A 71244-nucleotide genomic window follows, 5' to 3' on the forward strand; every position below is an offset into this window, starting at 1 on the left:
CTAATTCAGAGTCCGGATGAAGAAGTTATGCCCTCGGAAAGATGCCTCGGTGTCGGGAGTTCCGACCCAAGTCGGGACTTCCGAATGTCGGGACTTCCGGAAAGCCTAAAGAAATCTGGTCGGGTGTCTGGGGTTATCCCTACGTTGGGAGTTCTAACAAAAGTCAGAAGTTCTGACTGTCGGGAGTTCCGACCCAAGTCGGGACTTCCGACTAGACTTCCGACATACCTGACAGAAAATCCTGTTTGGATCTAGCCTTTTGGATTCCGATCCGAACTGTTCCAAACTCGTGGGAAACTTGGAAAATAAGGCTTGGAGAGGTTTCCTACTGGGATAAGACCACCCCCCTCTATATATATGAGAGGATCATGGCCGATTGAGTTACCATCTATCCAATCGTCAAACAAATCAATATACTACTTCTACTCCAACCCTTTTACCCTCTTCTCCAACCCCCATGCTGTTCATCCCTTGATCCAACGACCAAGGATGGTGCCCTAGGCTTGCCGGCCGATCTAGGGCAACCCGATGACATCCTTGCCCTGACGGGGTCCCCTCGGGCGAGAGCCTCGATGGTTTCTTTGCTAGTTTGCCTAAAAACTAGCTGGTACTTCGTCACGTAAGCACGTTGGTTATCCTTTGGTGGTTTGCTTGTAACCTCTGTGGGGGTATTAACCCCTATACCCTTATGGCTAGGTTTGGGCCAGCCCAGGACTAGGGGGTTTGACCCACTAGAAGATGACGCGTGGCCCAACCGATCTGCTCGGAGTCCCGCATAAGGAATCAAGGCAGACTTGGAGATCAAGCAAGATCCTGGTCGGTTAGAATAGAAATCCTTATCCGGCCACCTATGGCAATTGTAACTAGTTGGGATTAGTTTCTAGATCTGTAACCCTGCCCCCAGACTATATAAGGCGGGCAGGGGACCCCTCTCAAAAATCATCTCATTTACACACAGTAATACAATCAGATGCAGGATATAGGTATTATGCCTTCACGGCGGCCGAACCTGGATAAAAACCTCGTGTCTGTCTTGCGTCACCATCTCATTCGTAGCTTGCGCACCTATCTGCCGATAAATCTACTACCTTGAGCATACCCCTAGTAGACTTACCGACCATATTTCATCGACAGTGGCATGCCAGGTAGGGGGTGTGCATACTGCTCCCCAGATGAACAAGATGGTAATCATCCCCGGTTCCATGGCTACGCTGAACGGCCTCACGTTCACCATCGGCCAGATCACTTAGACCACTAGCTCTGACAACTTCATTACCATGACCATGGAGGAGGCGTAGATCCAATCCGCATCGACCACTGCTTCACCAGCATCAGCTATGGCTCCGACCATGTTGGATCTGGCTCTGGCCACACCAGCATCATCTTCAAACCACGCCGACAACCCATCGTTCGCTTTCCTCGCTACAAAGGGAGGCAGATCGACAACACCGACCTGCTCGACTCCATCGATCAGGTCGGCACCAAGCTTGCTGAACCCTAGCTCTGGTAGATTCAATTCAAATTAACCTACCAAGCAGGTGACCACTACCCATAATAGATCTACCTAACCAGCTCGGGCCAGTCGTCTTGCCGACTCGGTACGGATCTCGTGGTCACGTCTACTCCTGAACGGCGCTCCGTTTTGTCGCCGACTAGCCCCGTAATGGGTCTCCAGCTCTCTCCGAGTGTGAAGCCTTGATGGAGAATTACCAGGCTCAGCCCTATGGCTATGAAACACTACTTCCAACTATGCGTACAATATACAACGCTGCTCAAATCTGTGTGTTTATACATTGACCTCGGCCAAAGCCACGCAACTTCATCACAGGTTTGGATTGAGGAGTATCAAGAAGGATCGTCCATACAGTTTAAGAGGACGGTTCAAGCTCCCTGTCCAGCATCGCATCTATTGGCTCCGTCCACACTGAGCTTCAGCATCATGACAATGAAGAAGTTGAATACGATCTGGATATCCCAGACCACTCCCCAGGGGTTCCCACGATTCCCATCCTTCCCACCAAGGCGAGGAGACTTGATCAATGTGTTAGTAATGACAAACCACCGGCAGATGGTGAAATAGAAACAAGGAAAGGCTAGCACACAAAGCACACAATATTGACTGGTTTAATCACAGACAATGCTGAAGCCGAGGTAGAAGAGGAGGCACGACGCATAAGGTTCTAGCCACATGATCTCAACAATGCCTTGATAGGGTAGGGGAAAAGCAGGTCTCAGGACTCCAAGCACCAACGTAGCTATTGCTATGGTGACAATGCAACGACTACCCAATACCCAGGAAATCTAGGCAATTCGTGATGATGTACAAGCCTACCTGACGGCTGCTATAGCCAGACCGTAGAGATTGCAATCAAGCCCGAGCTCTGTCCGTCTCAGTCGAATCAAGCCACAGTCGCCAGTACTCAAGTCACCCACAGCCACCCAACCAACATGGCTCGTGCAACAACGACCCACTAGACAACCTTCAAGGCGGAAACGGTGGTCATGATGGTGGTCGGGACGACAACCGCGGCGACTACCGGGACAAACAACCACCGCAACAACTGGGACGATAATCGACAAGACACACCGCGACAATCGCTGTGATAACCATGGTCGCGGGGTCAACTAGGGTGGCAATCGGGATCGCCGTGATGGCAATAACGATCTCCACCATTCCCTCGGAGAACACGATCTGCGCGATCGCATTAACCAAAGAGCCAATGATCGTGCATCCCACGAAAGCTATCGCCGTATGGAATATGATACTACCCACGGCCCTTTGGGTTTGAAGCAGTTTACTCCTCACCTTCACCAAGTCATGTGGTCAAAAAACTTCAAGCCTGAAAAACTCTAGAAGTACGATGGCAAGGAGAACCCCAAGTTATGGGTCACGCTCTACGAAACCGCATGCAGATTAGCCATGGCTGACGAGCACGTCATGTCTAATTACTTCCCAGTCGCCGTTGGCCATGTAGGCCACTAATGGCTAGTCAGCTTGCTAGCAAACTACTTTGATTCTTGGCAAGAGGTCAAGCAAGCATTCATCGACAACTTCATTGCTACTTGCGAACAACCCAGCAACAAATATGATCTGCAGCGGATTCGAGATCGCAAAGATGAGCCACTGCACGAGTACGTCCGACGCTTCTCGGAGATGCGCATCAAGGTCCCATCAATCTCCGACTACGAGGCAATCGAAGCTTTCATCACTGGTCTCCACTTCCACGATGCCCTAAGGGACAAGCTCCTCCACAAAAGACCTGAATTGGTCACAGCACTCCTAGCTACTGCTAAAAAATATGCGGACGCCAATGATGCTAAAAAGATAATCATTGAAGAAGCAGCAAGGGTTGACCACCCCCCACACCACGACGACTACCGCGGCAACCGTGGTCGGAACAACAATTTTGATCACCGCAACCAGCGCAACGATTTTTCGCGACCACCACGACCAGCGTAATCAGTGGCGTAATCGCCGTGACGATTACATGGGCAAGCGTGCTCAGGAAGATGACGGCGAAGTCAACATCGTTAAAAAAGGTGGTGGACGTTGCAACTACGAAGAAGACTACACCAAAGCATTGAAAGGACCCTGCCAGCTCCATCCCAAGTCAAACCATACCATGGAGAATTGCCGTATTCTCAAATCCATCTACACGCGTCAACAGGCTCCGGATAAATCCGACAAGCCTAACGACACAGGGGAGCAGCGTAATGAGGACAACGATGATGAAGACGTAGATCTCTGTCACAAGTATGTCAAGCCAACCGACTACATCCACACCATCATTGGGGGCAGAGTGTCCATTGAGACCAAACGAGAGCGCAAGCTGCTCGCCCGCGCTTGCTTGAACGTGGCCAATGCCGACAACCTCATCGCCGATCCGTGGCTCCCTCCTTGGTCTCACCGCGAGATCTCCTTCAACGGAAAGGACCAATGGGCTGCAATACCTGAGCCCGGGCGTTTTCCTCTGGTTCTCGATCCTTGTATCAACAAGGTTTAGTTCAATAGAGTGCTGATTGATAGCGGCAGTTCCATCGATATACTGTTCAAGAATAGTTTGCCAGCCCTGAAGATAACCCTGGCTGATCTCAACCCATACAAGGCATAGTTCTAGGGTGTTCTCCCCGAACAGATCTCCACACCTCTCGGGTAGATCACGCTACCTGTGCAATTTGGTACCCCAGACCACTTCCGCACCGACTACATCAACTTCGTGGTCGCCGACTTCGAAGGCACCTACCATGCTATCCTTGGCCGACCAGCGCTCACCAAGTTCATGGCCATACCTCACTATAGGTATTTGGTGCTCAAGATGCCTACTGAGAAGGGGGTTCTAACTCTCAGGGGCAACATATACGCAGCTTACACCTATGAGGATGATAGCTTCAAAATAGCAGAGGCTCATGACCTCTCTATTCGCATGGCCAAGACCACGCTCAACGCCAAGCAGACCCCAGCCGACCACCTGGAGATCCCAGAGCTCGAGGCCCCATGCAAGAACATCAAGTCCAAAGAGCACAAAGACATCCAGCTGGTCGACGGTGATCCTAGCAAAACGGCCCTTATTGGGGCCAACCTGGATCCTAAATAGGAAGACGCGCTCGTTAGGTTCTTGAGGAGCAACGTGAGTGTGTTTGCATGGAAACCCGCTGACATGCCCGGTGTACCTCGGAACTTGATCGAGCACTCCTTAAATGTCGACGGCAAGGCCAAACCCATCAAGCAGAAGCTACGACGGTTCGCTCGCGACAAAAAGGAGGCTATTAGGGCAGAAGTTACACGGCTTTTAGCAGCCAGATTTATCAAAGAAGTGTATCATCCAGAGTGGTTAGCCAACCCAGTTCTTGTACGTAAAAAGAATAAGGAATGGAGAATGTGCGTTGATTACACTGATCTCAACAAACACGGCCCTAAAGACCCCTTCGGCTTACCTCACATAGACGAGGTCATAGTTCAACTGCCGATTGCGAGCTGCTTTCCTTTCTCGATTGCTAATCTAGTTATCACCAGATCGCTCTCAAAAAGGACGACCAGATCAAGACATCCTTCATCATGCCCTTTGGCGCCTACTGCTACACGACCATGTCGTTCGGGCTCAAGAACGCTGGGGCTACCTACCAATGCGCCATATAGGCCTGCCTCAAAGAAGAGATAAAAGGCGACCTCATCGAGACTTATGTTGATGATGTAGTTGTTAAAACCAAGGAAGCATACACCCTTGTCGACAACCTAGAATGTACCTTTGCAGCCCTTAACACATTCCAATGGAAATTAAACCCAAAGAAGTGCATCTTTGGTGTTCCATCTGGTATACTGCTCGGCAACGTCGTCAGTCATGACGGCATACGCCCTAACCCAGAGAAAGTAAAAGCTGTCTTGGACATGAAGCCGCCCAAAAAGGTGAAGGATGTTTAGAAGCTTACCGGATGCATGGTTGCCCTCAGTCGTTTCATATCTAGATTAGGCAAAAAAAGGACAACCGTTTTTCTAGCTACTCAAAGCATCCAAGAAGTTTGAGTGGTCGGAGGAAGCAGACGCTGCCTTTACACAGCTGAAACAATTCCTTACATCACCTCCAGTCCTCACTACTCCCAGAGAAGACAAAACCCTCCTGCTTTACATTGTGGCAACTAATTGAGTGGTCTCCACTGCCGTGGTGGTCGAGCACGACGAGCCCGACCACGTCTATAAGGTACAGTGACCAATTTATTTCATCAGTGAGGTGCTTAGTGAATCCAAGACCAGGTACCCATAGATTCAGAAACTGATCTACGCCATACTAATTACATCCTGAAAGTTGAAACACTACTTCGATGGATATCGTGTGGTGGTCATGACCGAGTACCCTCTGGGAGACATCATTCGCAACAAGGATGCAAATGGGCGCATCATCAAATGGGCAATGGAGCTATGCCCTTTCTCCTTAGAATTTGCAAGCCGTACTACAATCAAGTCTCAGGCACTTGTCGATTTCATCGTCGAGTGGACAGACTTAAGCACACCTGCCTCTTAGGGGCCCGCCGAGTATTGGAAGATGTACTTCGATGGCTCTCTCAACATCGACAGCGCAGGAGCAGGAGTCCTTTTCATATCACCATCCAAGGAGCAGCTCCGATATGTCCTCAGGATTTATTTCCCGGTGTCTAATAACGCCGCCGAGTACGAAGCAAGCCTACACGGTCTACGCATTACGGTCGAGCTCGGTGTCAAGCGTCTCTATGTTTATGGAGACTCGGCTCTGGTCATCAACCAACTCAACAAGGACTAAGATACGACCAGCGAAAAGATGGACACATACTACAAAGTGATCAGAAAGCTGGAAGGCAAGTTCTATGGCATCGAGTACACACATGTGGTCCGGGACAAAAATCTAGCAGCAGATGTGCTGTCAAAGTTAGGATCATCCCGAGCCAAAGTCCCACATGGCGTATTTGTTCAAGACCTGCTCATGCCCTCCATCAAAGAAGAAGATCCCGCGGTCGACAAGCCTCCAGACCAGCCATTGGTGGCTACGGTTCCGGCGTCAAACACCACCAAACCACCTCCAACCACTAAGAAGCCCGATTGGAGAGTACCTTTCATCAAGTACCTGACAGATGGTAGCGGTTACACTGATCCGGCAGAAAACGAATGCCTGATGCATCGCAGTAAGCAGTATCTGCTCGTCGATAGCAAATTGTGGCACAAGAACGTGAAGGAGGAAATCTTGATGAAGTGTATAACCCTGAAGGATGGTGAACATCTCCTAGACAAAATCCACTCTAGCTCCTGCGGCAACCACGCGGCCTTGAGAACGCTGGTTGGTAAGGCTTTCCGAGCAGGGTTCTATTGGCCATCAGCCATAGCCGATGCAGAGAAGCTAGTCTGCCATTGTGAAGGTTGTCAGTTTTTCGCCAAGAGAATCCACGTACCAGCACACGAGATTCAGACTATACCAGCCTCTTGGCCCTTCGCATGCTGCGGACTGGATATGATCGGGCCTTTCAAACTGGCCCCTAGAAAATTTACATGCGTCTTTGTGCTGATCGACAAATTCTCCAAGCGGATAGAGTACATGCCCCTGGTCAAGGCATCTTCAGAAAAGGCTGTCGCGTTCCTCGACTAGGTCATCCACCGCTTCGGCATACCCAATAGCATTATCACTGATCTAGGTACTCAGTTCACCGGGAACGCTTTTTGGGACTTCTGCGATGAAAGGAGCATAGTAGTAAAATACGTCTAGGTGGCACACCCTAGAGCTAATGGATAGGTCGAGCGGGCAAATGGTATGATCCTAGACGCACTTAAGAAGAGAATGTATAGAGAGAATGACACAGCTCCTGGAAGATGGCTCAAAGAGTTACCAGCCGTGGTTTGGGGTCTCAGAACCCAGCCCAGTCGCAATACCAGCGTATCACCATACTTTATGGTTTATGGCGCTGAGGTAGTGCTCCCAGCAGATATAGCCTTCAGATCAGCATGGGTAGAGAACTTCGATGAAGACAAGGCCAATAAAGTGCGGGAGCTAGAAGTGAATAGTGCAGAAGAGAAGCGGCTCGGTTCTTGCGTACGTACAGCCAAATACCTTGCTGTTTTGCGCAGGTACTACAACAAGAACGTCAAGGAGCGGTTCTTCGTGGTCGGGGACCTTGTCCTGAAGTGGAAGACGAATCAGGCTGGTGTCCACAAACTCGCAACCCCATGGGAAGGACCCTTCATGATCAAGGAGGTTACACGCCCTACATCTTACAGGTTAGCTCGCCTAGACGGCACAGACGTACCCAATTCCTGGCACATCGACAAGCTTAGGCGTTTCTATGCTTAGCTACTAAGATATGTACCCCTCTTGTACTTTTGATTTATTTCAATAAGGCTATTATGATTTCTTCGACCACTCTAATGTGTCACTTCGAAGTCTATTGCTATTCTAACTCTACCAGTTAAAACCAACCACCATTCCTTCTCGGGTTCTTGGAGCAGGCCCTGTCTCCGGTTCCTCCCAACACGTGCATAGGATCCGCTCTCTATGCTATGGGTGATCGGCAGGTGCTCTCTGGTTTGACTTGTGTGTTTCTACATGTGCACAAGCTATGCACCTCACACTCCGACCACAAGACAAACTAGGGCCATACAAACCTTTCAGGATGACATGTCAACTAAGCTGGTACAACTAAACAGAACGCCAACACGTTCTAACTTAATTACATCAACATGATATCCGAGCTTAAACACGTTTTCTACAAAACAAACAAGCTTATGTTGATATACAAGTACGTTATTACAAGCTTGTCTGAAAAGGTCCAAGTTTACAATAACCCAACTACATCTTCTTCTACAGCTATAGCCTACACTATTGGCTGGTCGAGGCACGCGGCGCCTGCTGCTCGCTGGGCCTGACATCGTGCTCGGGTCTCGAGGACTCTGGCATTGATCGAGCTGAAGAAGATGGCCCCGCCGATGCCTGGCTGGTCGAGACCGCAGGCTTCGCCGATTGGCTCGGGGACTATCGCGACTATCCTTGTGCTTGGGGACTATCCCGACCACCATCGTGCTCGGGGACTGTTCCGACCACTCTCATGCTCAGGACTGTCTCAACCGCCCTCGTGCTCGGGGACTGTCCCGATTACCTTTGTGCTCGGGGACTGTCCCAACTACGGTTATTCTCGGGGATTCATCGTTTTCCCCATGCTGTGCTCGGGGACTGCCCCGACCACTCTCCGACCATTGCTCGGGGACCGCTCTCCTCGGCTACATGTGATTTGTACTCACATATAGTTGAGAGGCATTTATTTTTTCTCACTTAGACCTTGCTACAAGGCTGATACCTCGCCTTCCAGCAAGCTCGGGGACTACATCAGTACGATGCACCTACCGGTGCAGCTCGTATCGCTTGTACGACGATTGGATTCTCAACTTAACTGGGAATTCTTTTTAGACCCTAGCACCACGTGTCTACGTCACCCACTACCAGGCTCGAAGACTAAGTGGGCACACTTCACCTTACGGTGAATGTGCTTATTTTATCAACCCCTATGCTCTGACCGTTGGCCATAACTACTACTGTACAAGGGTCACATACATTTCTTTTTAGAAATACAAGTGGGCACACTTGATCAGGAAAGAAATCTTTTTCTTTTTTCTTTAGAGCACCATGCATTCTTTGGACAACCGGAATCTTTGGCTATAATGATGGTCTACTGCTCTCTGTGCTGACCAGAATACTGTCACATTTGCTTGGTCAATGTTTCAACCAGTTGGAGATGACATGAAGACAGACCGCATTAGCCGAAGAAGATCAAACGGCGTGTCGTAACATAATACATGGTGCTCGGGGACTAGCTATGGGGGTATTAACCCCTATACCCTTACGGCTAGGTTTGGGCTGGCCCAGACTAGGGGGTTCGGCCCACTAGAAGATGACGCGTGGCCCAGCCAATCTGCTCAGAGTCCCGCACAAGGAATCAAGGCAGACTTGGAGATCAAGCAAGATCCTGGTCGGTTAGAATAGGAATCCTTATCCGGCCACCTATGGCAATTGTAACTGGCTGGGATTAGTTTCCAGATCTGTAACCCTGCCCCCTAGACTATATAAGGCGGGCAGAGAACCCCTCTCAAAAATCATCTCATTTACACACAGTAATACAATCAGACGCAGGATGTAGGTATTACGCCTTCACGGCGGCCTAACCTGGATAAAACCACGTATCTGTCTTGCGTCACCATCTCGTTTGTAGCTTGTGCACCTGTCTGCCGATAATCTACTACCTTGAGCATACCCCTAGGTAGACTGCCGACCATATTTCATCAACAACCTCTCCATTCTTCACCACGAAAGAGTGACATCCTCGCTGTGTTCTTCGGTTCGTAGTGGCCCAGGCGTCCAAGGCCCTATTGGTGTTTGATTCAGATCACTTCTGACGTCAACACACTTTTTTGGCGACTCTACTGGGGACGATTGGTTTGGCTATCTCTTATAGCCGATCTCTCTAACCTAGCCATACTCCTTGTTAATATATCTTCTTGAGCTCGCCATTACCGTTGCATCTGGCTCAAAAGGCCGATCGCATCTGGTTTTGACCTCTTATGATCTTGTTTGCGATTTTGCAACAAGTTGCGCTGCTTATCGGAAAATTCAGCAAGGCGGTCAAGTTATAAATCATGAAATACCAAGGTGTTGTATCACAATATTACTACAATCACCCTGAGGTACAACTTGCAAATGCATCTTATGATCCTATTAGTTATTTTGCAAGTTCTATGCGCTCTCATGTTGGTGTTGCTAGCTGTTATGATACTAGATATGTTACATCGGCTAATACTTTTGTTAATGCTCCTCATCATACACATCATAATTATGAATATTATGGTCAAGAGCCGATGCATGTTGTAAATTCTTCGAGTTTTGATGCTACTAGCAACATACAACACGTAAATTGTTATTCATCGGCTATAAGTTCACAATATGTGGTTCCACTACAAGACATGCCGATGAATGAGAGAATTGGCTATAATAATGCTAATTATTTAGTCAATTGCTCTAAAAATTCAGCACCATATGCCAGTGCTCCTATTCATAATTCGGCTCCATATGTTACTCCCAACTCAAGCCAAATTAATGAAAATTCAGCAAGGTGTTTAAGTGCTAATACTTATGATTCGGCTTCACGTGTTACTAATAACCATAGCCGAATCAACGAAAATTCAGCACCTTATGCAAAGATCAATGCCCATAATTCGGCTTTGTATTTCGCTCGTGACCATAGCCGAATTAGTGAAATTTCAGCAAGGCAGTCGAGTGCTAAAACTCGTGATTCAGCTCCACATATTGCTAATAATTGTAGCCGAATCAATAAAAATTCAGCAATGTGTGCACTTACAAGCAATCATGATTCGGCTTCATTTGTTGCTCTCAAATCAAGCCGAATCGATGAAGATTTAGCCCATGCTAGGAATCCATATGGTTCCTCTAAATGGAAGGTGCCCACTTATCATAGACCGTACTCATTATGCTATGATTACTTGAAAACTCCTAATAGTCGGTGGGTACCTGATTTTTATGAATTTAGTGGTGAAGATGATAAAACCACTATGGAACATATTAGTATATATCTCTCACAGCTGGGTTTTGCCGGTAAAGAAGACTATATGAGAGTGCGAAATTTTCCTTTATCTCTCACCGGTATTGCCTTCGCATGGTTTACATCTTTGCCACATTGTACTATTGGTTCATGGTCTCAATTACAGGAGCAATTCTATGAATATTTTGGAAAGACTAAAGAGAAAAGGTCGATCACAGTTGAGTCATCGGCTAAAACAGGATTGCTAATGGGCATGAAAGAAATAATTGATTCGGATGTAAGCAAAGGTTCGGCTACAAAAGTCGAACAATACAATATCCTTTCTGAATCAATCACATCTCAAAAAATAAGTCTTGCTATAGAAAAGCATGGAAAACGCTAGAAACCAGCTAGACTTGATTTTTCAGGAGCTAAAGGGGTTGTACACTTATCTAGTAATTACCGTATCATTGATGGGGATCAAGCCCCTACAAGCAACAAAGGAGGACTGCCTGCCTACTCAGAATCGGCTAAGCCGACTTCAAAGTCAGTTGAGCCGATTGTCTCCTGCCCTAAGTCAGCTAGGCCGACTACCTCTATCGCCTTCCCTAAGTCGGCTAGGCCGACTTCCCAGTCGATCAAGCCGGCCTAGCCGGCTTTCCAATCGGCTAAGCCGACTTTCTCGGTCTCGACAGCTGTCGATGCATCTTCGGATGATTCGGCACCTATTGTTGATCATTCTCTGGATATGAAGAGCAACATCATGCAAATCAAGGACGTGCACTTTTCCAACATGATCAACAAGGTAGAAAACACAAATATTTTGCTCAAATTCCAATCTGGTCATACTATTTCAATTTCTGCATCTATTAGAGATATCCTTGCTAATTATTGTAATAGACCGATTAAGAATAGCAATGTATTTATTGATAATAAAATAAATTCAGATTCTATCGGCCAAGACATTGTTCCATATGGCAAGGCCGATAGTGGTAATTCGTCAAAGTTAAAGCTTCCTGTAAGCAATTGCAAAGGTGTGGCCAAATGGATTGATAATAAATCCGATCCATTCGTTTGCCTAGCTTTAAAGCCAACTCCACAAAAGAATTGGCTCAAGAAATCAAAGTACACCTTTGACTTTACTTTTTGTGATCATATCTTTGATGTCCTACTTAAAAATAATTTTATTAGAATCATTGATCATAATGCTTTGCCATCTATACAAAACTTAGAAGAGCTTACATATTGCAAATGGCATAATTCATATGATCATAATACTTCTGATTGCAATGTGTTTCGTCGAGTCATCCAATCGGCCATTCATAAAGGACGATTGAGATTTTCTAAAGCTCAACACATAGACCAATTGGATTCAATTGGTCTTGATGGCAAACATGTTTTGAATCGGCTTGCATTAGCCGATTCACTCAAAGCTTAAAGCTTGAACGCCCAAGAGAGAGATGTGGAGCCCTCAAGTGAAGGCAAGGTTATTGTTGATGAATTGCAAATAGAAGATATTCTAGAGAACAGCAAAGTTATCACAGTTCCAGAAGACACTGGGGGGCAGTTGAAATCTCTCCAACCAAAGCAAAAGCCAATTAATCTCATTGAGCAAGGGGAATCGGCTAAGGATCCTCCTTTGGAGCATGTCTGTCAAGATGGGGAGAAGGAGGATGCTCGTAAAGCTAATGGAGGTAAAGACCGTGACAAACAAAGAAGTAGAAGGCCGAAGCTTAGCTTCAAGGAACTTCTAGCTAAATATGAGAAGATAGCAAAACCAAATGTCATCAATCGGCCAAAGAAAATCCAATTATCAAAATTGCCTCCAAAGCAGAAGTCTCAAGAGTGGAATTGGCAAGGAGATAGATCTCACGCAGCAACAATATATTCTCCTTTTGAGCAGCCAATTACCATGTCATATGGACCACAGCTCGTATATTTTCATCCTTATTCATCTTGGGGCTGGTTTGATCAAGAGGCACATGTTTCACCATATTTTAGGCCACAATATATAGAGTATGTAGCTCCTAGACATTTAGAGAGATCATCATCTTGTAAAGACCATTTTGATCAAAACCGGTTTGGAGCTCAACCAAAGAAGAAAGTGGTAAAGCAAATTTATCGCGTGAAGTATGATGGTCGAAAGAAGAAAAGTTCAGATCTGAATTTAACAATCGAAAAGCCGATTACATTGCTAAAAAATCCGGCTATTGATGGCAAAGAAGTGAGAAAATCATCTGTTAATATTCTAGGTGCCAAATCTAAACAAGAGAAGATGAGAGTGCCCAAAATCAAGAAAGATTTGTTGTTGTCCAAAACAGAAATAAAACCGATATGCTCAATCGGTTTACCAAAGTGGCAAGAAAATAAGTTACAAAAGTTTAGTGCAGAGAAGCTAAAAGGAAAAGGCTTGGCATGGGTTCCTAAAGGAAGTATTCAAGCCCAGAAGGATGATGTTCAAGCAAGTGGTGCAACAAAAACAAAGGAGAGGAGATTCAAGAAACAATTGCCAAGTTGGAGGTTTGCACCAAATCATCAAAATTATTGGTCATGGCATCATCCATATTCTTTGCCTATGCCTATGTGGAATTCATTCCCCGGTATGCATGGTTATCCCTTAGCTTCTTATTTTTGATCCTTGGTGTGGATCTTTATGTTATGGAGGGTTGCCAAATTATTTTACTTATCAATGATCAGGAGCCGAAATATTTATTTCGGTTATGCATGCTCTTGTGGATGAATTCATATGGCCGATATTTTGATATCGCCCTTAGTGTAAAAATATAGCCGATGAATGCTTGCGACCATCGTGCTATTAGAAAGCCCCCATGGATTTTACTTGATGGCCTTAAGGCCCGAGGGGCATGATATATGTATTTTGATTTACTTCATGGATGTGACAATATGATTAGTTGGCTTGCAAATAAGGCCAAGGTGTTGACATAATCATTATTTCTCACAATGGTGCTATTGGAGACATCAAGCCGATTAAAATTATATCTGCACCAACATTTGAGCCGAATGTGAAGTTTTCTTATTCAGCTTGGCTATATTGCAATCCATGGGGTATAACATGTTGAAGCCTATGGTGATTCCTTGCTGGTGGTACAACAAGTTGCTAGTGAATTTCAATGTTTAGAAGGATCACTAAGAGCTTGTCTTGATGCTTGCCTTGATGTTATTGATTATTTTACCGAATTTCAAATTTGGCATATTTCGAGGCATGAAAATCAAAAGGCCAACATGTTAGCTCAGCAAGCATCTGGCTATGATGTCAGCGGATATAATTTCCATATTCAAGAACAGCCGATGCATGAAGATTTCAATTTTTTCTGTGTAGGTACAGACCAGTCGACTAAGCTGACTAACCAAGTTGGCTCAACCGACTACTCTCCTGCTGTGGCCAAGTCGGCTAAGCCGACTGCCCTAGTTGGCCAAGCCGACACCTCTAAATCGGCTAAGCCTACCAGCCCAATTGGTTCAGTCGACTCTCCTGTGACCAGCCTGGTGAATTCGCCTGAGAAGCTATCAAATCGGCCTGATATAACTTCCAGTGATGTTGGGGCCGATTTAGAAGATTGGAGGACTCCCTTGTTGAGATATCTACGTGATCCAAGTGCTAAAATTGATAAAAGTGTTCGGCGGAGTGCTTTCAAATATGTATTGCATAATGATGAGCTCTATCGAAGAACCACCGAAGATTTACTGCTTAAGTGCTTGGGATCAGATCAGGCAAGAGTGGCTATGGGAGAAGTCCATGAAGGCATCTGTGGTACGCATCAATCGGCCCCGAAGATAAAGTGGTTATTGCATAGAGCCAGTTTCTATTGGCCTACTATGATGGCTGATTGTTTTCGCTACTATAAAGGTTGCGAAGAGTGCCAGAAGTTTAGAAATATTCAGCTTGTGCCTGCTGCTGTGCTTCATCCTATCATCAAACCATGGCCTTTTCATGGTTGGGGGTTAGACTTCATTGGTCAAATATATCCCTCATCTTCGAAGGGACATCGATTTGTATTAGTTGCTACAGATTACTTTACTAAGTGGACCGAGGGAGTTCCTTTGAAGAATATGACACACAAGGAAGTAATTAAGTTCATTACTGAGCATATTATTCATAGATTCGGCATCCCTCAAACATTAACTACAGATCAAGGGACATCGTTTGTGTCTAAAGAGGTGAGGGAATTTGTCGAATTATATAAGATCAAGTTGCTCAATTCATCTCCATACTATGCTCAAGCCAATGGCCAAGCTGAGTCTAGTAATAAGACTTTGATCAAGCTCATCAAAAAGAAAATTGAGGAGAATCCAAGGAGATGGCATGAAGTTTTGTCTGAGGCTCTATGGGCACATCGCATTTTAAGGCATGGTGCTACAAAGGTTACTCCTTTTGAGTTAGTATATGGCCAAGAGGCTGTGTTGCCCGTCGAAGTGAATTTGGATGCATACATGCTTGCTAAACAAAATGATTTATCAGCTGTTGTGTATCATGATTTGATGATGGATAATATTGATGAGGTGACTGATGTGAGATTAAAAGATCTCAAGGAAATAGAGAAAGATAAAGCTCGAGTTGTCAAAGCATACAACAAGAAAGTTAGGAGCAAATCCTTCCAAGTGGGAGAATTGGTGTGGAAAACCATACTACCAATTGGATCAAAGAGCAATCAGTTTGTCAAGTGGTCACCGAATTGGGAAGGTCCTTACAAAGTGGTCAAAGTTATATTCGGAAATTCATATGTGCTAGAGACATTGCAAGGTGAACGTCCCACAAGAGCAATCAACGGGAGGTACTTGAAAAGGTACTTTCCAAGTGTTTGGCAAGAAGCTTAAGTGCTCACCAAACAATGGCCGATACGTGTATCGCCCTTAGAAAAAATGGCTGATGTATACATCGCCCTTAGCCGCTGAGCAGCCGATGAGATGGGAATCGTTGCTGTTTGGTTTTAATTTATTTGATTAAGTGTTTTCAGGTTTATGCATCATTCACCTGAAAACAGGGGGGCATATATTGACAACCAAAAATGTTCATTTTGTGAAGTTGTCAAAATGTGAAACGGACTTCACCATTGCGTTTCTCTCGTTGAGACGGTCAAGAAACATATATAGAATGTCTAATTCGGAGTCCGGATGAAGAAGATATGCCCTCGGAAAGATGCCTCGGTGTCGGGAGTTCCGACCCAAGTCGGAACTTCCGACTGTCGGAAGTTCCGACGTGTGTCGGGACTTCCGGAAAGCCTGAACAAATCTGCTCGGGTGTCTGGGGTTATCCCTACGTCGGGAGTTCCGATAAAAGTCAGAAGTTCTGACTGTCGGGAGTTCCGACCCAAGTCGGGACTTCCGACTGGACTTCCGACATACCTGACAGAAAATCATGTTCGGATCTGGCCTTTTGGATTCCGATCCGAACTGTTCCAAACTCGTGGGAAACTTGAAAAATAAGGCTTGGAGAGGTTTCCTACTGGGATAAGACCACCCCCCTCTATATATATGAGAGGATCATGGCCGATTGAGTTACCATCTATCTAATCGTCAAACAAATCAATATACTACTTCTACTCCAACCCTTTTACCCTCTTCTCCAACCCCCATGCTGTTCATCCCTTGATCCAACGACCAAGGATGGCGCCCTAGGCTTGCCGGCCGACCTAGGGCAACCCGACGACGTCCTTGCCCTAACAGGGTCCCTCCCGGGCGAGAGCCTCGACGGTTTCTTTGCTAGTTTGCCTGAAAACTAGCCGGTTCTTCATCACGTAAGCACGTTGGTTATCCTTTGGTGGTTTGCTTGTAAACCTATCCGTTCTTCACCACGAAAGAGTGACATCCTCGCTGCGTTCTTCGGTCCGTAGCGGCCCGGGCGTCCAAGGCCCTATTGGTGTTTGATTCGGATCACTTCCGACGTCAACAGTTGGTTAAGGACTTTTTCCCTGTTCGTGTTCCTTTGCCTGATGAATAGGCATGGCTCCTGTAGTGCAGTCAATTCTATACTAACTTTAATTTTTCCTGGAAGAACATAATTCGGGGCCATATATTTGTTTTAATCTTATTATTCATCTGACTTCACAATTGAGTGTTACTATCTACCAAACGTCCAATATTGTAATCTGGCATGTATATTTAATGACTTATGTATATTTAATGAATGCAGATTTCCTTAAATTACTCGTATTGCATTGTTGCATTTTTTTGACTTGTGTATATTTAATGAATGCAGATTTCTGTAGTCCAATATTGTTGCATCGTTGCATTGGTCTATATTTTCTTTTATATCTGATAGTAGGTAGAGGAACTCCTACGACGGAAGCTTGCTAAAGAGGAAGGAACTTGAAGAATTTGTTCACTTACTCAGTCTGCCAAAGCATTGCCTATGGAGTCCAAGCCTCCTAAAACTTCATGGTTGGTTCAAGAAAAAGTCAGGGAAAAAATTGAGGCTCTTCAAGCATATGCAGTTGATGCATGTGCCGACGAACAAAGAAAAATTAGCAGGAAATGTAGTATATCAGAAACTTCATGGTTGGTCCACTATCTTTTTTTTACCATACACAATATCGTAGTTAAATCTTCAATTTGCTTACAATCCCATAGTCTGTTGAATGTCCAGAAACGAGAAACCTAATTTATAGTAATTAGCTTAATGAGTATTAATTTGCTCATAAAAGTCTGTAGTCCAAATAATTTTTAATTTATTACAATTCTGTATTGAATGAGGTTGTTAAGTTTTCCATTTTTTGATGTTTGTGAAGTTGGTTTTTAATGTAATCACAGATTCTCAAAGCTATGGGATTCACGAGGGCATCATCAGCTGCTCTAATGTTGGATAGTTCCCTGTGCATGTCAATCTCGACCTTTTCAGGTATAATATCTGACTTCTACCACGTGACTTGATGGTGGCGCCGAGAGGAGAGGGGACGGAGGTCAGAGCTGGAGAGGCCAGCCAAAACAACTTTACAAATTACAATCGATGAAATGTATTTTACCCTATAATCGGCCTGTTCGCTGGTTGGTTTCTGAGCTGGTTTGGGCTGGTTGTTGCTGGTTTGTTGTGAGAGGAAAATACTATTGGTTGGCTGGTTTGAGCTGGCTGAAACCAACAAGCGAACAGGCTGAATATTTCTTTTCATGTAGCACGAAGGATTATAATAAAAAAATTCAAATAATTTTGAGAAGCTTCTATAAATATATATGCGGCTATTTTCTCATTGCAGTTTCTGAAGAATGAGCCTTTATTGGCACTTAGCAAGGCTAATATGCAGCTTACTACTAGAAAACAATTGTTGGTAGTAGTGTTATTAAGTCGTTCAATTAATCGTGATTAGTCATGATTAGTCAGCCTTGTACATGTGTCACTTTCATTGAGGAGTGTGACTCGGTAGTTTGGAATCATGAATCCAAAGGCAAGTACTTGGTTCAGTCTCGGTATGTGGTGGTGAGTTTGAGAGGTTTTACCCCAGTGTATACTCCAGCGACTTGGGACATTAAGATCCCCCATAGGCTTTGTTTGGCTGTACACAAATCGACCCCAATCCAATTCCACCTCAATCCCTCCCAAACCACGTGGATTGGGATGGATTTGTGTGCAGCCAAACAAGCCCATAGAGTTCAAATTACCCCGGTGTATAACAACTTTCTGACAAGGGATAATTTGAGTACAGGGAGACGTGCGGAAGATAGTACTTGTTTGTTTTGTTGTGAACATAAGATTGTGCATCATTTATTCTTCTCATGTTGTCTGGCTAAGAATGTGTGGAATCATTCCGGAGTTCCTAGGGCACAAAATTGGAACTGATTTATGCGAACCTCTACCTGCTAAGAAAAAAAAGCTCTTAACAACAAATATTCTATACATATTCTTTGGAGTTTATGGAAGATGCGTAGTGCTTTATGTTTCCAGGGATCAAGCTTGATCGACGTGAAGGTGGTGATAAGAGGAGCTAAGGAGACTGTTGCTAAAAGCTCCTGACTCGGACTAGCTGGAGGACCTTGAGCATAGACTCCACAAGAAGCCAGGATTTGTTGGACACAAGCCAACCTGGGAATCCACAGCTTAAGAAAAATGCGAAGATTCTGATATCAGTGCTAGAGAGGGTCCAATGCATGGGGATAGACACATGCATGCCGCACGTGCATATTCACTAGTCATACAAATGGCATTGATCTCTCCAAATTGCACCTATTTTGTCCATCTTAGCTTGTTTGTAAAAGAATGCAACAATCTGTTTTCATTTTTACTGTACCCAAATTTGGAAGGGAGAGGCCCATTTTGTGCCATTCAACTACCGTCTGAGTTTGGTTTTACCCAGAAATTTTGAAAACCGTGAATCTTTGTCCATCCAACACTATTGAAACCATTCACATTTAGGTATCTAGCTATTTTAATGCGTGGTTTTGCTAACGTTGACAACAAGTCACAGTGGGGCCCATATGATCATTCAGCTTGTTTGGCTCAAGGATTGCAGCTCCAGCAGCAACTATAATTTCTCTCTGCTATCACTGTAGCAGCGGTTGTTTTTGGCTGTAATTTATCTTCATCCCTGTCTATCCTTTACTTGCAAGCCCCCCCCCCCCCCCCCCCCCCCGCAAAGCCATAGTCCACTTTGGCAGGCACCCGTCCTCTACCTGCTAGTGAATGGCGAGCGCGTGGACATTGTGAGGGATATGCATGTGGACCCCGAGAAACCACAAGTCCTCTCACGTTCCTCCGCACCCACTTCGCCGGCCAAGAGCTCTAGCTATAGCAAAGGCCCACCACCTCCCCTCCCCTCCCCCCTTGTTTTTAGGTAGTTTTTCTTTTGGGCTGTTTTGAACCCTTGGATCTCACCAATATATACAACCTTATATCAATCGATGTGAAAGGTTTCAACTCATTTTTTGTTAATTTTATCCATGCCATAATAGCCATCCTGCACTATCAACTTTGATTCTCATAGCTCGGGCCCATTTACTGCAGGCAGATGTAGAGCTTTTGTGGTGTTGCTCTCCACCCATGACGCGGCGTCAAGTGCAGTGTCATATTTCTTGGACAATATTGTAAAATTGAATCACATGTAACAAAAAAAACCTACATGACGAGGTGGCGGAAGGTGGTCTTGGCGAGCGGGGTCATAGATGACGTTGGTGACAACGCCCTTGAGTTACCAGTTGCATCACCAAAGTAGAGGGAGTTGAGCCAGGCGAGGCCCTTGCCGTGGTAGGCGTGTAGGACTTAAACATGGACCACACGCCCTAACATACGTTGCACGCGGATCACGCGACCCATCTTCTTTGGCCACGGCGGCGTAGCAGGAGAAGGGTGTAGATATGAGTACTGTCTGTTAAGATAGGACACATTTGTGTATGGCCAGAGGTAGATGCAGAGGTCGAGTGAGATGCAATGGTGACAATGGCCATGGACCGTCTCGCGCAATATGGATCTAAGGCAGGAAGCGAAGGAGGAGGAGGGGTGGTGTGTGCGAGGCGGAAGTAGATGGGAAGGGAGGAGGGTAGATGTAAGAGAGTAAATGTTGTGTCAAAGTTAGTAACTTTTTCATATATGTTCGTGCCATTCACGACATGTATCTGATTGTCTCGTACGTGAAAAATCATCTACATCACAAATGTGTTCCAACTACCCTGTTACATACATGTTTTGTTGATCCGCGTCTATAACATGTGTCATTAGAAGACCTTTTTTTACAACTAGTATGTCAGAGACACGTTTGGACTAGACGCGTCTGTGAATCACATAGAGACATGTTTTATTTGCACGTCACTGATTAGGTTTCTTCTTTGTAGTTGTGGTACGGTCTACAGTGTCAACTGCCGAGCCCTCCCGGCTGCCACCGTGGACAGCGCGGTGGCCATTCATTTGTCTTGCGTACTTTTCCCATGTCGGAATGCACATCCTCAAGCATCCATAATACCAATAATATATTATTCTATATGATGGACACGCGTGACGAGCGAGTCCAACATCTTTGACCTTTTCATGGGTTGTTAGCTAGCTAGCTGTGTTTGAAGGCGAGCGAGTCCAACACTTGACCAAGCACCATCAGCATGCATGTATCTATATATATTATATATATACGTGCCTGCAAGAGGATCTTTGCATCATAGCCAAACACCATCCAAACCCAAGTTTCTCCATCGACTGACCAGCCACTTCTCCAATCGATCACTCGGCAGCCACCCAGTCCGATCCACGGCACGGGCACGCGATCGTCGTCACCACCATGGCACGCACTAGAGCTCTCCTCGTTGTTGCGGCGGCCCTAGCAGCGGCAGCGGCGGCGATTGGGACGGCGCACGGCGCCAGCTACACAGTCGGCGCGCCGGCCGGGTCGTGGGACCTCCGGACCAACTACACCCTCTGGGCGTCCGGCGTCACCTTCCGCGTCGGCGACCAGCTGGTGTTCAAGTACCCGCGCGCGGCGCACAACGTGCTGGAGGTGAGCAGGGCGGACCACGACGCCTGCTCCAGCGCCAGCCCCCTCAACGCCTTCAGCACGGGCGACGACGTCGTCCCGCTCCCCGCCGGCGGCGTCACGCGATACTTCATCTGCGGCGTGCCCGGACACTGCGACAATGGCATGAAGCTCGCCGTCAGAGTCCAGGCAGGCGCCCCCGGCGCTGCTGCAGCTCCATCGCCGCCAGTGGCAACGGGCGCCGCCCCTCGTGCTGCGCTGCCGCCCATGAGCGCTGCCAGGGCACCCACGGCGGCGATGCCTCCGGTGAGCTCCCCGGCGTCGGCTGGTGTTGATGGGTCTCTCGTGGGGCTCGTCTTGTCCGCTGTCGTGGCTAGTCTCATGGCATTCTGCTGAAAGTAGTCAAGGCTCCAGCTTCAATTATCTTTTTTTTTGTATGTGACACGTGATTCTACGTTTTGTTTATGTTGTGGTCGTATGATATGTACTTATTTAGGCTCGGTTGGATTAAAGGATTTTCAAAGGAAATATAGAGGAATTTATTCCTATGAAAAGGCTTTACAGTTTGCCGTTTGGAACAAAGGAATTGCAACTTCCATTCCTAAGGAACTCACTCTCCGTCGTTAATTTTGTGCTAACGAAGAGAAAAGAGTGGAGCTTATCCGTGCTATAGCAACAGGAAGAGGAAAAGAGACCTGTGAGTGGACTACAACTGTATTGAACAATGAACCATCATGGTTTGAGTCCATGGGCACCAATGGCCCCACATGCAGGAGAAATATAGACAAACTATGCAATTAACATATTATCGTTAGACGCTAATAATGATCTTCATATATTTTGCGATTCCCTGGTTACGAATTCCTGTATTCCAAACACCTCTTCCTTCTATTTCCTGCGTTTTTCCTTTCCTCTGTTTTGCCACTACACACCAATCATATTCCTGTGATTTTTTTCATTCCTCTATTTTCAGTTCCTTTGTTCCAAACAGGCCCTTAGAGATCATGATCTCATATATATACATTGGATTTATTCAAAAACACCTCCCTTTGTTTACCTAGCGTGCATATAACATTTTAATTTTGGCTATACAAAATGTTTCGCTGAAATGAGGAGTTTCTTCCAAAAAAAACATTTCCTCCGTTCTAAATTATAGGTCATTTTGGTTTTATAGATATATAGACTTTCCTATATATCTAAATATAGTATATATATCCATGTGCATAACAAAAGCTATGTACTTAAAAAAATTCAAAAACAGCTTGTAATATGGGACGAGAGAGTACTAGCTTAGCATACAATTTTTTATCTACCACTACTAGGTTTTAATGACAATATCCAATGATAATACTTCTATCTGCTAAGAATACATTTAATTAGAATGATCCTTAGTAAAAATTTATAAGTTTGACAATTTTTATCTCAAATAGCCCTATATGGCGGTCACACACAGAGAACTTCGCATGGCTCCATGTTAGGTCCCATTTGGTGGAGCTCTAGACGGATCTAGCTCCAGCTCTTCCATGCACTTTAGTTTAGCAAGGAGCTATTTTTATCTCTTCTCCCAAAATGAACTAGGAATCGGTGAAGTCATGCGCTCCAGCTTCTCTCTGTAGCAAGGAGCTGGAGCTGTTTTAAGCTGTGCCAAATAAAGCCTCAATAAATATACTACTATACCCATATCAAAATAAATAGAAAGAATAACAACGTCTATGACACCAAATAAGCACATTATAAAGATATATTTTATAATGTACTTATTGATACTAATTTGGTGTAAAAATATTAGTGTTTTGTCTAGAAATTTCATAAATCTTGAAATAGTTTGACTTAAGACAATTGTACAAGCTAGTTTAATTTGAGACAGAGCGACTAGTAGTTAACCTCCCGACTTCTTTTTAGAAGGAAAAAAACATCCCTATAGTGCGCAACGGGGATGAGGATTTTAATTTTTGATGGACGCCGAATTTGACTTGTGTGTTTGTGATGACCCGAGAAAATGGTTTGACAACCCATCATTTATATTGGCTACGACTTTTGCACATCGGTAATGCTGCTTATAGGTCGTCCATTTGTCTTGATGGGCCCCATATAAGTCGTCCGCTTGCTTTGCGCCTCGCACGTGTCGCCCCCGCCCGTGTCGTCTGCTTGCTCAGCGCGCTACGCGCCTCTGCTTCGGGATGGACCCCACCCTCGGCCTCACCGCTCCTGCTCGCGCCTCGCGGCCCTACCCGCGTCCCCGCCGCCCGCCCGCGCCGCTTGCCCCCACTCGGACTCACACCTCCTGTCGCGGTCGCACTCCATCCGCCTGCCCCTGCCGAGGTCTGTGTCGTTGACGAGCTCCACAATGGCGACCTCCATGCCACTCTGTGGCATCGAGCTCTGCATCGACGAGCCTCCATTCGTCCAAGCAGCAAGAAGATGCTACACTGAAGGCGCATGTTGCAATAGTATGTTTTAAGTGTTTCACATGTTTCAGAGTATGTTGCAGGTGTTGTATATCGATGTTGCAAAAATAGATCGGGATGTTGCACATGTTGTAATGGCTATACACGTATGTTTCATCTGTTCCAGATGAATATTGCAAGTGTTTTATCTAGATGTTGCAAAAATAGATATGAATATTGCATATACATGCATGTTGCAAGTATATGTTTTAAGTGTTTTCAGGTGTTTCATACGTATGTTTGCGAGTGTTTCATCTGGATGTTGCATATGTTTACGAGTGTTTAATCTGGATGTTGCATATGTTTGCAATGGTTTTCAAATGTTTTTTTAGATGTTTTCGCAAGTGTTTCAGACGCTTGTTTTAAGTGTCTCATTTGTCTTCTTTTGTATGTTGCAATTATTACATCTGAATGTTTTAAAAGTAGATTAGGTGTTGCACATGAGATGTGCGTGGGAAGCGGCTGGCGGCGCGGACGACATTCGGGGCGGCATGGGTGACGTCCAGGGCGGCACAGGTCCACTGCTGGTGCGCTTCCCTCGCGAGCCCGACACATTATCCCTCCGTGCGGCAGCTTCGGTACGCTAACGCCCGTTTGCTCATCAACCGCAGCTGCTGAATACGGATAGATCATTGTAGGTATAATATACGGTGGGGCTAATTTTTGCACCCAAGTACCCTACGCTACTGCAAAGAAGACTCGTCTTCGCACCTCTCACACACCCACCACACAACACGAGGCACACGAGAGCGCGCACCCAAAAAAAGAGAAAAGACATTGACTCAAGTCAACGAAAAGAACAGTGAGAGCAAGTGAACATAGCTGAGTCAAAGGGATCAGAATGTGAACACCGCCGACGTCAACGTGGTAGCTGAAAGACAAGTTCCACAAATGGTAAATCAAATCTTCATCACATGAGACTAAGTCTTGTCTTTAATTAATCTATATATCCAGTGCACCATAGATGCCATCTGCTGTAATTTAATTATATGCCTACTTGACCAAGTTAATAATCGAAATCGTCCACACGTTTCATTATACAAACGCGGATGATTAAGCTAAGCTAAGCTAAGCTAATTAATAGACCATGTCATACGTTCACACGCTACACTCTCTCTCCACCAGCTCCTCCATCACAGATCACCCTCACCTTTATATATATATTCACCGTCAAATCCTTAATCCATCGCCTCTCAAGTCTCAACTCTCAGCTAGCTAATCACCTTCATTCAACTTCAACATCAGCTATCACCTCCTAGCTTGTCGAAGATGATGGAAAATGTTAGGGTACAGGCATCTCTGCTCGCAATCACAATCATCATGACAGCGGCAACAGCAGCGTTCGGAACGGCGTCCGGCGCCAGCTACACCGTCGGCGAGCCGGGGGGTTCATGGGACCTACGGACCAACCTGACCGCCTGGGCGTCCACCATCACCTTCCACCCGGCCGAACAGCTGGTGTTCAAGTACGACGCGTCGGCGCACGACGTCGTGGAGGTGACGCAGGCCGGGTACCGCTCCTGCTCGGCAGCGAGCCCCGTCTCCGCCGCGCTCCGGACCGGCAGCGACGCCGTCCGGCTCGACGGCGGCGCCAGCAGGAGGAGGCGATACTTCATCTGCAGCACGCCGGGGCACTGCGCCGCCGGGATGAAGCTGGAGGTCAGGGTCACGGATGACGACGCCGAGTGCACCAACAGGTTGCCGCCGCCGGGGCCAGCGCCGCCAGGTGCGCCGTCAGGCATCACCATCTGCTCGGGCGGACCGCCGGTGGTTATCATGACGCCTGGCGTTGTCTCCTACGGCGCAGCGCCGAGGTCGTCCTCGGCCGGTCTCGGCAGTGTACTTGCCACCGTGGTCATGATGGTGTCGCTGCTGCTTGGCCTCACAATTGTCTAGCTCGTCCATGCTGCAACAGAGCTTTTGCAATTCTCACAGCAACGTTGAACATAATGTGTCTGTTCCAAATGTTAGTGCCAGATGATTATCTCGTGTCAGAAAATTATTATTAGGACTTATAAATATGTATATGACACGTAAATAATTTGATATTGCTGCTAGCTAGGAGAACTAGATCGCTCATTCTTCTTTTCTCCACAACAAATTTTCGTTGGTCTTATGTATAATGTTTTACTACCAACACTACGGGATACTGATTAATTACCGAGTGTGATAAACACTCGGCAAATATGGATAAACACTCGGTAAATTGTTTACCGAGTGCCACACTCGGTAAACATGACTCGGTAAACAACGACTCGGTAAAGTTAGTTTACCGAGTGTCAACTAACGGGGCACTCGGAGAATAAATCTTACCGAGTGCTACGCCGGCACTCGGTAAACAACTACGACGTGACGGTCGTCAGTCCCCAAGCTCGCCGTTAACGGCGTCGTTTACCGAGTGTTAGACATAGCACTCGGTAAAAAGATAACCATTTTCATGATTAAAACAATTCCGCAAATATTTTTCCCTGATATAGTTTACCGAGTGTACCAGTAACACTCGGTAAACATGTAACTCGTTAACCGAGTGTTCCACTCGGTAAAAAATGGCACATATATCCGAGTGGGGTCGTGGCACTCGGTAAAAAATGGCACCACTCGGCAAAATTAACAGAATCAGAACCAATTTGGTTCTGTTCTCTGTTTTACCGAGTGTAACACTCGGTAAACAAGACCATTACTGAGTGTAACACTCGGTAAAACTTGTCCACAGTATTTTTTTTTTGTTTGTTTCAGTGCATATCCAGCCACAATTAACAACAATTATAACAGAATATCACAGTTACCAACAGATAGACATTATATATCACATATATGTCCACAAATGTCACATCCACTCATTATAACCAACATATAGCTACAACAAATGTCACAAGCACAATGCAAAGTCCACAAACACCATCAACATGTCCAAAGTCCACAAAGTTCAACCCACTTCTAAGTTCAACATACAAACAAGTGAAACATGGTCCTGTCACATGGTCGGAGCCCTACCGAGAAACGGAGACAAGTCCAAATCTTGATCGTTGTTCGATCCAGCTGTAGAAGGTCCCTGGAATGAGGGAGCAAAAGAAAATAAACATATTTGTCAATTAATCATAAGGTAGTATGCCAAATTCAAATATTCCTTCGAAAGACCAGTTAACAGTGACATCAATATATAGGCATATAATAGATAACACATATCAAGTTAGTTGCTGTTTAGGTCTCCTCTATGTGCAAGATATCGTCACACATGGTCGAGTAGACTGAACATGAATTGGGCAAACACCTATGTACTCATGTAGAACCTAACATGATGCCTTTCAAGGTCTGAACAATATTACTAATAATCTAACTTATACATGTATGTATCCTACTCTCTTCTAGGTTCTAACATGATAGTGTTGACTGTAGCACAATCTGAACTGAAAAAGCCTTTCAAGATGAAGAGTGACTCACAGGAGTGCCGTCGCGCGGAGGTGGAGGCACCAACGGTATCATCGGCGGCGGCGGAGGCGGTGGAGGCTGGCCCATGCTCTGAGAAAAGCTGGCCATGTACTCGTACCAGGCCTTCTGCGACTGCTGGAAGGCCTCAAGCTGGGCCTGCACTCGCGCCCTCTCCTGTGCCAACTCGGCCTGGTGCGATAGCTGGAGGGCCTGAAACTGGCTCTGTGAGGCCTGCTGTGACTCCTGCAGGGCTTCAATCTGGGCCTACAATTATTTATCACATAGTTAGAATGCAAATAAAGAACGGGTAGAAAATGAATGGACAACGAATGCAACAGAACTAACCTGGAGTGCTACCACCTGGGGCTGTGAGCGTGGGCGTATGGCCGGGCTCGAACTCGTGCTCCGGGCTCTAATCTGGGCGAGTGTCTGAGTGTTGGCCGTGTCTATGGTGCTGTTGCCCATATAGTACCTCCCGTGTGGCTTACCTGGTCCCAACCTCATGACGATGTCACCCTCGAGGTCAGCGGTGCTCGGATCAAATTCTGGCCCATGGATCTCTCTCGCCATCGCCGTGTACTCGCTGAGGCGACTGTGCACGCTGAGGTTACTGTATGCCTCGGGCGGGTCCTCCGGGTTGTAGACGAGGTCGGGGTCCTTTGCCTTGCCCTTGTGTGCCAAGGCATATGCCTTGAACGAGGCGCACTCCTGGCCGGGGTGGAACCGCGTCTGCAGGAAGAAGCACAACAATAAGATATTATGCATTCAGAAGTTAGCGTAGCAACAACGAAATGAAATCCGCGTACATATCTGGCTGCATATTCCTTGAGGGTAGTGGGCCCTTGTTTGTGCGAGGAACCCTGCATCATCGCACGGCAACGTGAGCGTACGGCGTGATATTGCTCGTACTCCTCACTCAACCACGTGTCCACAATGGCCTCCCAGCAGTTGTCCATCCCCGCACACCAAGCAGGAGGCACCTGCACGTACACGAGCACATGACAAATCATAAATCAATTTCAGTGCAATTAATCACAGACGATGTAATCTCATGTTTACCGTCAAGTATTGCTCCTTAGTTAGGGGCAGGTGCACTGCCTGCGCTCTGGTGACTCTGTTTCCTCTGCGGGCATGGTAAATTCTTCTGCACAGGAGCTTTGTCTCGTAGAAGAGGTCCTGCACTCGGTGAACACAGACTCTGTTCACCACGTCATCCGCGTCCTCCCTACGTACTCCCTCCGCCAAGGTGTAGTAATCCTACAAGCAAATACAGTCAGTAATATACAATTAATGTGATGTTATTATCAGCATAGTGCGATGAACACGTACCCACAGCTCTTTCATCACCCGGTCGGCCTTGCTGTTATAACACCTGCCAGCTCGATCAGTCTGATCGCTGGCGGCGTGCCAGTGGGACCACTTCATGGCGGGCTGCACAACACCATCGATCCTCACCATCCCGGGATAGTTTGCCCTGCACAGAAGACCCAGGATCCCGTTTACTCGGCGAGAATGACTCCCTGGGATCACCATTTCCCAATCCCTGCACAAAGTTATTGAGATTGAATATTAGTTTCTGTTATAACTTAAAAACATGTGAATTAGTGTTAACATGCAAAAATTACTTACTTAGTTCCGGATGGTCGAATCACTGGCCGTCTCTGTATGGGTAAGTCTGGGAGGCGCGACGACCCTCGCATCCAAACCGTACGGATGTATGCTTCCGATCGAAGCTTTTCCATGATTCACCATCGGACGGATGTATCATCTTGTCAGTGTATCGGCGTCCAGTTTTGTGCCACGTCATCTGTTTTGCGGATTCCTCGCTCATGAAAAGTCGTTGGATCCTCGGTATGAAAGGAAGGTACCTCAGGATCTTTGCGCCGACTTTTGTTTGCGTCTTCCGACCATCACCAGATTCTAACTCAATGTACCTAGATGCCTTACACTTCGGACAGTACTTATCGTCAGCATGTTCTCCCCTGAATAAGATGCATCCGTTCGGACAAGCATGTATCTGCTCGTACGACATCTTGAGTGCACGAAGGATTTTATTTGACTCATATGTGTTCTTTGGCAGAACGTGATCATCCGGAAGTAGGGTCCCGACTTTTAACACTCGGTAATTTTCTGGGCACTCGGTAACTACACAGTCTCCGGTAGTGCAACATAATGATTATTTCTACTACAAAATTTAAATTGATTCTTTTGTCAAAATGGAACCAACGAGAAACTCTAGTTAGAGAATTTGTTGTGGCTCATGTATATATATTTGACCAACGTTAATTTATATACATGTGTTCACACGAGTATTGTTTGGTTATTTTTTGTTTATGTCCAATGGTGATATCAATTTGAACTGTCATTAGCATGTTTGTTCTCAATAAGACCAACTTAGGGTTAAATTCATGCAGGACATAATTTTTCACATACTATCCTTACTTATATTATTTCATCTTTTATTTTGAGTTAGTTGTAAGTCTCTCAGAGGTTGTCAATAAGATTAAAGACATTCCTTTGCTCACATGGACCAACTTCCCATTATGGAAAGGGGAGGTTCAATTGCTCCTCTTAATTTTGGAGTATGAACATGCCATCCAGGAGGACGCTCCTATTGCCCCGACTACGGAAGGTGATTAAGATAAAACCTTTTTTGAGAGGGTTAAAGAATATGATCGAGAAGCTCAAATGGAATATCATTCATGATCACGAACAAAAAGGTGCATTAATGTTGAGGTTAGGGGATAAATTCCTGACATTGACAATGCCAGCCAATCCTTAGATATAACGGTATAAAGGTTGGCGAAGCTTATTGCCCAAAGCCATAAAAATAAGCTCAACAGGATGCAAGAACTCAAAAGATCACGAGTTAAGTATAGTATTAATACTTTAAGAGACCAAAGTGTTACTTCTATAAGAAAGATGGGCATGTGTAGAAGAATTGTGATGGCTTTAAGAATTGACTTCACAAAAAGGGTAATTATAAGTTATGATGCAATTTTAATTATGAATCCCATACGTTGATACTTGGAGGATTATTTCAGGTGCCATTGGCACATTACTAATTCTTCACAGGGTATCCTTACTCTCAGGCCGGCAAAGGGGAGCACATGATTAGAGTGTTGAATGGCATGAGTTTGAAGATGAGGCCATTACACTTATCTCCAACTGTTATTAGTTGAGTTTTTTTTAAAACAATGTAATCCATGTCCCTATATGGAAGGAACATTAGTTGAAATTCTTTATTAGTTGATTATGTTTGAATGCTTGGGAACAATAGATGTTTTGAATGGATATAATAATGATATTTCTTATTTCTTATGCAAGCCATTATTTACATATTGCCTCCCAATTATTCTTTTATGATGTTTATGAGCTATATTAGTGATAAATAAAAAGAAAATTAAAACCACAATAGCAGTAAACACATCAGTAACCTAAGCTATCCAACATTATACTCATATTGTCTAAAAAATACAACAATCCTGCGGTGCAAATTGTAATGCAATAAATCGTTCCATGGAACCAATTCTATACATCGAATCACAGGTAGAGCATATATATATATGCCTATATATCAGATCCAACAAAACGAACAACTATTGCAACTACACTACAATTCAAACAACATACCATAGTCACCTAGAACTACAAAAAATGCATAAGGGGGGATTTCTTGGAGAGTTACCTTCTAGGGATGAGGCGGGCCGCTTTTCCCTAACCAATCAGCTAGGGCTCCTAGCGGTGGCAATCTGGCTAGCAGGGCTAGGTCGCGCTGGGCTGCATTCGGCGCAGGCAGGGAGAAGGAAGCAACAAGAAGAGGCTTGGAGTGTGTCTTCTCTTCTATATATGGCCTTGTCACACCACGTGGGATGGCATCACAGTCATGCCAAATGCTATGGCGCGACAGGCTGGCCGCCCTCGGCCAACACGACACGTTGGCGCAGGTCGCCAGCTGCTGCCAATGTGCCCAACCCCAACCTTGTCGCAAAGTGCATGTGGCTTAACCACACTAGCGTGATCAAAAGAATTAAATCTGCAAAATATTTGCCAACAAGGTTATTATTAAATATTGAATAAATAACTTAAAAATAAAAAAAGGAGGTGAGGGAGGTTTAGGCACTGGCCGAGCTTGAGATGGATTTCTAAACTAGAAATGAATTTCAGTGCCAAAAATAAATTATAAAAATATGAGAACTCCAGCATGCATATGGCGCGTGAATTTCGGTGCAGACATTAGAAATATTTCCGAAAATAGTTTCGCATGCAAACAAGCAAACCAATTTCTTAGTTTGTTGTGAAATTTTAGAGATTTCAAAATTTTGGTGGTTTTTAGCATGAGGAAATAAAAAGCAAATGGTATTACAGACATGTTGAACAATTAGTACTTCTATATGTTAGATAATTTCAAGATATGCTCAAGTCTATGAATATATGAGGTCATGATGAGCAGTTATGTGTTATATCAGTTAAATATTGTACAATTATTATTTTGTGGTATTATATAGGCGGCCAAATATTATAGGTTTTAGCCTATCGAAAAAAATTAATAAAGTCATTAAAAATTTGAACACACAAGCTTAATAATAAAATCCTAGCCTGCCGGTGACTAGTGGGGCTTGTTGTTGGCATGATGAATTGATGCAGATGGCTCTCCCTTGAAGCTTGGAATCAAACATTGGCAGCAGTTTCGGGGCAAGGGATCGTTGATCTGGCTATAAAGAAACATGTATGCAGGCTTGGGCCACCGTCGTATCATATGTAAGTATCTGATACCAGGAGTGTGGCAAAAGCAACGGATAACGCTAGTGTGATGAACCATATCCATATATATAAAGCACTACGTGGATGCCGCGTTCAACGTCGAAATGACAGTTTCCCCTTGGTCTCATTAGTGTTAATTAGACTGTTGCACTGGCGCCATGGACGACGTGATGATCGGTAGACACCACCATTGACGAGAGGATGGCCAAGGCGACCGAGAAGCTCTAGGCTGATTTCGCCAAGGTGGGCACCAAGATGAGTAGGTTCCCGCACGAGATGCGGGGGATCGGCGGCGGCCACCGCTACATCGCACCGATCGTGGCGTCCATCCTCGGCCAGGACGGCTCCTTCTTCGTCGAGCCGAGCGTGGTGGCCATCGGCCCGTACCACCATGGCGCACCTCATCTGCAGAAGATGGAGGAGGTCAAGCTGGCGGCGGCCTACAACCTCTGCCGGAGCTCAGGCCACTCTACGGCAGAGGTGTACGGGAAGGTGCTCTCCGTCGCGGGAGCCGCCCGCGACTGCTACGACACCGACGAACCCGCGGTGATGGGCGTTAGCGACGCCGACTTTGCGACCATGATGTTCCTCGACGGCTGCTTCCTGCTGCAGTACATGGTCGCCGGCGACACCAACCAGATGATCCGGCGACAAATCATGTCCATGGGGGCGAGCATCCAGAAGGACATCTTTTTGCTCGAGAACCAGATCCCGTGGCTCGTGCTCGACGCCCTCGCGGGGTTCGTGCCCGTCGACGTGCGCCGGTTCGTCTACAGGATGGGAGGCAAGTTCCAGGCGTGGACAATCCGCCGGGGTGGCCGTGGCCATGGCAACGTTGACATTGACCATTACAAGTACAAGCCGCCGCATCTCCTTGGCCTCGTCCGCTTCACTCTGTTCGGCTGCTTGCCTGAGGAGAAGGAGATGCTCAACTACCACGGCTTTGTCATGGACCAGTCGTTGCTGTCGAGGAGCGCGGAGCGCCACGGAGCTCGCGCAGATTGGCGTCACCCTGACCCCTAGCACGGCGCCGTGGTTCGGTGACATCCGGTTCCGGTGGAGCCACCGCGTGCTCGGCAAGCTGTCCCTGTCGCCGGTGTTCCTGAACCATTTCACCGCCTGTTGTCTCGTGAACATGGCGGCGTTCGAGACAATATACACCGATGAAGAAGCGACCAAGGAGCCGGACGGCTTCGCGGTGAGCTCGTACCTGTCGGTGCTAGCGATGCTCATGGACGGGATGCGGGACGTGCAGGAGCTCCGGCAGAGACACCTGCTTCACGGCTCCATGAGCGACATACAGGCGCTAGTCTTCTTCAAGGCCCTCCGCCACCACCTGCGCTTTGGCATTCGGCACATGACCCTCTTGGAGCAGATCGGCACGTACATGCGCCGCAGGTCGCTGGCGATCCTCGTATACCAGTTCGTCTACCTCAACTACTACCAGATCGCCACTGCCATCATATCCATCACAAACAGTCATTAGCAGCGTCTGTACGGTCCTTCAGACGTTTAAGAATGGTTCTAATAAATAGCCTGCTATAGCATCGCTATGCTTTTTCAAAATGTATGCATTGCCATTTGCCAAGCAGTACTATTCTCCTATAATACAGTTGGGTACCCAAATCGAGCGAAAGGTAAAAAAAAGATCCAGGGTGAAATGCATGCGAGCCAAATTCACGAACAGGACCACGGTCCAAGAACCACAATCCCACTCCCAGGAACTATTCCATTCCATGGAGTTCACCTTAGACCGAAACGACTCGAGCTCTTAATTGCCAATGGGGAGAGGACGACGAGCTCCACCTCCACACCAAATGTGTTAGGCATGTGTGGCGGTCACGGTCGTCGCCGACCGGCCGACTGCCCCGCACCGCTCCTCTGCCTCTCTGTCTGATCTCTCGCAGGTCGGGGTGGCAAGAACAATTAGAAAGGAGGAGTGAAGTGGTAGCGTTTGGTTGAGATACAGGATGTGGTGGGATGGTTCCGTCTCAGTTTTTAGGGGTGGGACGATCCCATCTGTTATTTAGGGCCTCTTTGGCATGGCTTATGCCGGCTTCGGCTTCATCTATTTTGCGTAAATCGAGGCACTGTAGCGTGAAGCCGTTTTGTAAGCCGATGTTAAAATGAACTAGAAGCCAGGAAAAGCCAGTTTTTCTGGTTTCACCGACTTTGGCTTCACCGGTGAAGCCGTTTTGGATGAGCCGTGCCAAAGGGGGCTTTAGTTGAGAAGGGATAGGATAACTCTGTTTTCTGTTTGATTCTGGGACATTAAAAATGGGACAAACCATTGACATGTAGGGCCCACTTTCATCATATTTCTTTCTTTTCCTTTCCTTTTTTTTCTTTTTTCTTCTTCCTTATCCTACCTTCTTCGTTCTTCTGTCGCGGACCGCTTCACTCATGAGTCGTGACCCGCACTCGTTGGCCTCCGCCGTCGACCTCCCCGCGCCTCGTGTGCCCTCCACCTGCGACCCCATGCTGGCTACCCGGGCCTGCCGGAGACCTCCGCACGCCTCGTCTGCCCTCCACCATGCGTCTCCTCTAGCCCACGCCCTAGGCCTCCTCCGCCCGCCACAATGCGTCTCCTCTGGCCCACGCCCGCGCCTCCTCCACTGGAGCTCGCCGGGGCCGGGCACGGCAGTGCGCGGCAAGGCCGCAGGCGAAGCTCGCCGGGGCCGGGCATGGCGATGCGACGAGGCCAGGTATGGCGCCGCGCGACGTGGTCAGGCGCAGATCGCTGGAGCCGCTGGTGGAGACCGCGTCGGCCACCCTCTCTCCTCTCCTTTCTCCTCTGCGTCGCGTGTAGAGCTCATCCCAGGTGGGATGCCCCTGTCCGTCGAAATCGCGGGGACGGGGTTGCCCGGATCTTTGCCGAATATTCCAACCGAGGATGACTCCGCCCCTCGCCGCCTCTCAACCAAACACGGGGCTAGGTGGGATATCTCACCTGGGATGATCCCGTTGTCGCAACCAACCGCCACCTAAGCGTCATATAAAATATTCGGCATCATGATCCTTTCAATGATTGCACTTTATAATGTGCACAAAAAATGCCACCTGGGATGATCCCGTCCTAGCTAGCCACTTGCTTGAGGTGTTGATCACTTATATTCGGCATCATGATGCTTTCAACGATTGCACTTTATAATGTGCACAAAAAATGCAACCAAAATATGGATGGATAGAGTTTGTACTAATACGTGCGCTCATGCAAAGTTTGAACTTAAAACAAAAAATGGTGCAAGGAGAAAGAAAAATGTAAAACCAATCTATGAATAGAAGTTGGATGACATAAGTTTGTATTCACAACCTATTACTATTCACATGTTGATTCTATTTTTCATATATTTTTTTGCATACGTTGTTAAGCTCAAGTATGCATGAAAATAGATTACCTGTCCATCCATATTTTTATTTTGGTTTTTTAGAAAAAAAAACACTTGTAAAGTTGCATTTTGTGTGTGGGAGCACTTAATCGCCACTAGGAGCACATGTTCTCGAACGTAAGAATCCATGTGCGCGCGATATCTGACCGTCAAACATGGTAGCTGCCCTATTCGCTTGAACTTATCAGCCGGCTTATCAGCTAGAATCTACAGTATTTTTCTCTCACAAGAAAACAGTTTCAGCCGGCTTATGTATCAGTCGAACAGAGCCGAAAGGTGAGTTCCACGGGTCCTCTCATCACGTGGCTACATGAGGCCAAGTCTTCTGTTTGATTGTTTAGATATAATATAGTTCTATATTATAAGTTCGTTAACGATGGAATATTCATTATGCACATGTTTAATCATGCTGAGCTAATGGACCATGTCATCCTTGCACACTACGTACATGCCATCGATATCTACCAGCTAGCTCCTCCGTACCCTATATATTCACCTCCATATGCATACCTCCATGCACTGCACACAACAATTGCTCAACCATCAAACTAAACCCAGACTCAGCTAGCCAATCATTTCCATTCATTCAAGAATCAAGATCAACAAGCAGCTGTCGAATTAAGCTAATGGCAAGCTAGGGCACAAGCATCACTGGTCGCCGCCGTGGTCGCGATCATTGTGGCGGCGGCAACCGTGCTCGGAACGGCGTCCGGTGCCAACTATACACCGTCGGCGAGCCGGGCGTGGCTCGTGGGACCTGCGGACCAACCTCACCGCCTGGTCGTCCACCGTCGACTTCCACCCGGGCGACCCGCTAGCTCGTGTTCAAGTACGACGCGTCGGCGCACGACGTCGTGGAGGTGACCCAGGCCGGCTACAGCTCCTGCTCGGCGGCGAGCCCCGTCGTGGGCGGCACCCACCAGACCGGCAGCGACGCCATCAAGCTCAACTACGTCGGGAGGCGCTACTTCATCTGCGGCAAGCCGGGGCACTGCGACGCCGGGATGAAGCTGGAGGTCAGGGTCACGCCCGTGTGCACAAACGACAGGGGCTTCAACGCGTGTGTTTACCACCCCGTCGGCGCGGCGCCGGGGCCTTCTTCAGCCGGTCTAGGCTCTCTACTTATCACCGTTGTGTGGCTGCGGCTTGGCCTCACCCTCACCATTGCCTAGCTCAAGCTCACAGCTGTTTCATTTCATTCAACCATGCAGCATCTCATATAGTACTGTTGAAAGAATAATGTCTCTGTTCAAAATATTCATGTCAGTTTAATCTAGGAAGTGTATGCAGTTATGAATCACAGCTCAAATAAAGAGAGCAAGTTAAGAACCAGAGTGGCACCACAAAAGTCGAAATGATGGACTCGCTCACAAAAAGTAAACATGATGAACTCACATGATACGCAAAACAGGAGAAGGTTATCTGAGTAGAAAATGATATATAGATGGTACTTGCGATGAACAGAACCACAGTTCAGCAGCTGAAACTGCACGACCTGAGACATTCCACCCTAATGTCTTCAATACATCTTAGTCTAATGGGGCAAATATCTCATGACAAGCAAGCATATATGTTTTGCCTGGAACCAGCATAACGTGGCACACCCTACTACTGTCTTCAGAATGCCATCTAGTCCGAAAATGTGAAAAAGACAAGTTCAGCAGCAGCTTTGTCTGCACTAACTCATACGGAACAAAGAGCTTTAGGCACGGCACTAGTAACCCAGAAACCAAAGAGGTGAGCTGATTTGCGTCACTGTTATCTTCTCTCACTGGTCAACAACCTGAATCATAAAGAAAAAATAATTGTTAGCACAATTCCAACTGCCTAGGAATCAAACAGATTGGATTTTGATGATAAAATAACAAGTGTAATAATTAGTAAATAAGCCAAACTGGCTTGCAACCAGAAAATGGATCCCGGGTATATGTGATGTTTAAAGTTCAGAAGTGCCTAACAGCATTCACAGTATAATACTTTCATAGGCCTAGAGGTTTTTCTAGTAACTCATTTCATCAGCAGAAATTCATGAAAAGATAAAAAAGGACAGACCCAGTGCCAGAGGCTCCCACATGAGTGGGGTCTGAGGAAGGGAAAAACCGAGGCAAGCCTTCCCCCCGCAAATCTGCAGAGAGGCTGCTTCGAACCCACGACCTGGTGACTCAGTGAGACAGCTCTCACCACTGCACCAGGCCTGCCCTTCTTAAATTCATGAAAAGATAAGAGAATAAAACCATCTAAGTAACCAAATTGATAAAATAGTCAAATCCCAGCACCATTGTCCTAATCAATTGCAAAGATAAGAGAATTGAACCATAACTCTTGTTAAAATTGAAGGAGAAATCAGTCATAGCTTAAGAATCATCAAATTGGTACATAGATTCTCTAGTTTTGTGTAAAGACCTTCGGTTTCTAAGTTCCAGCACAAAATGGGCATTGCTGAACTAACCTTCTGAAAGAATATCCAAAAGAAGGTAAACAAAAACATAATAAGGTACAAAATGGAAGGATTCACAATTATTTGTGGCTAACTATAACTATTATCAAACGCTAAGGTAGCAATATATCCTTCATTATAATTAATGACAGCAATTATTAAATGCTTGCCTAACATATCAACACGTAATTCTGATACGTAATAAAAAGGTACAAAAGTACCATTTCAAACTATAAAACTCCTGAAAATACACAAGTTGTACTATCTGGCAGATTTCAGACACATGAAATGCATACATATCACACGAGAGTTGAAACTATGCTAGCAAATATATAAAGTTGGCAAGACTGAATCAGGTCTAAAGATAGTTATCTATTCTAGCAATTCTAAAGAATATAAAGTTTGGTTGCTTGTGTTTATTAAATATTGTGAAATTTGGTTAACTAAATTAGCATAAGCAAAGAGGCTCAGTTGTAGATTTAAACTAAAAACCACTATTTAAGCAATAGAGCAAACAAACTAAAAACAATAACTCCTTGGATTCAAGCAACAATCAAACAGATCTGCAGATTCAAAACCTAGCCTAAAGGATATTATTTAGTAGTAAGCATAGAACTTCTTTTTGTTTGGAAAACCCAAATCTAAGGAACAAAACTGCTTTTTTTTGTGACTAAGGAACAAAACTGCTATGTAAAAGTAAAGTGTTAAACAGGTTCCTAAACACAAAACAAATACATTAAAAGCATTTTGTTTGTTAAAAAATATAACACAGCCTACCAAAGCCACTGCAAGGTACATAACACATCAAATGTAGGATCATCAAGTATCCTTCTAATAGGTGCCTGGAAAATACATTAGATCATTGGATGACATATTCTAATTTCGATAAGTGGCTCCTACTATACAAAGATCTGCCATCACATTTATGTAGCCAGTAGATCATAACCATCAGAAACAAGGGAATATGCTAGCGCATTCCACTGCAGTCTGCAACCAGCTTACACACCCAGGACACAAACACATAAAAAATTGATCTCTATTTGATCAAGCAACCTCGCATAAACAAGTGACATGAACATGGAAGCCAAGGAATGTCTCAGAAAAAAATCAACGAGGAACACAGGCATCGAGGACAAGGAGTTGGCATAGATGGGGCCCCATGCTTCTTGCTGTGGAGTTCTACAGAATGTAAAGTTTCAATTATAGTATTCATTTGTGTTAACACTCAGGTTTAGTATCTAGACACACAAGGTATATATAACCCGTAAAAGGCTCAATTGCACAAGTGCAAGTTACAACAAAGCCTGAAGTACACAAAACTCAAAATTTGTGAAGTTAAGTTGACAACTGAGAAATGAAATAACCAAAGCAGCTCCTTAAATTCACACATAATAACAATTATTATCACCAACAATTCAAAAGGAAGTCAATCTGGAGTGTTGAATAATACTGCGATGTCCAACACAAACTTCAAATTTGGTACCTAAGTCTATAGAACTTATTGAGAAATTAGTCTGTACCAAACATAAGTATATACCACATCCTACGGCTACCGGAGGGAACACAATTCACCAAACTGATGACCATCAAGCTTTCTACATACAACTATGTGCTAATTTCCATGTTCTAAAATTTTTCGAGTGAGTGAGAGTAATAACTGTATAACAAATCCAAAAAGGAAATGATACGCTCCCTCTGCTTCTACAGGATGCTATATGACAAAATATGCATGCATCAGAGCATACAGATAATCATAAATAAAGGAAAATAATTAATGGAGCATTTGATCAAGCAGCAAAACTTGTTATAAACAAAAAGCTATGGGATGGAAATCACCAGAAAGTCGATCAGTTTGTTGGAGCAGCGAGGAACTCAGGCGGCCAGGCCAAGGTGTAGGCATAGATAGGAACTCCGTGCTCCTTGCCATCTTTCATCACCAAGCGCTCCAGCTTGCCGGTCTCCAGATGGAACGAGTAGCGCCCATATCCCCATGTAGTGATGAACACCTTCCCGGTGCGAGCGTAGTCCATGTCGCTGAGCCAGGTGCAAAGCATCCGCATCATCCTGTCCTTGGGAAGCCCAGGCACGGTGTCGAGCACTTTGGTCATGCAAATCTCCCTCTCCATCCACCACCCCCTGTCGCTCCACATGGGCTCTCCTCCACGCACCCAGATCTGCAGACGCTCTTCGTCCACGATCGACGCCATGCACAGACGGCCGTCCTCCGGCGTCTCTCCGACGCGGTACTTGTTGAAGCCATCCCCCAGGGCGGCAGGCACGGGCATGAACGAGAAGTCGAGCGTGCGAGGATCCAGCTGGAGCACGCGGCTGGAGTTGCAGATGTGCCAGTAGATGTTCCCAGCGGCGTGCACGCAGCGGGCCTCGAACCACCACGGGTCGAAGTCGACGACGACGCCCTCGGCCCTGGGCAACGCGCGCCAGCTGGCGCAGGTGCCGTCGCAGACGGACGCGACCCAGGCGCGCGGGCGGGCGCCGTCGACGGTGAGGCAGACGGCGTCGAAGGTGAGCCTGCTCGGGTGCGCGCGCGCGAGGACGGCGACGCCGATGACGCACCTGTCGCGGCGCCAGCGATCGACGACATGGTCAGGCTCAGGCAGCGAGTCGCGCGGCGGCGGCGGGAGCAGGACGCGGCGGCGCGACGCCGGGTCGACGGCGAGGATGCGGGGCAGCAGCGACTTGGGGCGCGCGTGAGGGAGGAGGAGGACGAGGCCGAGGTGGACGTCCTGGATGGAGAGGCTGCTGGCGGCGCCCGGGGTGAGATCGAGGGAGATGCGCGAGGAGGCGGCGTCGAGCGGGACGAAGACGGCGGGGTGGTGGGTCTTGTCCGACGTCGGCATCGGGGGCGGCTGGGCGGGGCCCTTGGGGTGGAAGAAGTAGCCGAGGAGGGGCGGCACGCGTGGGAGGGCGCGGACGGCGGCGCGGCGCCAGCGGTGGCAGGCGAGCGCCGCGCGGAGGAGGTCGGCGGGGGCCAGGCGGACGAGGATGGCATGCAGGACGAGGTCCGTGAGGTCGGCGACCGTCGTCGTCTCCAGCGCCGGTGCAGGCGCCAACGCCGGGGGGCGAGGGGAAGGGGAAGCGGCAGCGGAGGACGCTAGGGTTTGGTCCTCGCGGCCTCGGCAGCTGCTTTGGGGCGCCATGAGTTCGTCCGACCCGAGACGAGGCGAAGTAGCAGGTGTTGAGGGGAGATGGGAGACAGGGTGGGAGAGAGAGCAAGCAGCGACAGACCGACAGCTGGAGGTCACTTTCCACTGACCCATCCCAGTTCCATGCCAGGTACGTAGGCTCTTTCCGTATGTTCGCTCCAGGGGTCAGTCCAGGCTTTTGAATTTTGATTGACCGAGAGCCGACATTGAAAATATGCTATTTCGTAGTAACAACTATTTTGAAAATGTACTGAATTAGGCCCTATTCACTTTAACTTATAGGAAAAAGTCTACTTAATCCCCCACCTATCAACCATGGTCTACTTCACCGCCCAAACTATAAAACCGTCTATTTTACTCCCTGAACTTTTCAAAACCGTCTATTTTACCTCCCGGACGGTTTTCGACGGTGGTTTTGCTACAGTAACGGCGATTTTGCTACAGTGCTGTGATTTTGTCTTTTCTTTTTATTTATTTCTGGTGAATCTTTAAAAAATCATAGTAAATCACAGAAAAATTATAAAATAGAAAATCTAATTTTGTTGGACTCCACGTGAGTAGATCTACACAATGAACATATAATATGATATGCTTTAGTACAAAATTTTTGCTGTAGTTTTAGATTAATTGGAAAATCCAATTTTGTCTGTAATTAATTGGAACAATTCATAGCTGCAGCTTCTGTGGTCCAATTATGGTGAAATTTTTATGGTAGGCTAATTATTGTATGCTTGAACTATAGTAAAAATTTCGTACTCATTGGACCATGTATAACTTAGTTATAGATAAATTTCAATTAATTACAGACAAAATTAGATTTTCCAATTAATCTAAAGGTACAGCAAAACCTTTGTACTAAAACATACCACATTATATGTTAACTATGTAGATCTACTCATGTGGAGTCCAAAAAAATTGGATTTTTCATTTTATGAATTTTCTATGATTTTTCAAAGATTCAGTGAAAATAAATAAAAAAAAAGAAAAAGACAAAACCACCATCACTGTAGCAAAACCACAGTTGCTGTAGCAAACCACCGTCGAAAACCACCCGGGTGGTAAAATAGACGGTTTTGAAAAGTTCAGGGGATAAAATAGACGGTTTTATAATTTGGAGGTGAAGTAGACCATGGTTGATAGGTGGGGAGTTAAGTAGACTTTTTCCTTAACTTATACATCACAACAAATCAACGAACAGAGCTAGACTTTTTCAGCGAAACGAACGGGGACCTTATTTGGTTTTGCAAAGATTATACTTCCTCAGCCTGGGAAAGAATGCAACTTTAGGGTCTAGTTTTTGTTCAACAAAAAAAAATCATATCAACTCTCATAGACCACATAGGATCAGCTAGCCAATCATTTCCATTCATTCAAGATCATCTAGCAGCGTCGAATTAAGCTGATGGCGAGGGCACAAGCATCACTGGTCGCCATTGTGTCGCTGCTGCTTGGCCTCACCATTGCCTAGCTCACTGTTTCATTTAATTCAACCATGCAGCATCTCATAGTAGTGATAATAATGTCTCTTCTGTGTTCAAAAAAAAAATGTCTCTGTTCTAAATATTCATGCCAGACAATTTGCTTGTATGTATCACAAACATGAAGTCACGACACTGTTAAATATAAAATAGATATATGACATAGATAATGTGACATTGTTGCTATGGAGACCAAGAACGAACATTCTTCTTTTCTCCACAAAAAATTGTACAGCCATTGAAGGGGCAGCAGTAGCCTCTATATATAGTAGGATGCCACAGATATCAGCACCTTACTCCGTTACCAACGAACTACCACATAAGAACAACCCAATCAATGGATCGACGACTAGGAGGGGGGCTTCAGTTGCGATTAATTCACATGGTGCAAGCACGAACAGTCGATCGAAGCGATTATGCGACAGGAGGGCACGCTTCGCTGTCCTTCGATGTGTCAACTTCTGATGGTGGCATGAACTGCCACATTGGGTACCCCGGATAGCTGATAAAGGGCATCATCAGCTTCTGCCCTGCAGCTTGCCCCTGGGCATGGAATGGTGCTAAGGGCGCCTGAGGGAAAGGCGCCGGTATCAGGGTCGGATGAGGCATGTAGGCTGGTGTTGAGGTCATAAGCTTCATCTGGTGCTCTAAACTCTCCTTCTCTAATTTCAGTTTCTGCTTCTCATCACGAAGCTCATCCTTCTCGGCCTGGAATTAAAGAAACAACAATAGATTCACAAATATTGGAGATCATAGAAAAATAAATATATCAGAAAAGGAGTAAACTTTGTGCCCTCGAGAAAAAAATTTCCAACAGCTGAGTACTTGAGAGTAGTTAGAGGCATAGCAGCCAGAACAGTACGATATAATCAACAGTCTGATCAAATCAATAACAAACTCGGACTCTGCATAAAGGGTTATGGTGGACTGTGAATATTACAGAATTGAAAATGCTTCCAAAGCTTGATAGCTAATTGTATCCATCATTAAAAAAATGAAGGCTTTTGACCTGTCATTGGATACCCTATAACCCGTTCCCCAAATTCACACCCATGATTTGGGTCAGGTATGGGTAAGTAACTTGCTACCCGTTGAATTAAGGTTAAGGTAAGGGTCTCCCCGCTTCTACCTGTAATCTCGTCTCCTTCCCTTGCCCCCTTCCTTCGTAGTTGATTCTCAATTATATCACAGGAAGCACAAGCCCCCTGTGTATCAGCATACCATTGCTTTCCTTTGTGCTCTTCCATATCTCACTACCCTGTGCACTGGTGGCAGTGGCGAAACCCAGCCAGCCCCAGTGGAGGGGCAGGCGTGGAGGTGCAGCAATGTCCAGCTGCGGTAGCGTGGAGGTGAGTTCCTCGTCGCCTTACCCGCAACACGTGATTTGTAGCGCTATACGTATATTCCAGCACTTGTGAACAACAATCCAAGCAGGCAAGCATATGTTCATGAGTGAGATGGGGAGTTATGGGGAGGGTGTAGAATGGATATTTCATACCCTCCCCATTAACAGGTCTAGAACGCTTTAGATGATCAATACATGATTTGTGCTCTGTTGTGGTGCATAGAAACAACATATATGTAACAAGTTATGTAGTATGTTGTCAGCCAGAGGCTGATTTTGTGTGTGTGGACAGTTCACATTCAGAAAAGGAAGTTTGTACCAGTAAAACTAGCTGTTAATAAGAAATGTCTTGCGTGAGCTATGCAAGAGCAGTCAGTATATTCATGTGCAGGCCATAAGCTACCATAAAGCATTGCCAGCATTAGATAAAGATCTCATAATTGTAGATGAACATAAGAGTGCTACTGGGTAATGTTATGGATTCCTGAATAACACGGGGCATGCTCGAACCATAAAAGGACAATGTATTATATGTGGGTTAACAGTGTTCAAAATAAACAGCTGAATAACCTTTAGTTCTTTAATCTTTTCTTCAAGACTACCATTAGTTTCCTTCAGCTGCTGTGCTTCTGAACGAAGCTGAATAACCATGCGAGTAGCATCACTTAGGATAGCAGCTTTGTCAGCTTTTACTGGCTTCCCAGGTTCTAATGTAGACCCCAATTCAAGAAACCTAGAAAACCATAAGAAAGAAATGAAAAGGTATGTCAATGACCTGGCAATCCATCTTTGATACTGCAGTGTCAACAAAATTATGTCTATGATTTACCTGTCATTCAGCTTGTTCCTCCTCATTTTTTCCCTAGAAGCTTTAGATGTTGGCACATCATTGGATCCTGACCTTAAACTGCAAGATGCAATAGAGTTACAATTGTAAGAATGATGGTTGCATACAGCAAGACAATATGAAATACTTTTTTTTAAGTCGTAGAGTGAAATAACAGACACACCGTTTATTGCTTCCAGGCTCCTTGAAGACATCATTGGGCTCCTTGAAGACATCATTGGTGTTCACATAGCTGCCGACTTCCACACTGTAAAATATGGGGAAAATCAATTAGCAGTTCCAACTGTATATGAACTTTCTTTTTCTTATTTGCTAGTACCTAATTTGAACCAAATAACTGAAAATCATTCATCGACGAAAGTAATCAGAGAACTAGCTACATGTAAGGCATTGAACTCTGCCCGTATGGAGTAGACTGCATTCAGTAAAGCAAAAAATGGTCAAAGTCCAACAACAGGATCACTGCAAATTACTCCTAAATTAATATCATAGCAGCATCAGCGCATACATCTTTGGCTCTGCAGTCCAGTTTTACGATCCCATGATTCCCATCCATGACCTAGCAGTACATCCCATTGCTCATAGTCACAGCCTCACACGCATACTTATCAGGACTTGTAATACAACCCCCATCAATTAAGTCGCCAGCATCTAGAGCAGACCATCTCAATTGTTTGGGCGAATCATCAGTCATAATCACACATAATCCATCCATTCCACTGTCATAAACACAGTCGCTGCAATATAAGACCAAATCTACCAAAACAAGTTATCTTGGAATGCGCAAACTCAGCATCCTTGTTTTTTAGGAAACCATTTTTTCCTTTGGGAACTCTAATCTAATTTAACCTATATAAAAAAGCAGCCACCTCTCCGGATCAACAGACTGGAAGATCTGCTGTACAGAGCAACCACCTCTCCGGATCAGATGCCTCCCAGCGCATGCATCTACTATCCAGATAGCCGCCCCCCAAATCCCACACCCGCCCGTCTCTACCCCAACGATTCCACGATACTCAGAGATACGGAACGCGGCGGTCACGGAAACGATCGCCAGGATCCTACGCTAAACAAAGCATCCGCGTCTTCTGGAACTAGAAAGGGCGTGGGGGAGGGAGGAATCGATTGGTCAATCTGGGTGGGCGGACCTGGGGTTGGAAGAAGACGGGGACGCGTCCCACGGGAAGGCCCCGCAGGCCGCGGCCGGGAGGTCGTCGAGGATGCCGCAGTCGAGGAACCAGTCGTCGCCGGTGCCGCCGCCGCCGTCCGCCGGGCCCGGGGGGAGAGACATCGCCGCCGCCGAAGAGACCTTTTGGGGGCTAATAGCAAAATTCGTGGATCTTTTGGGTGCCTCGCGTCGCGGACCCGAGATTAGGAAGGCGGGCCGTGCTGTGGGTGACAGGTGGGCCCTGGCGCGTTTCGGGTTAGAGTTTGGTTGGTGGACGGAGCAGGTGAGGCGGGTGACGTGGCGTGGATGGAGGAGAGCCAGGGCCCAGGGGCGAGTGCGAGTGGGACCCCCTTCGCTTGCCAAGATTAGTTTCACTACTACTACTAACTTGATTTGACTGATGAACACTGACTTTAGTTAACCAATGGAGGCATGGACCTATGACAGCGATCTTATCTTTTTGTTCACAACAAAAACATGCATGCCACCGTCACCATTGCCTTCATCTGGTGTGGCTACAGGCTAGCGACCGGAGCATGGACCATCGCCCTAATTTTTTACTATTTAACCTTTTTTTTTTGAATAAAATTTGCATTTGGCCTCAGAGAGACTTAAATTCATCTTTAGACCCTGGGGGTCAACGCCATGAGTCCTGGCGCCGAGGTAACACATCTCGGCGCCACAGATCTTTACGCTGAGGTACCTGGCCATGCACGGAAGGAAAGCCTACGTGACCGATATCCCGGCGTCATGACACGTGATGTCGAGGTCGGCGCCACAGATCTTGACGCCGACCTCGCACACGCTGGCAGGCTGGCGGCCGCGTTGCCTCGGTTCGTGCTCGTCGCAAAACTGGCTGGTCGAGCAGTGCTGGCGCAGAGGCGTGGGCGATGGGACGAGGCAGCGATGGCCAGAGCAGTCAAAGTCCTGAACGTGACGTGAAGCTAGCCACTGAACCCGTCTCTCAGTCCAGTCTGCACTGTGGAGATACTAGTGACGCAGCTGCGCCGTGTCTAGCACGTACTAGCCGCACGCCTCCTCTGCACCTGCACGCTGGCCATCAATGTGTTGTCGGCCATGGGAGAAAATCCTACACAGTCGATGAATCAGTGGCGGACAAAGGATTTAAAACCAGAGTAGTTCTAGTCAAAAAATTTCATATCCAACATAACAAAATTCAAATAAAAAATTCGGTAAAATGGCTACAAATTAACCAAATTGAGATAATACAATTGAAAGGTTCAAACCTTATAGATTATACATAAGATAAGGTCTTACATAAATAAGAGATTACAATACAAGTTCTAGTTCAAGGCTTTTGCTTTGCGCTTTCTCATTGCCATGAAAGCATGAACTATGCCATCCTCGCTTACAGTGGAGAATATATCATGCTCAATAAAGGTAACCAAACAATCATTCAATAACCTATCACTCATACTATTTCTCACCTTATTCTTCACTAAACACAATGCAGAGAATACTCTTTCAACACTTGCTGTCGCCACTGGTAAGATCAATGCTAATTTAAGGACTAAGTACACCAAACCATATAATTCATGTTTTTTAGTGTCAACAAGCTTGTTAGAGAGCTCACCGAGGTTGTTCAGTCCTTCAAATCTATCATCCATTCTCACATCTTCAATATATGTGCCAAGTTGAATTTCAAGTGTCCTCAAAGTAGAACTTGAAAAATCTTTGGGATAAAAAGTTACAAGCTTAAGGATTTTATAAGCATCAAATGAGACAAATGAATTGGAGGGATTCAATGCTGACATACAAATAAGCAACTCCCTACTAACCTCATCAAACCGATTCTCAAGCTCTTGATGAATTCTATCAATAATACCAATATACACTTCTCTTCTATAGTGATCATCAATTGTTTGTACAGGATAAAAGCGATGGGATCTTCCATGAGGCTCATATTTGCTATCCATCGCAGGAACATCAATAGAATATTCGATGCAAAATGATTTAACCTTTTCTAAGAAATCTTCCCACCCATTAGACCTCAATTGTTGGAACCTTCTCTTTGCCACACCAACAAGTGCCATTGCATTAACAATATCTTGGTCTCTCTTTTGCAAAGATTGAGACAACTCATTTGTGTACCCAAGAATCACAAGCATCAAGTGGGCATTGAAAACAAACTCAAATGACTCTAAAGTCAGAACCATAGCATGTATGTTTGGCCAATCATCTCTTTGTGTGGGATCCTTTCCAAGAGTTATGAGTACTTCCCGAATGGTAGAATACATGTCAATGATATGCAAAACAGTTCTATAATGAGAACCCCACCTAGTATCACCAGGCCTAGCCAATCCCATCTCTTGATTTAACCCACTTCCACTTTCTATTTCACCCAATTCAAGTGCTTTCTTCAATTTTCGTGCTCTAACATCTTGAAGCATATCATGGCGTTTGCAAGAAACTCCAACAATATTCAGCAAGCGTGAAACTTGAGAAAAAAAAGTACTAGCCCCAACATCTCCCTTGGCAACAGCAACAAGCACTAATTGGAGTTGATGTGCAAAACAATGCACATAATAAGCAAAAGGAGACTCTTTCATTATCAGTGTTTTCAGCCCCTTAACCTCTCCTTTCATGTTACTAGCCCCATCATTTTCTTCTTCAACTTGATTTGACCCATTATCTCTAGTAGGATCTGTGTCTGTATCTGTTACTCTAGGTGTTTCTGTCCCTTCATCCACAACTACGATAGCACTTTCATCACTCACAATTAGAGGATCTTCTACAACAGGAATAGACAACTCTTCATCAACAACTGGAATTGGTGGAGCACAAGTTGCAACTTTTTTTGCCTCATGCTTCTGAAAAAGAAATGCTATATTTGATTTCTTCATGCCTCAACTTCCTGAAAAATTACAATAATTTCTATTCTATTCTAGGCTCACAGACCATAGATCTACAATCCCCAATCGGCTAAGTCTTCTGAAAAATGACAAGAAATTTAATCCAATGAATTCTATGCTCTGATTTCATTCACAAGATCAAATCCCTAACCAAATTCATAAGAACTCACCGGGCAGTGCGTACATGAGACCAAGACAGACAGACACAGACTGACAGAGGCGCTGTAGGGGACCGGGGAAGGGCGGACGGCCGCTGCCGCGCTGGCGTAGCCAGCTGCCTGCTGTGCAGTGCTGGACTGCTGGCCGGCGTTGGCTGGTGGCCTGGCGCTGCCGCGCTGGACTGCTGGCCGGCGAGGCCACCAGGGATCTAGCACTGCCGCGCTGGACGCCTGGAGCCCTGGACGACCGCTGGGCGCTGGCAGGGCGGGCCGGCTGGGTGGGGGCGCCGGGGCAGCTCCGCGGCGGATCCGCGGCTGGCTCCTCGGTGGCTCGGTCGCGTCACTGCTGGCCGACGTCCGACGAGGCCACCACAGATCTGGCGGTTATGGAGGCAGAGCAGAGTGGCTGGCGCTGCCGGTGCCATGCTGGACGCCTAGACGGCCGCGGGGTGGGGGCGCCGTGGCCGCGCTGTGGCGGCTCCGCAGCTGGCTCCTCGGTCGCGCGCGCGGCGCGCCTGACTCGCGAGCGTCGGCCGTCGGGACTCGGGAGGGAAGGGAGCGGACAGCGGAGTCGCGGACACGGAGACGGCTTCGCTCGGCCGCTCGCGGTCTTGACCGGGAAAGAGGAGCAATGGGCCAAAATTTCATGGGCTGCGCGAAGTACTAAAAAAATTTTGGGCCAAATTTCAAGGTAGTCTTGGGCCTACTTGGACTACCCATTGGGCCCGTCACTGCAATCAATAGCATGAAAGAGAAAATCCAGTGCAAAAACGTTGGCAACGCATGGGAGAAAATCCCACCAGCCGAACAGCCCCGTATCGTTCATCCGGCACGGTGAAGAAAAATAAAGTAAACTGCATGAACTCCAGTACTGTATGTACAGTATCAACTTAAATGAACTCCAGTACCTTTCGTTTTAAAATGCTTTAACTATTGATGGAAATAATGTCGAAAAGTCAAATAAAATGACAAGAGTGGTGATGCCTTGCAGGATGGGACGGCGTGACCTCCCGTTAACTAGTTGCAAAATAATTAACCAGATAAGTAAGTATTCATAATCCAGACACTGTCATGACGACACACCATCGACGACGCCGGGAGTCAAAACTATTGTTTGATGCCTAGTACGAGCCACAATCCAAAGCGGCCGCCCGTGTTTTGCGGTTGCCCGCGATCTGCACACACTGATCCTGCCGTGGCTTAGAAAATACAGTAGACGCTAGCTGTCATGAAGGAAGTTTGGGACGTAAAACACTGGACAAAAAGAAACACTTTGCTCATTAATCATAAAAATCTGCATGAACAATTTGATGGTAAAAGTTTTTAATTTATTAGAAAGGGTCGAGAGCCCAAAGACACACGATTGTTGCTTTTATTCTATATTTTTAATATTTATATTGGAAACAAATCTAAAACCCATAAAAAATACTAACACGTCGGCAACAAAAACCAAAAAAAGGGAAAAAAAGTGAAAAAAAAAAAGATCGCCGGGCTAACAACAAAAAGATCATGAAAAAAAAACACAAAAAATAATGTCCGCTCAAAAACCAGGTGGACGGGAAAAAGTAAAAAAAGAGAAAGGAAAAAAAAGAGAAAAGTGGAAAAAGGACGTGGATCGACGCACCAAAACCGAGGGTATTTTAAAAAATGAAAGAAAGCGGGTTGAAAAAAACACTTCATTTGTGGGGATCACGCAATAGCCATGTAGCGTATGCTATCCATAAACAAATTTGCATGTATTTGTATACTTGTCCCTACGAACATATTTGTTGAGAATTATTATTTAGTGTTCAATTAAGCATTAATCCAAGGAGTGTCTTTTCACCTCTCTTTCTCTTTCACACTTGTAACCGTCTACATGGGCCTTGTATATATATGTACACATTGTTCATTAGAATACAACGTAGAATCATTTGCATCTCTCGCTTTTGTCTCGCTCTCTACTTCTAACACGTTATCATGCACGTTTGCTCTCCGCTGGTTACGGGCCAGAAACCAAGAAGACGTCGATGGCCGATGATGCAGTTGCACGTCGTTTTCACTGCAGACCGTCGGCATCATTTCCACCAACGAACAAGGCCGGAGAAGACCGCCGGCATCGTTGTCTCTCCTGTGAGGCACGCTCCTTCTCCGATGAGACGAGTTCACGGGCGTCGCTGCTTCTACTACAAGTCCATACGAAACAAGAACAGGCGATGGTGTTCTTCACACCGATGAAGAAGAAATCACGAATCACGGTAACAACCATCGAGAATGAGTTTGTCGTTGTTTACCTTCCTCTCGACGACTGTCCTTGCGGTTGTTTTTCTGCAGCCTTGCGACCGGACTGACGGCCGATGGTGACCGCAGCCCGCTGCGCCTAGCGGGCCCTAGTGGAAGGGCACGCGCGCATGCGTGGTCCTACGGTAGGCGGCCTCCACGCCTCGGCCTCGTGCGACCTTCCGCCCATGGCCGGCAGCCTCTGCGCCCCGTAGTCGATTCCCCACTCCTGAGTCCCAGACTAGTCCCAGACTCAGTGCGGTGCAAGGACCTCCACCATTCCCGTCTCCAATCAGTCGGTCCGGAAAGAGTCGGAACCACGATAAGAGAGCAACGAGTCTTCCCTGCGCTCATACCTAAGTATGTGCTCGGGATAATAAATCTGTGACTTGCCTCGATGACTTATGCAACGATCGGTCCTTAATCGACACAGACAGGAAAAAAAGTGTAACCGAGCTATGTCCTGTTGGCCGCAGGACACAACCCCTTACACCCACCAATACCCAAACCATATCCTTACCCGGTCACCATTTACCTTTACATCATTTTATCATGAGTGATCATATTTATCACCTATTTATGAGTAACGGCAGGTTACTCACGCTACCAACATCCTAAACCTAGCAGCTACTCGACTTATACTAGTAGGACTCATAGGTAGATAGACTTATGCATGTAGTTTCCATAAAATACCTGTAACATAAATGCACATCATATATTGTAAGTGTAATCAAGCCTTATTGTGGATTTTGGTATTGATGACCACCAAATTAGAGGACTAATGAGATTTATCGAGATGATAAGCAGGGAATCGAAGAATGAGGATGATGAACAGGTTGCAGGTGTCCTAATTACAAAAGGTGGCCAGACCTATATGTTTTGAATTTGAGTTTAGGGAAAGCCGTACTATTAAGAGGAATTTTAGGACAGTTGGTCAACTATTGAATCAGATGCTCAAATTCATAGATTTACATCCTCCCACCTAGTCAAAACAGCCAGCCAAATTTGATATCATATTACCTGTTTTGGCTAGGGCGGCAGTGCCGCCCTATTAAGAGCGACAGTGCCACCCTTAACTGACCGTTGGGCTTGGGGGTATTTATACCCTTCAGACCCGGCCCACAACGATTATCTTCTCCACTGAGCCATTCTGCTCGAAACTAGACAGAACCAAAGCTCACCTCTCTCCTCCATTATTGCTCCTCCATCCCTCAAGCTAATCCTTGATTCCAACCATCAAAACTTGAGAGAAAAGGCAGCAAAACTCGATTAGAGAGAAGATCCACTGATTCCCAAAGTCTAAGAGCATTTGATTCACGTTTGGCCGGCGGTTCTAGGGTTTGTTACTCTTGGAGCTTGCTCCTAGCCGGCTAGGCATCGCCCTTGTGCTTGCCAACTTATGTGGCAGCCTTGGGAGGTTTGTAACCTCATTCAAAAGCTAAGAAATCACCCCTCACTTCAAGAGTTCACTCTCTTGACTTGAGAACGAGGGTAAGGCGAGCCTTTGTGGCAAGCTCAAGCCTATTGTGGCTTCCTCAACAACGTGGACTTAGGCAAATCTTAGTGGTGAGCTGAACCACGGGATAAATCTTGTGTCTTGCGTGCTTCATCTTTACTATACTTGTTGTTTATCTTATTGCTAGCTGTTGTTAGGGTTTAGTTGCTCGATTCACATTTGTGTGAAGTTTCTGTGGTATCCAGTCTTCGAACTGGATCTTGAAGTTATATTAGAGGATTAAGCAGCTAGTGAGGTCAGGTTCATCTCTGTTAAATCTCAACTGTGTTAGATTATTTTTCATAGAGCGACAGTGCCGCCCTGTAAGGCCGGCAGTGCCGCCCTCTGTTCTAACAGAGTTTTGAGTTGAATTTTTACAGGCCTAATCATCCCCCTCTTGAGCGAGGTTGCTTCGTATACGCTTCACCGCGTGAAGTATGGAAGAAGGAGAAGGTTCGAAGACTGTTCCCGTTGCGGACGCAAGTGGTGTGCACGTCGAGGATGTTGGCAGCAGCAGCGAGCTATCCATGTCCACAGCAAGTGATGCCACCATTAAAGAACCCAAGACCACCGATGTCGAAAGAAGAAAGGCAAGAAAAGAAAGAAAAGCCACAAAGATTGCAACAAGAGAAGCTAGAGAAAAGAAGAAGGAAGAGCAGCGGCTCAAAGATAAGAAGAAAAGAAAAGAAGCTAGAAGAATTACAAGAGAGGCAAGAGCTATGAGAAGGGCAGCAAGAGCTCAAGAGCAAGAGAAGAATGAGTATGATGCATCATCTAGTGAGCTCTCTAGTAGCTCGAACGATGGAGATGATAATGTGTCATACCATACTTCAAAAGATAGCAAGGAGGTGAAGAGCAAGGACAAAAAGAAGGATAGCAAGGATAAGGGCAGCAATAACAACAAGAACAAATATGCCGCCGTATCCTTTAATTATTCTTATTTGTCTAACCATAACAAAAGGTCTTTTGCCAATGTGCCCGCGGGCAAGTTGCCTCATTTTGATGGGACAAATTTTGCCAAGTGGAAGCACTTGATGAGTGCCTATCTTGTAGGTCTTCATCCCAGTCTTTGAGAGATTGTGGTGAATGGATTGCAGCCACCGGAAGATCTCGAAGCACCAACAAATGAAGAACTAGCTGATGTCCATCTCAATGGCCAAGCCACAAGTATTCTTCTTAGTGCCTTGGATGGAAATGAGTACAACCGAGTGATGAATGTCAATGTTGCAAAACAGATTTGGGACACTTTGCATCTAGCACATGAAGGTGTTGATAAAGTAAGGAAGGCAAAGATTGATTTGTTGATGGCCAAGCTCAATAGGTTCGTGATTGTAGATGGAGAGGGGCCACAAGAGATGTTTGATAGATTGATGACCTTGGTGGGCAAGATTAGAGGCTATGGATGTGATGAGCTTGATGATCACAAAGTGGTGAAGGTTATGTTGGAAGCCTACTCACCAAGAAATGAGACCGTAGTCACCTTGATTAGGGATAAGAAGAAGTTTGAGCACTTCACACCTAATGATATGCTTGGAAGATTGTTGACATTTGACATACAAAGAGAAGAAGCTAATGAGAGGAGAAGACTTGGTGAGTTGCAAGCCAAGCTAGAAGGCATGAAAATCAAGGAAGTAGCTCTCAAGGCCAATAAATCAAGCAATCAAGGCATCTCCAACAAGGCAAAGGGCAGCAAGCAAGCATCAACAAGTCAACCCAAGGAAATCAAGTCAACTCCACAAAATGATGATCTAAGTTCATCCTCAAGTGAAGATGAAGATGATAGGGCTGATTATATGAAGATTGATGACATGGCTTTGTTCATGAAGAGCTATCACAAGGGGTTGAAAAAGAATGGGTATAAAATAGTGCAAAGAAGGTTCCCCAACAAGAAGAAGAGGACTTGCTACAATTGTGGCAGCATGGAGCACTTCATTGCTAAGTGTCCCTATGACAAGAAAGAAAACAAATATAAGAGGGACAACAATGAAGGCAAGCACGAACACAAAAAGAGATACAAACAAATGGGAGAGGCACACATTGGGCATGAGTGGGACTCAACTAAGGAGTCAAGTGAAGAGGATGTGAAAGTTGCAACCGTGGCTATTCAAAAGTCATCCTCTACATCAAGGCTCTTCAACAACATGTCCAATGATGATGACCATCACTCCACTCATGTTTGTCTTATGGCAAAGGGTGAGAAGGTAAAACAAAGAGCCAAATCTCCTCCACCTCCTAGTGACATCTCTAGTAGTGAACTTAGTGATTCTAGTGATGATGATACTAGTGATGTTGAGAAATATGCTAAATTGACTAAAAAGTTAGATTCTAAGACCAAGCTATTTATCATGAATCTAATGGAGGAATTAGAAAGTGTCAAAGCCGAGCTAGCCGATAGAGATGATTATCTTGAGGAAACCAAAAAGATGTATATTGGCTGCAAGGAAGCTCTTGAGTTAGAGAGAAGTGAGGTAGACTCTTTGAACAAGGCCTTGGCCGAAGAACAAAGAGAACATGCTCTCACAAAGAAAGCAAATATTGCACTCAATGACAAGTATTGTGTCTTAGTTGAAAAGCACAACAAACTTGAGAAGAAATATAACCTTCTATGTGAGAGCACCCCACTTCCCTCCAACATGAATGACACTTCTATTCCCTCCACTAGCCAAGGATGTGGAAATTGCCATAATCTTGACTTAAATGTCTATTCCACTAACCTTGCAAACTTGGAGGTTATGAAAAAGGAGATTGCTAGGCTCAATGCTATGTTAGGAAAAAGGTGCATGGAAGACAAGAAACATGCTGGTGGCAAAGGTAAAAAACCAAAGAGGCCACAATACAAAGATGGAAGAAATCCACGCATCAAAGATGGGCTTGGGCACACTCATGGAGGTAAAACCAATGGGAGAAAGGTAATCAATGGATATGAGTGTGTTCAGTTCATGAGCAAAGGGCAGAAAGGTACAGATAGGTCTGCACAGATGGTGGCACAAGGTCAGCCCAGAGCAGCACCGTGGCCTATGGGCGGCAGTGCCGCTGTGAAGGGTGGCAGTGCCGCCCCCCATAGAAAAGGGAAGACCACCTCCTACTCATCTGCTCATGTCAAGCCCAAGAAGAAGGTGTCTCATCTAGAGCAGGTTGTCCAGAAACCAAAGAAATCTATCTGGGTCACTCCAAATAGATATGCTTACCAACCAAAAGCAAAAACACCTTCACAATGTTTGGATTCTAACTTTATTTTGCAGCACAACAGCAAGGGGGAGGTGTTTGCTAAGTTTGTTGGCAATGGTCGAAATGTTTATTATAATGCTTCCATTTGGGTTCCTAAAGTTCTTGTGACTAACATGCACGGCCCCAAGAATATTTGGGGATCTAAAACTAGGAACTAAACTTGTGTTGCAGGCATACTCCTCTGGTGGGTCAAGTTGGGTGCTTGACAGTGGCTGCACAAATCATATGACCGGAGAAAGGAGTATGTTCTCATCATATTCCCCAACTACAAATTTAGATGAGAATATCATATTTGGTGACAATTCAAAAGGGGGTGTGATTGGACTTGGTAAAGTAGCTATTACACTTGATCATTCAATTACAAATGTCTTACATGTTGATTCCTTGAAGTACAATCTGCTGTCCGTTTCTCAATTATGTGAGATGGGCTACAATTGTCTCTTCATGGATAAGGGTGTGGAAGTCTCTAAGAGGGAGGATTCCTCTATTGTCTTTATGGGTCACCTCAAGAACAAGCTTTACCTAGTTGATTTCAGCAAAGGGAAAGCTAAGCTTGAGACCTGTTTAGTGGCAAAATCTAGCATGGGTTGGCTATGGCATCGCTGACTAGCTCATATTGGGATGAGGAACTTGGCCAAACTCCTAAAAGGCAACCACATCCTTGGACTAACCAATATTCAATTTGAGAAAGACAAGATTTGTAGTGCTTGCCAAGCCAGAAAGCAAGTAGGTGTACCTCACCCACCAAAGAGCATCATGACCACCACACAACCGTTGGAGTTGATTCACATGGATCTCTTTGGACCGGTTACCTACATAAGCATCGGGGGTAACAAATATGGTCTAGTTATTGTTGATGATTATTCCTGTTTCACTTGGGTGTTCTTTGTTTATGATAAGTCCTAGGTACAAGAGAAAGTCAAGATATTTGTGAGAAGGGCACAAAGAGAGTTCAGTCTTCCTATCAAAAAGATAAGAAGTGACAATGGGACTGAATTCAAGAACACTCTTGTCGGGTACCTTAGAACGGGGTACCCCAAGCAAACATCAAATGGGTCGCTAAAGTCCCATCTAAAAAATAAAGCTAGAAGGTAAGCCATGGGCCCCTCACCCGCCACGACCGAGCCCACTGGGTCCTCCTCCTCCTCGCCTCGAGCCTCGAGCAGGAGGTCTCAGCATCCTAATGCAAACTCCGCCTCGCGCGAGGCTCTCTAGGGAAGGCCTTGGCAGGGAACACCGTCTTCGCCTCGCCCAAGGCTCTCCACGGAAGGCCTCGGCAGGGGGTGCATTCTCCGTATCGCGCGAGGCGTCTCGCGCAAGGCCTCGGCAAGGAGCCCGATCTCCGTCTCGCGCGAGGCCTCATTCTCCGTGTCGCTCGAGGCCGAGTCGTCCGTAGCCCGTCACCCCCACCTCGACCGACCCTCTAGACAGCGCGTCATGTCTCATTAATGCTTCAACCACACCTGCAATCTTAGCCAGATGATAGCTCAATGCCATAGAATGGCCGACGGGACCCGAGGTCACATCAGCGCCATACCGGCCGGGACAGGGCACGGTAGGGATTACCGGCCACTGTGTCCTAATGCTGTGTCCACGATCAGCGCCATACCGGCTAGGACAGGGTACGGCGGGGATTACCGGCCACTGTGTCCTAACGCTGTACCCACGATCAGCCACCCACTTGAGCCCTCAGCACTGTACACCAAGGTCTCGGCTATCTTGGGGTTCATGCCTGCCGAGACCCCTCCACCGCGGTGCAGCCTCGGCACCGACCAAGTCTCGGCCTCGCGCACAGTCCGTCCATAGTGGCTTGCACGTTCACCACCGCACCCACTCCGAGGCAGTCCCGGGGCTCCCACGACGCACAGGATCTGATGGGACAACCACGCCGCTCTAGTGCTCCAAGGACGGACCACTCCGACGACCATGCCGCCACAGGAACAGGCTACAGGGCCCAGACACGCCGCCTCTGTTCACACGACACCGTACAGTTAGCCCATGTACCATCCTTGTCCTCCCTTCAGGCTATAAAAGGAGAGGACTTGGGCCGTTTTAGGGGGACGAAGGAGAACACCTGGTAACACACACGCGCGCACATCCCTGCCACCTGAGAGCAACGCCTCAAGCGGCCCGCACGACACCTTGCCGAGACCTAGGACCAGCTCCCTCTCTCCCTTAGCTTGTAACCCCCTACTACGAGCACTTCGGTGCAAGGAATACAAGATCGACCTCTCAGACTGGACATAGGGCCTCGATTGCCTGAACCAGTATAAACCTTGTGTCTCTTTGCATCACCATCCAGAATTGGGAGCACACAGAACAAATTCACTGGTTGGTTGAGGACCCCCCGGTCCGAAACACCGACAGTTGGCGCGCCAGGTAGGGGCCTCTACGTGTCAGTTTCGTCATCCCAGCAAGTTCCAGATGGTAGACCCCGTACGACCATTGTGTCTCGGCACCGTGGTTTGGTTCGGGAGCCTAGAGTTCATATCTCTAGGGCATGAGTACGACATGGTACTCCTCACTCCTCGAGCCCCACCGTCCGACGATGAAGTTACGCACCGACAGCCCAGGCGTAGGCGGCGCCCGGGCGGCCGCTCTCGCTGCGCTCGCCAGGCACGATGCGAGCAAGACCACCCCGACGCGACGCGAATCCGGGGCGGCACGCCACTCCCCACCGATATCCTATGACCAGCTGTTGGCATAGGGTCCCTGGCTATGGACCTGTCTAGCCTGAGCTTGGACAAAGGAAAATCACTGGCGGCACGCGGCGATGTCCAGTCGTCAAGCTCCGCTCCACCACTCCCTGAAGAACCGACCCCGGCGGAGCAGAATCTGGCGACGGCACCATCCCCATACCCCTTTAGGTTGAGAAATGCCGCCGCCTCTTACGCCTATGCTTACACTGCCGCTCATGAGGATCCCTCGGAACGCCGCCAGCGCTTCGCTCTCGACCTGAGCACCCACGCCGACTCCTTAGATGAGTACGAGGCATGGCCTGGAGTAGATTTCTCCGGACTCCACGACCCTGGGGCTTTGCGCCAGTTCTTGGCCGCAAGCAACTACTGCTTCGGCTACTCCGACTCCGACGACGAAGGCACCTACAACCCCACTCGCGAGTGTTTTCATGTCAGGCTCGGGATGCCGAGGGCGAGCGAAGAGGACGAGGGGGCAGGTAGCCGTTCCCCGCTTCGCCCAGGTGCGGGCGTCACCATGCCCCCACGCAATGTCCTACTGGTCGCATGAAATGAGAACATCGCTCTTGCATGACCTCAGCGCCTAGACCTAGAACAACTCTGTGAGCTCCAGGCCAAGGTCGAACAAGACCAACTCCTTCTGCAACAGCTTCGAGACTCTCTCGAACAGGAACAGCGAGGTCGTGGTGAAGGTGGGGGAGCCCGACGGAGGGCCCGCGATGTGCATCACCGCATCCATGACGACGAAGGGAGTGAGCAACCCCCAGTCTTCAATCGCACAAGTTAGAACGTCGCGGCTGTGGCAATGCTGGTCCGTGCAATGCCTGAGCCTTCTACCACGGAGGGGCGGCGGGTCCGCGGCGAGCTCCGGGATCTCCTAGAGACCGCCGCGGTTCAGCAGGCCGAGAGTTCTGCCTCCCGATGACACGAGGGTGCCTCGAACCTGCCCACGGCACCGCCTCGGTAGGATAGGGAAGCCCCGGCTCATCCCAAGCCCAACCGAGCGCCGATAGCCCACAGGGTCCCCGTGCTTCTGGACCGCCTCGGCAATCGATGCGAGGTACAGGGAGACCATGAGGTGGTCAGCAGGCGACAATGCCACAACAACGAGGGCCCACTCGGGGCTACCACCCACACCGAGGTGGTCGCTACGACAGCGGGGAGGATCGCAGTCCTTCCCCTGAACCGCCAGGCCCCCGGGTCTTTAGCAGGGCCATCCGCGCTGCTCTTTTCCCCGCCCAGTTCCGGCAACCAGCCAATCTCGCGAAGTACAGCGGCGAGACCAACCCTGAACTCTGGCTTGACGATTACCGCCTGGCCTACTAGCTAGGTGGCGCGGACGATGACCTGCTCATCATCCGCAACCTCCCCTTTCTCTTGTCAGACTCGGCGCGAGCCTGGCTCGAGCACCTTCCTCCCTTGCAAATCCACGACTGGCGCGACTTGGTTAGGGTCTTCGTCGGGAACTTCCAGGGCACATACGTGCGCCCTGGGAACTCCTAGGATCTTAAGAGCTGTCGCCAGAAGCCGGACGAGTCTCTTCGAGACTTCATCCGGTGCTTCTCCAAACAGTGCACCGAGTTGCCCAGCGTCGGCGACTCGGAGATCGTCCAGGCTTTCCTCTCCGGCACCACTTGTCGGGACTTGGTTCGAGAGTTAGGTCGGAATGTGCTGCGCTCTGCTGCCGCGCTCCTCGACATTGCTACCAGCTTCACCTCGGGTGAAGAGGCTGTTGGAGCCATCTTCCCCGACACCGACACCAAGGGTAAGCGGAGGGACGAGGCCCCCGAGGCCTTAGCCTCCCACCTCCCCAAGAGAAAGAAAAAGGGGCGCCTGGGGAAGCAGGAGGTCCTAGAGGCTAATCTGGTCGCGGCCGCAGAACGCAAGAACCCCCGAGGCTTCAAAGGCCCTAGGCCCTTCGACGACATGCTCAAGAAACCCTGCCCTTACCACCAGGGCCCGGTCAAGCACGCTCTCGAGGATTGCACCATGCTGCGGCGTTACTATGCCAGGCTCGAGCTCCCCGACGACGACGCCAAGCAAAAGGGCGCCGGCGGCCGGGACAAAGACAAGGACAATGGGTTCCCTGAGGTACGCAACGCCTTCATGATCTTCGGTGGCCCTCGGCAAGCCTTACGGTGCGGCAGCGCAAGAGGGAACGCCGAGAAGTCTTCTCGGTCAAGGTGGCCACCCCCTAGTACCTCGACTAGTCTCGAGAGGCGATCACCTTCGATCGAGATGACCACCCTGACCATGTTATGAATCCTAGGCAGTACCCACTGGTTGTCGACCCGATCATCGGCAACACCCGACTCTCTAAGGTGTTGATGGACGGAGGCAGCGGCCTCAACATCCTCTACGCCAACACCCTGGAGCTCTTGGAGATCGACCGGTCGAGGCTCCGAGGCGACGTCGCACCCTTCCACGGCATCGTGCCAGGGAAGCGCACGCGACCCCTCGAGCGCATCGACCTTCCCGTCTGCTTCGGCACCCCCTCCAACTACCGCAAGGAAGTCCTTACCTTCGAGGTAGTCGAGTTCGGGGGAGCCTACCACACCATTCTGGGGCGGCCATGCTACGCCAAGTTCATGGCAGTCCCCAACTATACCTACCTCAAGCTCAAGATGCCAGGCCCCAGCGGTATCATCACAATTGAGTCCATGTACGAACATGCATACGACTGCGACGTCGAGTGCATCGAGTACGCCGAGGCTCTTGCGGAGGCCGAGAACCTCATCACCCACCTCGACCAACCCAGTGGCGAGGCGCCTGACTCCAAGCGTCGTGCGGGGGCGTTCGAGCCCACCGAGGCCATCAAACTCATCCCGGTCGACCCCGCCTGCCCCATCGACCGAGCGTTGAGGATCAGCGCCACCCTCGACATCAAATAGGAAGCCGTGCTCGTCGACTTTCTCCGTGCGAACGCCGACATATTCGCATGGAGTCCCTCGGACATGCCGGGCATACCAAGGGAGGTCGCCGAGCACGCCCTAGACATCCGGGCTAGATCTAGACTTGCGAGGCAACGCCTGCGCCGCTTCGACGAGGAAAAGCGTAGGGCCATCGGTGAGGAGATACAGAAACTCTTGGCGGCCGGGTTCATCAAGGAAGTGTCCCACCTAGAGTGGTTGGCTAACCCCATGTTAGTCAAGAAGAAAAATGGGAAATGGAGGATGTGTGTAGACTACACTGGTTTGAACAAAGCCTATCCAAAGGTCCCCTTCCCATTACCTCGAATCGATCAAATTGTTGATTCCACTACAGGGTGCGAGACCCTGTCTTTCCTTGATGCGTACTCTGGTTACCATCAAATCAAGATGAAAGAGTCCGACCAGCTCGCGACTTCTTTCATCACACCATTCGGCATGTACTGCTACGTGACGATGCCCTTCGGCCTCAGAAACGCAGGTGCCACGTACCAGCGGTGCATGACCCAGGTCTTTGGCGACAACATTGGGCGGACCGTCGAGGCCTACGTAGACGACATCGTGGTCAAGACCAGAAAGGCCGAGGGTCTCGTCGATGACTTGAGGATAACCTTCAAATGCCTTAGAGAGAAGGGCATCAAGCTCAATCCCGAGAAGTGTGTGTTTGGGGTTCCCCGAGGCATGCTCTTGGGATTCATAGTCTCAGAACGCGGCATTGAAGCCAACCCAGAGAAGGTCTCGGCCATAACCGGCATGGGACCAATCAGAGACCTCAAGGGAGTATAGAGGGTCATGGGATGCCTTGCGGCCCTGAGCCGCTTCATCTCGCGCCTCGGTGAAAAAGGTTTGCCTCTGTACCGACTCTTGAGAAAATCTGAGCGTTTTTCTTGGACTCCCGAGGCCGAAGAAGCCCTCGATAGACTCAAAGCACTGCTCACAAATCCTCCCGTCCTGATACCCCCGGCCATGGACGAGACCCTCTTACTCTACGTTGCCGCAACGACCCAAGTGGTCAGCGCTGCCGTAGTGGTAGAGAGGCAGGAAGAGGGGCATACTCTGCCCACCCAACGACCTATTTATTTCATCAGCGAGGTGCTCTCTAAGACCAAAGCACGCTACCCCCACATCCAGAAGCTGGTCTACGTCGTGGTCCTGGCCCGGCGCAAACTGCGTCACTACTTCGAGTCGCACCCAGTGACTGTGGTATCATCTTTCCCCCTGGGCGAGATAGTTCATAACCGGGAGGCCTCGGGCAGGATAGCCAAATGGGCTATCGAGCTTATGGGGGAAACCTTGACCTTTGCGCCTCAAAAAGTGATCAAGTCTCAGGTCTTGGCCGATTTCATGGCTGAATGGACAGATACCCAACTGCCACCTACTCAAATTCAGATGGAGTGCTGGACCCTGTACTTCAACGGATCCCTGATGAAGACCGGGGCAGGCGCGGGTCTGCTCTTCATTTCGCCCCTCGGAGTACACATGTGCTACATGGTGCAGCTCCACTTCGCCGCCTCCAACAACATGGCCGAATACGAGGCCCTCATCAACGGCTTACAAGTCGCCATCAAACTTGGAGCGCGGTGCCTCGACGTCCGAGGTGACTCGCGGCTCATCATAGATCAAGTGATGAAGGAGTCAAACTGCCTCGACCCCAAAATGGAGGCTTACTGCAAGTTGGTACGACGCCTAGAAGACAAGTTTGACGGTCTTGAACTAAATCACGTCGCGCGGAAGTACAACGAGGCCGCCGATGAGCTGGCAAAGATGGCCTCGGCATGGGCCCCGGTCCCCCTGAACGTCTTCGCCAGAGACCTCCACAAACCTTCCATTGGATACACCTCGGCAATAGAGGAGGGCCCACCTGTGGAACCCACAGCAAAGCTTGACGCCCCCTCTGCCACCGAGACCCCCTCGACCGAGCCTGAGGTCATGGAAGTCAACGCCGAGCCTCCGCAGACTGATCAGGACGTGGATTGGCGAGTCCCGTTCCTCGATTGGCTTGATCGAGGGGAGCTTCTTGACGACAGAACCGAAGCGCGACAGCTTGCGCGCCGAGCCAAGACCTACGCCCTCTACAGTGACGAATTGTACAGGCGAAGTCCCTCAGGTGTCCTCCAACGGTGTATCAGTGCCGAGGCGGGCCAAGCCCTGCTTTGGGACTTACACGCAGGCGCCTGCGGGCACCATGCGGCGCCTCGGACGCTCATAGGGAACGCTTTCCGCCAAGTGTTCTACTGGCCGACGGCGGTCGCCGACGCTACCAAGCTAGTACGCTCCTGCGAAGGATGCCAGTACTACGCTCGGTAGACACATCTCCCGGCCCTGGCCCTGCAAACCATCCCCATCACATGGCCATTCGTCGTGTGGGGGCTCGACATGGTCGGGCCCCTGCAAAAGGCCCCCAGGGGCTACACCCATCTACTGGTATCAATCGATAAGTTCTCCAAATGGATCGAGGCTCGTCCGATCAATCGAATCAAATCTGAGCAGGCGGTGCTGTTCTTCACTGACATTATCCACAGGTTTGGGGTCCCCAACACCATCATCACCGACAATGGGATGTAGTTCACCGGCAAAAAGTTCCTGACGTTTTGCGATGACCACCACATCTGTGTGGCCTGGTCGGCCGTAGGACACCCAAGGACCAACGGCCAAGTAGAGCGTGTCAACGGCATGATCCTACAAGGCCTCAAGCCAAGGATTCACAACCGGTTGAAAAAGTTTGGCAAGAAATGGCTCGCCGAACTCCCGTCGGTCATCTGGAGCCTGAGGAACACTCCAAGCCGAGCCACGGGATTCACGCCTTTCTTCCTAGTCTATGGGGCCGAGGCCATCCTCCCCACCGACTTGGAATATGGTTCCCCGAGGCTGCAAGCCTATAACGAACAAAGTAACCGCACCACCCGAGAGGACGCCCTTGATCAACTGGAGGAAACCTAAGATGTCGCGCTACTACACTCGGCCAAATACCAGTAGAGCCTGCGGCGCTATCAGGCCTGACGCATCCGAGGCCAAGACTTGAAGGTAGGCGACCTGGTGTTGAGGCTAGCATAGAGCAACAAGGGTCGCCACAAGCTGACCCCGCCATGGGAAGGACCGTACATCATCGCCCAAGTGCTGAAGCCTGGGACCTACAAGCTGGCCAACAAGAAGGGCGAAGTCTTCACCAACGCTTGGAACATAGAACAGCTACGTCGCTTTTATCCCTAAATTTCCAAGCATTGTATATGTCGTTTCTCGAAATACAATTAAAAAGCGTTCTTTAGTTGGTCTAATTTTTCGAGAAACCCCCCGAGCCCATCGTAGGCCTCTGCAATAAAGTAACACGGCAAGGGAGACTCGGTTCTGCCTCGGCAGAACCAAGCCTCCCTCGGGGGCTAGATAGGGGACCCCCCCCCTTGGTGTCCCCTAGGTCCCACACACTATTCTTCAGTTGTTTTTCGCAAAAATTCCTACGCCAAGTCCCTAGCAGGCTCTGACGAATCAGTTGTAAAAACTCCTCGGACCAAGGTCTGTTTCCTAAGCAAGAGGCCGGTAGAGTCGCGAGACGGCCTACACCTCCGGGCTACGGCACTCCCTCACTACCTCTCGCTCAAGGGACGGCTTAGGCCCCAAGGGGGTGTTTTGCAAACAAAATCCAATCAGGAGCAACAGAGGGCAGAGGCTCAGAAACATAAGAAAAACAACTAAGAAACACAAGTACTTCAAAAATAAAGGCCTCGATGGCCACAAGCGTTACGATACAAAAAATAACCCCTATTCTATTTTTACATAGCCCCCGGGGCCCAGATCAAGGCTCAGGGCCTTTAGCATCGGTAGATGGTAGGGGAGGAACCACCTCCTCTTCGAAGAGCGTCGCCAGCGCCATGCCAGGGCCTTCCGCCGCCTCCATCAGCTTCGTGACCGCCGTGTCGGCCTCCTCGTCATCATCAGGCAGAACATAGCCATCACTGATGGCCGGGAGGTCGACGCTAAGGTAGTGAGAGGAGATGGTGGCCAATGCCCGCTTGACACCCATGTGCAGCGCCCCTCGGAGCCGCTCGCGCATCTGGCTGCTTAGCGCAATCAAGCGGCTCCCAAGGGAGCTACCTGACTGAACCCCCTCAACCTCCAAGGCCTCGCAGGCGGAAAGGGCAGCATGTTTCAGCGCCTCGTGCTCCCCGATCTCGGTCTCGAGCACCGTCTGCACCGTGCTGGAAGCCTCGGCGGCCCGAATGATCTCCGCCTCTGACTCTGCACCGCGAAAAATGGAATGAGGTCGGGCAAGAGAAAGAACAACCTAAGTTAGGGACGGAAGCCCACGGAACTCACCCTTGGCCTTCTGCTCCCAGCATCAGGTCTCGGCCTGACAGGCCTCGGCCTTCTCCTTCAACCGCTGGGCCTCGACCCGAGAGGCCTCAGCCGCCCTGGAAGCTTCACTTCCTAGCTCTGCATCATACAAGGAAGTCAGGGAGCAAACATAAGGAAAAGGAAACAAAACAAGGGGACTGGAACTCACCCTCGACCGTCCCCTTCAAAACCACAGCCTCAATTTGCGAGGCCTCAACCGCAGCAAGGGCCTCGTTCAGAGCGCCTTTTGTCAGCCGGTGCGCACTCTCCTCTACCCCCAGCTGCCCGGCGAGGGCCTTGCCCGAGGCCGTCGCTTCTTCGGCTCGGGACCTGAAGGCATCCCGATCGCTGACCGCGCGGGTAAGCTCCTCCTCCAGCTCCTTGACCCGCGCCGCCAAAGGGGCGAGCTGCGTACGGAGCAATCCACTCTGGCCTAGTGGGGTCTATCACCGGGCGGAGGAGTCCACCGTCGACAAGCGACTGGAGCATCTCCTCGGTGATGTCCGACGGATCCCAGGGGTCCGCCTCGACAACGACGATGTCGCTGGCCATGGGTGCGATGGAGGAATCAGGTGCGGTGGTGAGTTTTTTCTCTCCCTCCCACGCTCTCGCTTTTTTCTCGCTTTCTCCTTAGGCTCGCTCTTCTCTCCTCTTCTTCCCGGCACCCGCTGCTCTAGCAACGGCTCGACGGAGGCGCTGCTAATGCAGGCAAGGTAAGACGAGGAGGGGCGAGACTCCTCGGGTATTTATGTAGGGAGGAGGCGAAATGAACGAGCGACGAAATCAGGGAGGTTTTCCCCCCGTCCAGCGCAGTTAACCACGAGCCAATTTCGCTGGCCCACGCGCCCACGCCTTCCGCATTAAATGCGAGGACAGTTATGTCCCATCCACCACGTCACGCTCGGCCACTATGGCAGTAGGCGTCGTTTCGCCTCCCTATGAAACTGCCTCAAAAGGCACGCCACCTGTTGCCGAGCCAATAAGGGAGACACTCCCCGTGGCCTATTCCTTTCGTATGAAGGAACCAGGCTCCGAGCCTATTACGATCCAGGGGTTCGAAGGCTGGGCCCCAAAGGGTTTCGACAGCCGCCCTAGGATAACAGAGTCAGGGACAACCGCGAGCGAGCCTATACGGGGCCGAGGCCCAAGCAAGCGAAACGCTTGGGACGCCCAAAGTCATGTCCGAGACCGGCAGGAAAGTCTCCGAATGGGATCCCACCGTAGGGAGGCACCGAGCCACCGAGGCCCAGCGAACGGCCTCGACACCCACTAGAGAAATCCTCTAGTACTCTTGGAGTGTGTCTCTAGACCGCTAGCCGTCCCCTAGCGAACGGGGTATGGGACTCCACTCGGACTACTCGATAATAGCTCACCGGAAGTGCCACCGCTCGTGCCCATCGAGGGTAGCGAGGCACATTCCACCCCTCCTTCCGAGCGAAAAGGAAGCATGAGGGTCGCACAAAAAGTCAGGGGAACCCCCGACGGCCTTCTCGTTCTATGCAGAGGCTAGGGGGCTCTTCCTGCAACCTTGCCGAGACCCAGCGACCCTAGCTCGCACTCAAAGGGGCTCGGCAAAACAAACCCTCCTTCCGAGCGAAAAGGAAGCGTGAGGGTCGTACAAAAAGATAGGGGAGCTCCTGATGGCCCTCTCACCCTGTGCAGAGGCTAGGGGGCTCTTCCTGCAAATACGCCGAGACCCCACAACTCAGGCTCGCGCCCAAAAGGGGGCTCGGCAAACAAACCCTCACATGCGAGGGGCGTATAAAAAGTGAGGGGAACTCTCGACGGCCCTCTCGCTCCGCGCAGAGGCTAGGGGCTCTTCCTGCAACCTTGCCGAGACTAGAATAGGCTCGGCAAACAAACCCTCCATCCAAACGAAAAGGATATGTGAGGGTCGGATGAAAAAGTCAGGGGACCCCCGACCGCCCTCTTGCTCCAGGCGGAGGCTCGGGGGCTCCTCTTGCACCCGAAGACCAAGACAAACGGTCCAAGCCCACGCTAGAGGTTTCATTACAAAACACGATAAAGGGCACTGAGCCTGTTACGGTCCAGGGGTTCAAAGGCTGGGCCTCCAAGAGGTTTTGACAGCCGCCCCAGGGCAACAGAGTCAGGGACGACTTCGGGGCGAGCCTACGAATGGCCCAGGCCCGAGCAAACAGTCGCTCGGGGCGTCCTAAGTCATGTCCGAGACCGGCAGGGAAGTATCCGAATGGGATCCCACCATAGGGAGGCACCGAGCCACCGAGGCCCAGCGAACGGCCTCGGCACCCACTAGAGAAACCCTCTGGTACTCTTGGAGTGCGTCTCTGGACCGCTAGCCATCCCCTAGTGAACGGGGCTCGGGCCTCCACTCGGACTACCCGATAACAGCTCACCGGAAGTGTCCACGCTCGCGCCCATCGAGGGTAGCCTGGCACATTCCACCCCTCCTTCCGAGCGAAAGGAAGCGTGAGGGTCATACCCAAAGTCAGGGGGCCCCTGATGAACCTCTCGCTCCGTGCAGAGGCTAGAGGGCTTTTTCCTGCAGCCTCGCCGAGACCCCCGCAACCCGAACTTGCGCTTATGGGCTCAGCAAATGCGATAAGAACTACTCGCTCAAACGCGAAAATGGAGAAAGCCCCTAGAGGAGTAACTTCACTCCTCCAGGGGCTCGGGGGCTACACTCGGCGGGTACGCTCGTGCACACCCATCGGAACCTCAAAAAACAAACCCCAATTCCTACGGAGCAGGTATAAACCCAGCCTCGGCAAACCCTCAGGGAGAGTGCACGCACTCCCCCCAAGGCTCGGGGGCTACTGTCGGGTACCTTAGAACGGGGTACCCCAAGCAAACATCAAATGGGTCGCTAAAGTCCCATCTAAAAAATAAAGCTAGAAGGTAAGCCGTGGGCCCCTCACCCGCCACGACCGAGCCCACTGGGTCCTCCTCCTCCTCGCCTCGAGCCTCGAGCAGGAGGTCTCGGCATCCTGACGCAAATTCTGCCTCGCGCGAGGCTCTCCAGGGAAGGCCTCGGTAGGGAACGCCGTCTCCGCCTCGCCCAAGGCTCTCCACGAAAGGCCTTGGCAGGGGGTGCATTCTCCGTATCGCGCGAGGCATCTCGCGCAAGGCCTCAGCAAGGAGCCTGATCTCCGTCTCACGCGAGGCCTCATTCTCCGTGTCGCTTGAGGCCGGGTCGTCCGTAGCCTATCACCCCCCACCTCGACCGACCCTCCAGACAGCGTGTCATGTCTCATTAATGCTTCAACCACTCCCGTAATCTCAGCTGGACGATGGCTCAACGCCACAGAATGGCCGACGGGACCCGAGGTCGCATCAGCGCCATACCGGCCGGGACAGGGCACGGTGGGGATTACCGGCCACTGTGTCCTAACGCTGTGTCCACGATCAGCGCCATACTAGCTGGGACAGGGTATGGTGGGGATTACCGGCCACTGTGTCCTAACGCTGTACCCATGATCAGCCGCCCACTCGAGGCCTTGGCACTGTACACCAAGGTCTCAGCTATCTTGGGGTTCGTGCCTATCGAGACCCCTCCATCGCGGTGCAGCCTCGGCACCGACCAAGTCTTGGCCTCGCGCATAGTCCGTCCATAGTGGCTTGCATGTTCACCACCGCACCCACTCCGAGGTAGTCCCGGGGCTCCCACGACGCACAGGATCTGATGGGATGACCACGCCGCCCTAGTGCTCCAAGGACGGACCACTCCGACGACCACGCCGCCACAGGAACAGGCTACAGGGCCCGGACACGCCGCCTCTATTCACATGACACCGTACAGTTAGCTCATGTACTGTCCTTGTCCTCCCTTCAGGCTATAAAAGGAGAGGACTTGGGCCGTTTTAGGGGGACGAAGGAGAACACCTGGTAACACACACACGCGCACATCCCTGCTGCCTGAGAGCAACACCTCAAGCGGCCCGCACGACACCTTGCTGAGACCTAGGACCAGCTCCCTCTCTCCCTTAGCTTGTAACCCCCTACTACGAGCACTTCGGTGCAAGGAATACAAGATCAACCTCTCAGACTGGACGTAGGGCCTCGATTGCCTGAACTAGTATAAACCTTGTGTCTCTTTGCATCACCATCTAGAATTGGGAGCACGCAGAACAAATTCACTGGTTGGTTGAGGACCCACTGGTCCAAAACACCGACAACTCTAGTTGAAGAGTTTCTTGATGATGAGGGCATCAAGCATGAGTTTTCAACTCCTTACATTCCTCAACAAAATGGTGTAGTAGAGAGGAAGAACCGTACACTTCTTGATATGGCAAGGACAATGCTAGATGAATACAAGACGTCGGACCTCTTTTGGAGTGACGCCGTCAACACCGCTTGCCATGCCATCAACCGTCTCTACTTACACAAGAAACTCAAGAAGACTTCATATGAGCTTCTAACCGGTAACAAACCAAAGGTGTCATACTTTAGAGTGTTTGGGTGCAAGTGTTTTATACTTAACAAAAGACCCAAAACCTCTAAATTCGCACCTAAAGTTGATGAAGGCATTCTTTTTTGTTATGGATCAAATGAGCATGCCTATCGTGTCTTCAACAAAACCATGGGTAGAGTTGAAGTCATGGTAGATGTGACATTTGATGAATCTAATGGTTCTCAAGTGGAGCAAGTTGATTCAAGTGTTGTAGGGAAGGAGGATCCACCATGTGAGGCAATCAAGCAAATGGCTATAGGCGACATTAGGACACAAGAAGATCAAGCCACTAATGATGAGGATCCCCAGGCTATTGCTGCACAAATTTCCGCTGACATACTCCACCGACAAGGGCATCACTCACCTGCTGAACATCAGCAGGGCGATAGTGCCGCTCATAAGGGCGGCAGTGCCGCCCCATCTACCTCAGCAGCAGTTCCTTCAACTCCTACTCCACCACCTCAAGGACTCAACCTGGAGCCTATCTTTGAACAAGAAGAGGCTGAAGGTCCAGAAGAGAAACAAGGAGGTGTCGAGCATCCAAGACTACATCAAACTATATAATGGGATCACCCCGTTGACAACATTCTTGGGAGCATTCGAAAGGGGGTAATAACTCGTTCACATTTAGCAAATTTTTGTCAATATTACTCGTTTGTTTCCTCTTTGGAACCTCTCAAGGTAGAACAAGCACTTGGAGATCCGGATTGGGTCATGGCCATGCAAGAAGAGCTCAACAACTTTGAGAGAAATCAAGTATGGAAATTGGTGGAAAGGCCCAACACCAATGTCATTGGTACCAAGTGGGTCTTTCGCAACAAGCAAGATTAAAATGGTGTGGTGACTAGGAACAAGGCAAGATTGGTGGCCCAAGGCTTCACTCAAGTAGAGAGCTTGGACTTTGAAGAAACATATGCACCGGTGGCAAGACTTGAAGCA

The 71244-nt window shown here is 48.3% G+C and overlaps 6 protein-coding genes and 1 pseudogene across 6 annotated transcripts; 3 read left to right on the top strand and 4 right to left on the bottom strand.

Moving 5' to 3' along the window:
• Window positions 1-21182: 21182 nt before the first annotated feature.
• Window positions 21183-21839, top strand: LOC136469213 (chemocyanin-like). Its single transcript, XM_066467502.1, has one exon. It carries the CDS (start codon window positions 21252-21254, stop codon window positions 21837-21839), a length of 588 nt encoding a protein of 195 aa, XP_066323599.1. The 5' UTR covers window positions 21183-21251.
• A 3320-nt stretch (window positions 21840-25159) lies between these two features.
• On the top strand, window positions 25160-25786 carry LOC136469214 (chemocyanin-like). The gene has a single exon (XM_066467503.1). It carries the CDS (start codon window positions 25160-25162, stop codon window positions 25784-25786), a length of 627 nt encoding a protein of 208 aa, XP_066323600.1.
• A 720-nt stretch (window positions 25787-26506) lies between these two features.
• On the bottom strand, window positions 26507-28777 carry LOC136469215 (uncharacterized). Its single transcript, XM_066467504.1, has 5 exons — window positions 28649-28777; window positions 28379-28576; window positions 28126-28299; window positions 27887-28048; window positions 26507-26530 (listed from the first exon to the last, which is right to left on the bottom strand). Exons 1-5 carry the CDS (start codon window positions 28775-28777, stop codon window positions 26507-26509), a joined length of 687 nt encoding a protein of 228 aa, XP_066323601.1.
• A 3390-nt stretch (window positions 28778-32167) lies between these two features.
• On the top strand, window positions 32168-33569 carry LOC136469216 (UPF0481 protein At3g47200-like; annotated as a pseudogene).
• A 3472-nt stretch (window positions 33570-37041) lies between these two features.
• Window positions 37042-41067, bottom strand: LOC136476530 (uncharacterized). Its single transcript, XM_066474401.1, has 2 exons — window positions 39746-41067; window positions 37042-37255 (listed from the first exon to the last, which is right to left on the bottom strand). Exon 1 carries the CDS (start codon window positions 41065-41067, stop codon window positions 39757-39759), a length of 1311 nt encoding a protein of 436 aa, XP_066330498.1. The 3' UTR covers window positions 37042-37255; window positions 39746-39756.
• A 1608-nt stretch (window positions 41068-42675) lies between these two features.
• On the bottom strand, window positions 42676-46099 carry LOC136476537 (transcription factor ILR3-like). The gene is made up of 5 exons (XM_066474413.1): window positions 45892-46099; window positions 44907-44990; window positions 44726-44803; window positions 44467-44629; window positions 42676-43259 (listed from the first exon to the last, which is right to left on the bottom strand). The coding sequence occupies exons 1-5, from the start codon at window positions 46032-46034 to the stop codon at window positions 42966-42968; spliced, it is 762 nt and encodes a 253-aa protein (XP_066330510.1). The 5' UTR covers window positions 46035-46099; the 3' UTR covers window positions 42676-42965.
• Window positions 46100-47215: 1116 nt separating this feature from the next.
• LOC136469218 (uncharacterized) lies at window positions 47216-48775 on the bottom strand. Its single transcript, XM_066467505.1, has one exon. It carries the CDS (start codon window positions 48773-48775, stop codon window positions 47216-47218), a length of 1560 nt encoding a protein of 519 aa, XP_066323602.1.
• Window positions 48776-71244: the final 22469 nt, after the last annotated feature.

Source organism: Miscanthus floridulus, chromosome 8 (genome assembly GCF_019320115.1).
Source record: "Miscanthus floridulus cultivar M001 chromosome 8, ASM1932011v1, whole genome shotgun sequence".
Lineage (NCBI taxonomy): Eukaryota > Viridiplantae > Streptophyta > Magnoliopsida > Poales > Poaceae > Miscanthus > Miscanthus floridulus.

Coding starts and splice junctions, on each gene's coding strand:
- LOC136476530 (XM_066474401.1), bottom strand. CDS start 41,067: ATGGCGCCCCAAAGCAGCTGCCGAGGCCGCGAGGACCAAACCCTAGCG.
- LOC136469215 (XM_066467504.1), bottom strand. CDS start 28,777: ATGGTGAGGATCGATGGTGTTGTGCAGCCCGCCATGAAGTGGTCCCAC. Junction 28,577..28,648: donor GGGTGATGAAAGAGCTGTGG/GTACGTGTTCAT, acceptor ATTTGCTTGTAG/GATTACTACACCTTGGCGGA. Junction 28,049..28,125: donor AGGAATATGCAGCCAGATAT/GTACGCGGATTT, acceptor TTCTTCCTGCAG/ACGCGGTTCCACCCCGGCCA.
- LOC136469213 (XM_066467502.1), top strand. CDS start 21,252: ATGGCACGCACTAGAGCTCTCCTCGTTGTTGCGGCGGCCCTAGCAGCG.
- LOC136469214 (XM_066467503.1), top strand. CDS start 25,160: ATGATGGAAAATGTTAGGGTACAGGCATCTCTGCTCGCAATCACAATC.
- LOC136476537 (XM_066474413.1), bottom strand. CDS start 46,034: ATGTCTCTCCCCCCGGGCCCGGCGGACGGCGGCGGCGGCACCGGCGAC. Junction 44,991..45,891: donor CCGTCTTCTTCCAACCCCAG/GTCCGCCCACCC, acceptor CATATTTTACAG/TGTGGAAGTCGGCAGCTATG. Junction 44,804..44,906: donor GAGCCTGGAAGCAATAAACG/GTGTGTCTGTTA, acceptor TGCATCTTGCAG/TTTAAGGTCAGGATCCAATG.
- LOC136469218 (XM_066467505.1), bottom strand. CDS start 48,775: ATGAAGAAATCAAATATAGCATTTCTTTTTCAGAAGCATGAGGCAAAA.